At 38.2% G+C, this 61913-nt stretch overlaps 1 protein-coding gene across 3 annotated transcripts; it reads left to right on the top strand.

The window, feature by feature from the left end:
* Positions 1–11124: 11124 nt before the first annotated feature.
* csnk1da (casein kinase 1, delta a) lies at positions 11125–61124 on the top strand. 3 transcript variants are annotated; one of them, XR_008632042.1, is made up of 10 exons: positions 11125–11587; positions 38312–38422; positions 46183–46331; positions 49354–49582; positions 50402–50572; positions 50678–50826; positions 50916–51084; positions 51166–51278; positions 56669–59827; positions 59899–61124. XR_008632042.1 is itself a non-coding variant. In XM_020927383.2 (9 exons), the coding sequence occupies exons 1-9, from the start codon at positions 11512–11514 to the stop codon at positions 56717–56719; spliced, it is 1218 nt and encodes a 405-aa protein (XP_020783042.2). In that variant the 5' UTR covers positions 11125–11511; the 3' UTR covers positions 56720–61124. The 3 variants fall into 3 exon arrangements, 1 of the variants encoding a protein (XP_020783042.2); XR_008632043.1 differs by having other exon boundaries at positions 56669–59838; XM_020927383.2 differs by having other exon boundaries at positions 56669–61124.
* The last annotated feature ends 789 nt before the right edge of the window (positions 61125–61913 follow it).

The following is a 61913-nucleotide window of genomic DNA, read 5'->3' as shown; positions in this document are numbered from 1 at the left end:
GTATTACTTTTTTTCCCAAATTGATTCAGTTTAAACATCCGCCCCGACACTTCCGGTAGTACGGATTTCACAATAAAAGCGCCGCGAAAATTAAATAAAATAAAATAAATATTCCTTTTTTTTTGTTTGTTTGTTTGTTTGTTCGTTGTTGTTTTTTTTTCTTTAATCTTTGTTCTGTATCACTTTTTATTCAAATTGATTCAGTTTAAACATCCGCCCTGACACTTCCGGTAGTACGGATTTCACGATAAAAGCGTCGAGAAAATTTAATAAAATAAATGTTCTTTTTCTTGTTTTGTTTTCTATAATCTTTCTTCTGTGTCACTTTTTACTCAAATTGATTCAGTTTAAACATTAACTAACAAATTAATGGGAGAGATTGAGATATGAGGTGTCATGAAATCCTCAAAAATTTCAGAAGCATTTCTAGAGCAGTTTCAGAAAAAATTCTAGAGCATTTGAATCTGTAGTCAACCCCTGAAAAAGAATGTATTAATGTTGTCAAATGATGTAACTGCTGAGATTTATACTCAGTAATTTTTTTGAATATATTTACTCCATTGAGTGTCTGTATATTGTTTTATTTTTTATTTATTTTTGTTTTTTCCTCTATTCTATTTTATTTTATTATTATTATTTTTATGCTATTATTTTACTACTTTGCGTACATATTTTTTGTTGTTGTGTAAGTCACGTAGATTTTTTTAATTAAAATTTTTAAAGTTTTATTTTTGTTTATTTAATTTATATTTATTTATTTATTTCATGAATGTGATGCTTAAAATGCATTATTTGGCGCCAACAATAAGCTTGTCCTTGTCATTGTTTTTATTTTATTTTTTATTTTATATTTTTATTTATTTATTTATTTCTCTTATGTTCTAAACTGAAAATGTCAATAAAGTAAAAAAAAAAACAACAAAAAAACACGAACTAGCAAATATTTAGAACACTCGGACAAATACGTAAATACGTGAAGATTTTTCAATAGTTTAACCTACGTGTTTGAGAAAAAAAAAATAGAAGCGTGCATTTTGGTTGCAGTCTTTTGGTAACACTCTTTTCTAACTTAGCGCATGAAAATTCGGAATATCTGAAATTCCTTCTTTCTTCTTGCTCGTTCTTCAGTCTAAATAATGAAGTCAAAGGGCGACCGGGAAGGGCAGCGGACAAAGGAACCCGTTTGCTCTTTTGTTGTGCGCATGTCCAGAGACTAGACCACCGAGGAGATCACCACTAAACACAAACAGAAAGAAAAGGAAAGAAAAGGGGAATTAATGTTATTTAGATTGCTTGAAACATATATTAGAAATGAGTGTTGCAAAAGTATATATTGTATTGTTATTACATGTGGCATAAGTGTATATATTCTTCTTAAACTGCATTGTAGCTGTATTGAAATAGGCCACATTCCCAGGGGACGGGGTTAGGCTCGGGTGAGCAGACAGGCCCAGTTTTGAGCCCTGTGTCTCCTATCCCATCATATTTATACAAAAAAAAAACAGTGATTTGTTCCAGTTTTATATAAGAAATGCCCCAGGTGTCCCTATTTTTGACCAATTTGATCAAAACCAGGTCTAAACTAAGACTAAACCAGGACTACATCAGGTCTAAACCAGGACGAAAACAATTTTTAGTCGCAAGTTTGGAATAATCTGGTCCCTGCCAACGCTAAAGAGGAGCATAAATTGTAATTTGTTAAGTTAAAATATAGAAAATCTGCTTTAAAATTACCAAAACACAAAGAAAATGCGACACTCGTTTCACAGTTTTATAATTAACAACCACAGAATAACTGCGGATGTCCCAGTTTTATACAAGAAATGTCCCTGGTGTCCCAATTTTTGACCAATTTGATCAAAACCAGGACTACATCAGCTCTAAACCAGGATGAAAACAATTTTTGGTTGCAAAATCAGACTAAACTGAGACTAAACTTAAAATACTTAAATAACTTAAAATAAAATACTGAAAATCTGCTTTAAAATTACTAAAACACAAAGAAAAAGTAACTATACTCACTTAAATATTAGTCATGAATGGTCTCAGCATAACAATTTTCCTTTATTTTGCACTTGTTTCACAACCACCGAATAACTGCGGATGTCCCAGTTTTAGATAAATAATGTCCCTGCTGTTCCAATTTTTTGATCAATTTGATCTAAACTAGGACTAAACTAAAACTAAACCAGAACTACATCAACTCAAAACCAGAACTAAAACTATTTTTAGTCACAATTTCTGACTAATCTGATCCCTGCCAACACTAAAGAGGAGCATAAATTGTAATTTGTTTAGGTAAAATACTGAAAATCACTTTAAAAGTGACCAAAACACAAAGAAAATGCGACACTTGTTTCACAATTTTATTATTAACAACCACCAAATAACTGCGGATGTCCCAGTTTTATACAAGAAATGTCGCTGGTGTCCCAATTTTTGACCAGTTTGATTTAAACCAGGACTAAACTAAGACTAAACCAGGACTGCATCAGGTCTAATGCAGGACTAAAACAATTTTTAGTCGCAATTTTTGACTAATCTGGTCCCTGCTGACACTAAAGAGGAACATAAATTGTCATTTGTTAAGATAAAATACTAAAAATCTGCTTTAGAATGACCAAAACACAAAGAAAATGCAGCACTCGTTTCACAATTTTATTAATAACAACCACCAAATAACTGCGGATGTCACAGTTTTATACAAATAATGTCCCTGCTGTTCCAATTTTTGACCAATTTGATCAAAACCAGGACTACATCAGCTCTAAACCAGACGAAAACAATTTTTGGTTGCAATTTTTGACTAAACTGATCCCTGCCAACACTAAAGAGGAGCATAAATTGTAATTTGTTAAGTTAAAATATAGAAAATCCGCTTAAAAGTGACCAAAACACAAAAGAAATGTAATTATACTCACTTATATGTTAGTCATGCAACAATCTTGTGAACAATTTTGCTGAATTTCACACTCATTTCACAATTTTATTATTAACAACCACAAGATGTCCTAGTTTTATATAAGAAATGTCCCTACTGTTCCATTTTTTGACCAATTTGAGCTAAACCAGGACTAAACTATAAAGACAACAACAGGATTCTGATCATTTTTGAATAATCTGATACCTGAGAGAGAAAAGAGGAGCAGAAATTGTCGTTTGTTTCGCCAAAATACAGAAATCCGTGCTTGTGAACCATAAAGCAAAAAAATGCAGCAACAGAAGTCCCCCAGATTATGACCGACATGAAAACGCACAATGTTACACGCTCTTTTCACAGTTTTATTTACACCAAGCGGAGGAACAAAGAGAGCCTCCTTCATTCAGTCACGTTTTGTTTACGTTATTGTGAGGGACGGAGGCCTGCAGTCGCCCGGGGCCTGAGGTGGGGGACACGGTGAAGCTCGTGCTGATGGACAAACGTTTATTTTGACATTGTGAGTCACTATGAAAGTCTGTAGTCTTTTGTGAGCCTTTTATCGAGGTGTTATGTTGTCTCCACCACTGGCATTGCTGTTGTGTGCTTGTGTACTGTTACTGTTAGGATAAATAACTAGGTTTAGCTGTTTTGTTTAGCCACTTTAATAGTTCATTATTGCGCTCTGGCTCTGATAGACACAGCTGTGAGGCTCATAGGTAGGGCTGGGTGTCATTAAGAAGTTGCCGATACGATGCATACCTTGATACAGTGCACTTAAAATGTAAAGCCTAAATCATGGTTGTGATACTAAAAGTCTTTGTTAAACCACTTCTTCGTGCAAATTGAATATGAAAAAAGCCAATTTTAATCATCAAAACTGTGAAAATGTCAAATGTGTCGCAGTTTTCTTCCTCTAAGCAACAAAACCGTAACCGTAGCCGTAACAAAATAATTTCATAAAATACACAAAAAAATACTCTTGGTGATATATCGATACAGCAGCCCAGGATATCGATACTGTATCATGACATTAAATTATATTTTTGCACACCCCTACTCAATACAGTGCACTTTCGATTTGATATGATATATTTCAAATCGATTCGATACCGTTCAATAAAATATAAATGCTAAATCGTGGCTGTGACACTAAAAGTCTTTGTTAAACTACTTTTTGTGCAACTTAATCATCAAAACAGTGAAAATGTCAAATGTGTTGCATAAACGAGTTTCCTCCGTCTAGAAAAGCAACAAAACTGTAGCTGCAACAAAATAATTTTGTAAAATATACCAAAAAATACTCTTGGAGATATATCGATACAGCAGCCCATGATATATCGATACTGTATCATCACATTAAACTATACGATATATCGATATTTTTGCACAACCCTACTTAAAAACACTGCATTTTCAGTCCGACATGATATATTTCAAATCAATTTAATATGGTTCAGTAAAAATAAAATCTAAATCATGGTTGTGATAGTAAAAGTCTTTGTTAAACTTCTTCTTGTGCAAAGTTAATATGAAACACAAACGTTTTAATCATCAAAACTGTGAAAATGTCAAATGTGTCGCAGTTTTTTTCCTCTTAACAAACAACAAAACTGTAACTGTAACAAAATAATTTAGTAAAATATACAAAAATAAATATCTTGGTGATATATCGATACAGCAGCCCACGATATCGATACTGTATCATCACATTAAACTATACGATATACCGATATTTCAACATTTTTGCACACCTCTACTCGTAGATTTACAGTTTGTCAGGACAAATGCGTGACATTCTAATCTGTCTGATATCAAACTAACTGAACAGGACAGGAAACACTGACGGGGACGATGTCAGGACTTGTTCGACAGATAAACACCCCGGATGGAGTCTGACGGGACGGTGCATCGTGCCAAAAGACCTGACTGAACCGTGCACCAACAAAGAGGCAAAGTTAAATCCAAACCAGCGTTTCCCAAACTTTTTTACTTGTATTTTAAAAGTCACAAACCTTCACGACCCAAGTCCATAGACATTATTCGTAAAATCACAAAATAAAGATGGATTATTGAGGTTATTTTATTGTTGACTGAGTGATCGTGTCTCTGAACAATTAGTATTACTCAAGTTTTAAACCATAAAAATGTAATTGAAGCAGCAATAAAAGGATCCATAAGTCGACTATTTGGACTTTAAGTGTAGCTCTGCAGACCTACACACAGATTGTGACAAAGCGACCCCCAAAAAAAAGTCAGCTTTTCTGTAATTTACCTAAACAAATGACAATGTACACCTCTTTTTACTGTTGGCAGGGATCAGATTGGTCCAAAATAAGGACATCTGGGACATTTCTTGTATAAAACTGGGACAAATGACTGGTTTTGGATAAATATGTCGCCAAATCTGTGTATCATTCGTTCATTCGTTTTTCAAAATAAAACCAAAAATTAGAAAATGAAAAAAACAACAATTTTCTTCAGTATTTGTCTCCAAAACCAAAATGAAAAAGTAGATAATGATTCTTTTTTTTCAGTTTTTGATTTTGTGTTTAAATGAAAAATGGTAAAAACAGATAACGGCCGTTTCCAGTTTACGTGACTTAAAGTGAGATGCCGGACTGAACCAGGACTAAACCAGGACTGAACCAGGTCCAGGACCAGACCGGGACTGAAACTGGGATCAGACCAGAACCGGGACCAGGATTGAGACTGGGAAAAGGACCGGGACCAGACGGTGATTGAGACCGGGACTGAGGTTGGAACTAGACCAGGACCTGGCGGGGACCAGACTGGGACTGAGGTCGGGACCAGACCGAGACCGAGGCCGCAACCAGACCAGGACTGAGACTGGGAACAGACCTGGACCAGACTGGAACCAGACTGGGACTGAGGCCGCGACCAGACCAGGACCAGACCAGGATTGAGGTCAAGACCAGACCGTGATTGAGACCGGGAACAGGACCAGGACCAGACTGGAACCAGACCAGGACCGAGGCCGGGACCATACCGGGACTGAGACTGGGACAAGACCAGGCCCTAACCAGGACTGAGACCGGGACCAGACAGGGACCAGACCAGGACTGAGACTGAGACTGGAAACAGTTCGGGACAAGACTGGGACTGAGACGGGAACCAAACCAGGACCAGACCAAGGCTGAAAACAGTTTAGTCCTGTTTTAGTCCTGGCTCTGTCCGGCATCGCAGTTTAAGTCACGTAAACGAGAAATGGTCGTTGTCTGTTTTTTCCATTCTTCATTTAAACACAAAACAGAAAAAATGTATCATTATCTGTTTTTTCATTTTGGCTTTGGAGACAAATAATGAAGAAAACTGCTGTTTTTTCATTTTCTTATTTTTGATTTTATATTGAAAAACTAATGAACGAATGAAACACAGATTCTTATCAGTGCATGAGTTTTGTTTGAGCCGCTTTTGGACACAATGGGGTAATAAACAGGTTTGGTTTTCCCTCCGTTTGAAAAGGAAATGCGTTACATAACAGTTGCCAGTTGAGCCGGTCCCTTTTTACTTTCTTTTCTTTTCCTTTTCTTTTCATTTGACTTTGTGCAGTAAGCTGTTGTAAAAGCTCGCAGTGTCGGCAGTAAGCACAGACCTCGAGACCCACGGGCCCTACCCACCACCACGGGACTTAATTTGATTGCCCGTTAGGAGAAAGGCGTTTCCCTTTTGTCTCAGTTTATGGGTGGGTAGGATTTGAGCGAGCGTGCTGTGTAACAAAGCCCGAGCTCCAGCGAGGGTTTCTGTCCAATTCCTCTATTCATGACTTTGATACCTGTAAAACTACGAGCACGTTTGTCGGTAAGTTGTGGAGTATATAAATGCATCATGAATTTCAGACTTCAGGTCATTGCGCAATCCATACTGGGAAGGATCCTCCAAAAAAAGTGAGCATGAAACCTCCATGTTTGATTTCACGGTGGGATGCGTCTATTGACAAAGCCGATATTTTCTAGTCTTTTGAGCCATATCGTTACGACGCAGCTCGTTTGGGGGTGAGGGAAGTAACAAAAATAAAACCAAGATGTAAAATGGAATAAATTAAATAATGTTTAATTAACAGGAATGTAAAGGTAAATTAACAAAAGATTAAAATATATAGAAAATAACCTAAACTAAGAAACAGACCAACAGAATAAACAGAGATTTGTGCCACAAAAGGGGTCACGCAGGCTTACAGAAAACGAGAGAAAACGAGGAAACTAAAACACAAGTTCACCAAATTAAACCACATAAGCCCACAAACAGAATCAAGTGACCAAATAAAAAAAAAAAAAGGCACAAAACAGAACTAAACTAAACCACACACAAACACAAAATGGCAGACTGACCACCAAGACCAGCAGCCCTGAACAAGTGCTGGTGATCTCCTTAAGTAGGGGGCGGCGGCTGCAGGTGAGGTGGGCGTCGACATGCTCCACCAATCACAGACCAGGACTCCCGCAGCAGGAATCAGGAGTGCTCAGCAAGATCACGCAAAACAAATAAGAACTAAAGGCTTGGGGCCGTAACAAAGCTGATCTTTTCTCGTCTTTTGAACCATATCACTTTTGTTTCTGGTTCTGATATTGACATATTTTAGTTTTGGGATTCGGACGTCGTAACTGTGTGGCTGTTGGATCCTAACAGCGGAAAACGGCTCGAGAAATTTGTTTGCGAACTTCATAGATGCAAAAGTGAATCAGATGTGTGTGACTCAAACCTCCGTTCAAACTGTTTCTCTTCCCAACGGAATTGAAATAGTGAAAGGTGAAGGTGATGGGCAGGATTGATCCACAGGAAGAACCAAAAAGGAAAACTTTGTCTGCCTAAGAAATCATCTCGAGTTTGCAGAGAACATTTTGTATGTGGAGCAGCAACAAAACAAAATCCCGTTTGTTAATGGAGAGGTGCAGAAGACAAACAGACTGAGCTGCACTTTCTTGTTCTTGTGGTTTTACAGCAACATCACGTCTTGGTCTCTTTGCAGTGGAAGGTGTTTCTTGGTGAACAGTTGGTGCCTTTCACTTTGGCGTTGACTTTTTAAATTCGTAACCGAGGTTGAGCGACGGATCAGGATTTTACTTTGATGGCGCTCCACATACAAAATGTTCGCTGCAAACTCGGGATGATTTAGGCAGTCAAATGTTTCCTTTTTGGTTCTTCCTGTGGATCAATCCTGCCCATCGCCTTCACCTTTCACTATTTTTCAATTCCATTGTGAAGAGAAACAGTTTGAACGGAGGTTTGAATCACACACATCTGATTCACTTTTGCATCTATGGAGTTCGCAAACAAATTTCTCGAGCCGTTTTCCGCTGTTAGGATCCAACAACCACACAATTACGACGTCCGAATCCCAAAACAAAAATATGACAATATCAGAACCAGAAACAAAAGTGATATGGTTCAAAAGACTCGAAAAGATCGGACGCATCCCACTGGGAAAACAAACATGGCGGTTTGATGCTCACTTTTTTGGAAAATCCTTCCCAGTATGAATTGCGTAATGACCGGAAATTCTGAAATTAATGATGCGTGTATTGTTGAGGGAAACAGCCTTTTCCTCTCGTGTTTGTGTTTATGTTCCCTCACCCAGACATGTAACTGTTGACGACACAAAATTAAAACCACCCATATTTGAGAAGATGTAGTGACGAAATATATTCCAGATGAAATTGTGAAACGGGTGCATAATTAAGGAAAACTGTTATGCGGAGACCATTCATGACTAACATGTGAGCCAGTATAGTCACGTTTTCTTTGTGTTTTGATCATTTTTAAGCAGTTTTTCTGTATTTTACCTGGCAGGGAACAAATTGGTCAAAAACAGAGACACCTGGGACATTTCTTGTAAAAAAAACAAAACAAAAAAATGGGTCAAATCACTGGTTTTGGATAAATCTGTCCCAGCAGATTTATCCAAAACCACTGATTTGTCCCAGTTTTTCTTTCTTTTCAAGTCACAAATGGTCTCCGCATAACAGTTTTCCTTATTTTCGGACTCGTTTCACAGTTTCATTATTACCGACAGGCAAAAAACGGGGATGTCCAGTATTTTATTCTGAAAATCTGGTCACCCTAGAACACATGTATAGCTCCAAATGAGTCCAGAGTCTTACAAAAACATTTGCATTTGGATGTCAGTGGCAAGACACGACCAGGAAGGGCATCAGGTGTAATATATGTGATCTCCAAAGTGGTAGAAAATGGTCATGTACTAAAGTAAAGCAGTGGATCGAGTTGACACTTTACAAAATTATTACAAACCTTCTGTATTTCAGTTTCAATTTTCTTTGCACTTCTTCTTTCTTTTCTTTCCTTTTGTACATTTTGTTCTTTCTTTAGTTTCTTCTTCTTCTTCTTTTTGAATTTACAACTCTAAATAATATGTTTAAACTAAATTGGATTAAATCTTATTTTTAAAAATCCAACCAATTTGGCGTCGTCAGCAGTTACATGTCTGGATGAGGGAACATAAACACAACATATTATACAATAACAATCATAATAAAACAATATAAAAGATAACAGCAAGGGGAGTAGAGTTCAATCAACCTGAGTCCAAAGAGTTCAAGGGAATTTTACACTCGTAGGAATACACTTTTTGAGCTTTAGTTCCGTTCATATATTTCGGAGATTTTATGTATAATTTGAGTTCATTTTTAAAACAAGTAAAGACACAGGGACACTTCTGAATTTTGCTTTTGTTGACATAAAATTTGGCAAGACGTAATATAGACCCTTTGAAAAATTGTAAACAAAAACATTCTAAATTCTGGAATGAAGGCAACTGGAGGCAAAAGTGAAGTGGAACATAATGCACTTTTTATGTAAAAACTAGGATCAATTTCAGAATATCACAAATTATTAAAAATCTAGGACAATTTGGAAAATGAAAACCACTCCAATACATGTGAATGATATCAGAGCCCAGTTTAAAAACACTGATTTGTTTATTTGACAAGAGATCGTGATAGACACTAAGCATTTTTACAAAAGCAAAATCCACATATTGAGGTTTTACTAAACAAATCCTTACAGAAACGTTGAGCCCTCAACAGTTTTTCACTTCATCTACAAACATATTACACATTTCATCATAAATTGTACTTTTTGTGAAGCCCAAAAACAATTTCCATCCTTCTTAACAGAGAAGCAAAGTAAATAAGATTTGTACCTTCAAAATTCAAAACTGTTGCTTATTTTTTGTTATAATGTCAGTTAATTATTATAAATATATTACTTTAGCTTCATTTTCCCTCCACTTACCTCCATTCCAGAATTTTGAACATTCTGATGACATAACATTTGAAACGGTCTATTAAATTTACACAGAGTACTTCTTTTTTTTATTTTGAAGTAGTGGACCAAAAACTTATAACATCTCTATTTAACAAGACTGGTAAAGAAGAAAATTTCAGACCAAAACCCCCTGCGCTCAGATTTTCTTTGTGTGTTGTCATTTTTAAAAAAAAATTTCTTCGTGTTGTCATTTTTAATTTTTTTTCTTTGTGTGTTGTAATTTTTTTTCTCCGTGTGTTCTCTTTTTTTTCTTTGTGTATTGTCATTTTTAATTTTTTTTCTTCGTGTGTTGTCATTTTTTTATTTAAATTTTTTTTTCGTGTGTTGTCATTTTTTTCTTCGTGTGTTGTCTTTTTTTTTTTTTTTTTCGCGTGTTATCTTTTTTTATTTTTTATTCGCGTGTTGTATTTATTTTTTTTTTCTTTTTTTTTTCTTTGCGTGTTGTAAATTTTTTCTTTTTTCTTCGCGTGTTATCTTTTTTTATTTTTTTCTTCGCCTGTTATCTTTTTTTAATTTTTTTCTTCGCGTGTTGTCATTTTCTTATTTTTTTCTTTGCGTGTTATTTTATTTTATTTTTTCTTCGCGTGTTGTCATTTTTTTATTTTATTTTTTTCTTCGCTTCGCGTGTTGTCATTTTTTCTTTTTTCTTTATGTGTTGTCATTTTTATTTTTCTTCGCGTGTTGTCATTTTCTTATTTTTATTTTTTTCTTCGCATGTTGTCATTTTCTTATTTTTATTTTTTTTTCTTTATGTGTTGTCATTTTTATTTTTCTTCGCGTGTTGTCATTTTCTTATTTTTATTTATTTTTTTCTTCGCGTGTTGTCATCTCTCTCCCGTAAACATCTCTGGTGACGCCGCCTTCCTCCCCCAACCCGGAAGTGACATCCGCCTGGTCCGGGGAGCCGAACAAGGCAGAGCGCAGAGATCCTCCGAAACCCAGAGGACGAGACCGATCCGCGGCCGATCTCTTCACAAAAAAATCCATCTTCATCCTTGGACATTTTACACTTTCGGACGCTACAACCTCTCAGAGCATAAAGTTCACGTTTCAGGCTTTCCGAAAAACCTCGTATTGCAGCGATATGACGTTATTATCATTTTAAAACAAGCGGTGAAAGATCGTGGGAGCGGATTCCGGGGGGAGACGTAACGAAGAAGACCCCGTTATCTCGTTATAACGGAATTTCCGAGGTCCGAGTTCCGAGCGGCTGAAATCACGAGTTCAGCTTTTGAAAGAGACATTATTTTTGTGTTTTTGAAGCTAGCGAGGGCGCTTGCTGGCCGACCATGGAGCTTAGGGTAGGAAACCGATACAGATTGGGCAGAAAAATTGGCAGCGGCTCGTTCGGAGACATCTATTTGGGTAAGTTTAATTTTACGAAAGCTGTCATCGTGCGTGGAGTTATTCCCCCGTGGCCCGTTGCCCCTCGGGTCGGATCGTATCGGGCTTCAGATGCTCCTTTTTCCGGGGTGTCCAAAAGCGGCTCCAGTCAATCAGCTGTTCTCTGTTTAGGGTTAGCATCTTTAGCTCGATGCTAACTGTAGCTCTGAAAAAAAAAAAAAAAAGTAATTAAATACAGCCAAAAATAATAGACCCGAACAGCTGTTATGTAACGATAAAACACAAATTATTACTACATGTACATCATATTTAAAATTCAAAAATTGTTTGTCGAGTGTGACATGGTGACATAACATCAGGGCTGGGTATCACTAAGAAGTTCCCGATACGATACGATACCGCGATACAAAGGCCACGGTACGAAACTATGTATATCTCGATACACTGAACTTTCGATTTAATACGATTTGAAAGGACATATTTGAAATCGGTTTTATAAAAAATAAAGGCTAAATCATGGCTGTGATACTAAAAGGCTTTATTAAACCACAAAACTACAAAATGTTCTTATTAAACCATCAAAATAGTCCAGAGTTAATATGAAAAACACCCATTTTAATCATAGAAGCAGTAAAAATGTCAAATGTGTTGCGTAAACTAGTTTCCTTCCTCTAAACAGGCAACAAAACTGTAGCTGTAACAAAATAATTTAGTAAAATATACCAAAAACAACATTTAACAATACGATATATTGATATTTCAGTATTTTTGGCACATCCTTAGACCTGAACAGCTGTTATATAACGATAAAACACAAATTATTACTACATGTACATCATATTTAAAATTCAAAAATTGTTTGTCGAGTGTGACATGGTGACATAACATCAGGGCTGGGTATCACTAAGAAGTTCCCGATACGATACGATACCGCGATACAAAGGCCATGGTACGAAACGATATATATCTCGATACACTGAACTTTCAATTTAATACGATTCGAAAGGATATATTTGAAATCAGTTTAGTAAAAAAATAAAGGCTGGGATACTAAGTCTTTATTAAACCACGAAAGTACAAAATGTCCTTATTAAACCATCAAAATAGTCCAAAGTTAATATGAAAAACAACTGTTTTAATCATAACAAAAGTAAAAATGTCAAATGTGTTGCGTAAACTAGTTTCCTTCCTCTAAACAGGCAACAAAACTGTAGCTGTAACAAAATAATTTAGTAAAATTTACCAAAAACAACATTTAACAATACGATATATCGATATTTCAGTATTTTTGGCACATCCTTAGACCTGAACCGCTGTTATATAACGATAAAACACAAATTATTACTACATGTACATCACATTTAAGAATCTAAAATCGTTTGTTGAATGTGACATGGTGACATAACATTAGGGCTGGGTATCACTAAGAAGTTCCCGATACGATACATGCCTCGATACAAAGGCCACGGTACGAAACGATACATATCTTGATAGAGTGAACTTTCGATTTTGTACAATTCAAAAACACATATTTGAAATCAGTTTTATAAAAAATAAAGGCTAAATCATGGCTGTGATACTAAAAGTCTTTATTAAACCATAAAAGTACAAAATGTTCTTATTAAACCCCCAAAATAGTCCAAAGTTAATATGAAAAACACCTATTTTAATCATAAAAGCTGTAAAAATGTCAAATGTGTTGCGTAAACTAGTTTCCTTCCGCTAAACAAGCAACAAAACTGTAGCTGTAACAAAATAATTTAGTAAAATATACCAAAAACAACATTTTATAACGATACGATATATTGATATTTCAGTATTTTGGCACACCCCTCGTCCCGAACAGCTATTAAGTAATTATAAAACACAAATCATATTTAATACTCAACATAAGTTTATTGAATGTAAAGCGATGACATAACATTAGGGTTGGGCATCGTTAAGAAGTTGCTGATACGATACATATCTTGATACAATGCACTTTCGATTCGATACGATGTATTTCAAATTGATTTGATAAAAAAATAAAGGCTAAATCATGGCTGTGATACTAAAAGTCTTTATTAACCCACTAAAGTAGTCCAAAGTTAATATGAAAAACACCCATTTTAATCATAAAAGCAGTAAAAATGTCAAATGTGTCGTTTAAATGAGTTTCCTTCCTCTAAACAAACAACAAAACTGTAGCTGTAACAAAATAATTTAGTAAAATACACCAAAAAATACTCTTGGTGATAATATCGATACAGCAGACCACGATACTGATACTGTATCCTCACATTAAATGATACGATATATCGATATTTCAATATTTTGGCATGCCCCTCCACCTGAACACCTGTTATGTTAAAACACAAATCATTATTATATACAAAGCACATTTAAGATTCAACTAAAGTTTGTTGAATGTAAAACGGTGACATAACATTAGAGCTGGGTATAAATAAGAAGTTGCCGATACGATACACAGGCCACGATACGATACATATCTCGATACAGTACACTTTTGGTTCGATATGATGTATTTCAATTCAATTGGATAAAAAAATTAAGGCTAAATCATGGCTGTCATACTAAAAGTCTTTGTTAAACTACTTCTTGTGCAAAGTTCAAACAAAAACACGCCCATTTTAATCATCGAAGCAGTGAAAATGTCAAATGTGTCGCATAAATGAGTTTCCTTTCACTGAACAAGCAACAAAACTGTAGCGCTGTAACAAAATAATTATGTATATTATGATATATCGAGACCGTATCATCGCATTAAACGATCATTTTTCACACCCCGAACTCCAACGCTGAAAAACAAACAAACAAAAAAAAACAAATAATAGACCTGAACAGCTGTTATGCAACGATAAAACACTAATTATTACTATGTACATATCGTATTTAAGACGCTGACGTGTGTTGAAAGTAAAATGATGACATAACATTCAAATTTCCTGTCCACCTTGAACTCATCCAACAGCTTTGAGTAACTGGCTTTTGGAATGGAAAACACAAACTAATTACTATTCATATCTACAACATGACATAGTTTCAGGGCCGGGGATTGTTAAAAAGTTGCCGATACGATACGTTTTTCGATACAGTGCGCTTTTTCTTTTTAGTAAAATATACCTAAAAATATTCTAGCCCAAAATATCAATACTGTATCATGAAATTAAACAATACGATATATCGATATTTCAATATTTTGGCACAACCCCTTCGTAGTTTATTATATTTTTAAATAAATTTCTAATTTTATTGTACAATTTTTATCCTGTGCTGTTAATACTAAGAGAAATACTCGCAAATACTCACTAAAATTCCATTAGTGAGACTAGTTTGAAGAATTTTTAAGCATTTTTTTCCTCTTTTGTACACATTTGGAATAATTTAAACCACATTTTTAACCAAATTAAAGTTGTAACCCGGTGCATGGTACTTAGAAAAGATTTACACGTGATATTGATGGTTTTATTTTGATGTTTTGATGACACGTCTGCTATCAGGTTCTATAAAAAGTCTTGCATTTTATTGCAGGTTGCGTAGATTATATTTTAATAGTCGTCTGAGTCATTGTAATAGCCACATAATACAAGATATAACTGATGTTTTTGTGTCTTTAAACAGCCATAAACGTACAATTTTGCGCTCGTCCAACTAGAAATTGTTAACAAATTTTTGCGTAGTGTTTAAGTTTAGGGGTCGTGTGCATATTTCTCAAATTAGAACCAAGAATACGTTGATTTTCTGTATTTTTGCGCCACGTTTGTGTAATTTTTGTGCGTGTGAGGAGCACTTGAACATTCTGTACTACTAAAGCTGCTCGGCAAATGTTGGTCAGGTACTTTTCTCGAAGCGGCGGGGTTAGTGCATTCTCTGTAGGTCCTGGCAACGGCAAAGTCCACACACAGCTGATCGCGTTTCCAAGCTTAAGAATTAGTCATCAGCGCAACAATGGACCGGGCCATTGATAATTCATGAGGCATTTTTCTTAATGCTGCGGCTTCATCGCTGGCAGCTACTCAACCGGAGAGAACACGGCGCTTCGGGACACGACGCGTTTCTAATTAGACATTTAACCTAATAGCACCGCGCATGCAAAACAGTCTGAGCGATTGTCGAGATTAATTTGGTCGGTTGCTAATGCGAAACCTGAAATCACGCGCCATTTGCTGTTTTTCTAGTTATAGATGTTATCACTGTTGGGCGAGTGACTTTAAAACTGTAGTGTGTTATTTATGACATGTTTCTGTCGTTTCAAAGTGATTAGTGTTTTTAAAATGTAAAATATTACACGACTATTGCGGCACTTTTAAGTTACTCTGAATAAAATAACTGCGAAGATGCTGAACTTTTGCGCCATATATGGACTGAGCCTGGACTAAACCAGGACTAAACCCGGTCTGAACCAGGACTGAACCAGGTCTAAACCAGGTCTGAACCAGGACTGAACCAGGACTAAACTAGGTTTAAACTAGGACTAAACCGAGGACTGAACCAGGACTGAACCAGGACTGAACCAGGACTGAACCAGGTCTAAACCAGGTCTAAACCAGGTCTAAACAAGGACTAAACCAGGTCTAAACCAGAACTGACCCAGGAATAAACCAGAGCTGAACCTGGACTAAACCAGGTCTAAACCAGGACTGAACCGAAGATTAAACCAGGACTAAACTAGGACTAAACCAGAGCTGAACCAGATCTAAACCAGAACTGACCCAGGTCTAAACCAGGTCTAAACCAGAACTGACCCAGGTCTAAACCAGGTCTAAACCAGGTCTAAACCAGGTCTAAACCAGGTCTAAACCAGGTCTACACCAGGTCTACACCAGGTCTAAACCAGGTCTAAACAAGGACTATTCCTGGACTAGAACTTGGAATCTAGGACCGCCCCTGAGAGAACCCCAAGTCAGTGGAACAGGGCGTCTGCAAGGCTCGATCGGGTGTCGGCTGCTCTTCGTCCCGAGTTCTGCGTTGGTAACGCGTTACTCCCAACACTGGATATTAGTACAAAATGTGCAAAAGTTTAAGAGTTGCTTTTATACTTTGTTCAGAATCTTAGAAAAATATTACAGTTCAAAACATTTAAAATAGAGCTCCACTTATTTTGGCTTCACCAAAATAAAAAAAATCTAAATAAAAATGTAAAAAACAACAACACATTTGCTTCTTCATTATGACACTGGCAATAAATATTTACAACATTATTATATTTCATTCTGCTCTCACCTTTATCTGGACCTCATAAACATATAAAATCATTTTATATTGTCTTTCCCAGAACCAGGTTTCCATTTGAAAGCCGGGATGGGTACCGTAATATTTTATAATCTTTATTTTGTCGCTGATATTTACACGATACATTCTTAGCGTCTATGCCTGAATTAATCATTACCTCGACCCATCAGACGTTCAGTGGTTTTCAGTCGTTCATTTGTGGTGACGCAGAATAAATAACTCTCTACACTGCTCTTTCGGGACTTTACGTTTACATGCACAAAGTTTTATTACCAGTCCATGGACCTTTTGTGCTGCTCTTTAACAAAACCCAGACTCATGTTGTCACTGTAATATAGTTTCAAACTCGATTTCAATACCAAGGAATGGACTCGCTACTCAGTACTGACTCCAATACAACAATGATAATAAAAACACTTTTTATATAGGCAGTAGAAAGTGATTTTACTTTCTTTTCTATTCCCATGTGGTCTTTAGGGCTGGGATCATTCAGAAGTTGACGATACGATACATACCTCGATACATAGTCCACAATATGATACATATCTCAATACAGTGCTTTCGATTCGACATGATATATTTCAAATCAATTCGATACGGTTCAATAAGAAAAAGGCTAAATCATGGCTGTGATACTAAAAGTCTTTGTTAAACCACTTCCTGTGCAAAGTTAATATGAAACACAAACATTTTAATAATCAAAACAGTGAAAATGTCAAATGTGTCGTATAAACAAGTTTCCTTCCTCTAAAGAAACAACAAAACTGTAGCTCTTTAACAAAATAATTGAGTAAAATATACGAAAAAATACTCTTGGCGATATATCAATACAGCAACCCACGATATCGATACTGTATCATCACATTAAAACGATATGATATCTCGATATTTCAGTTTTTTTTTTGCACACCCCTAATTTTAATCCTCAAAACAGTGAAAATGTCAAATGTGTTGCATAAACAAGTTTCCTTCCTCTAAACAAACAACAAAACTGTAGCTCTTTAACAAAATAATTGAGTAAAACACACCAAAAAATACTCTTGGTGATATATATCGATACAGCAGCCCACAATATCGATACTGTATCGTCACATTAAACTATACGATATATCGATATTTTGATATTTTTGCACACCCCTAGTGGTCTTATATCTGTGTAGTCCCTCAGTGGTCCATGGTCATTAAGAAGTTGGCGGGCCATGCAACGATATGTTTTTCGATACAGTGCACTTTTAATTCAATATCATTCGATGCGATATATTTCAAATCAATTCGATATGGTTGAGTGAAAAACAAAGGCTAAAAAGTCTTTATTAATCCACTAAGTTTGTGCCAAGTTGATATTAAAAAAACACCCATTTTACTCAAAACTGTAAAAATGTCAACACAATTCTAGCTCTTACACAAAATAATGGAGTAAAATATACCTAAAAATACTCTTGGCGATCGATACAGCAGCCCACGATACCGATACTGTATCATCACATTGCAACAACTATACGATAATACAAGTTCATCTGCTCTTATCTAATCCAATCCATTTTATTTCTATGGCACATTTCATAAACAAAACAATACAAATAAAACATATCCAATAAAAATATAACATAAAACTCTATTTAACTCCTCGATAAAACTAGTAAAATCAAATAAGAGCAAGAATAAATAATATAAAAAGGTTGTACTTGTTCTGATACAGCTCAAGATCATTCTAAAACTAATCAGGAAAGCTTCATTTCTGTCTTGTAAATTCTTTTTTTAGAATCGAAACCTGCGAAAAATGAGGATCTCGTTTTAATTACTAGTTTTAACATCGATTGCCTTTAGATTTTTTATATGTTTGGACACCCTAGTACAACTACAACTGCACTAGAAGTCTTAAATTAAATCTAGCGTGAATGTAAAGTGTAAGTACTCTGTGTACTTGCGTGTCCGTTATAGATAGCGGCGTTGTGTGTGTTTGGTGTTTTTGTGTTTTGGCTGTTGCGCGTACAGGCTGTTTGTTGTCGAAGTGGAGGGCCGGAGATAAGCCCTCGTAGCAGGTCCTGTAGTAGATGTGTAACAGAGGGAGTGTGAGCGTTACATAAGCGCACACGCCGTCTCCGCATCTGAGTGGCTGCTCCGCTCTGACGCAACGCTTAATCACACACGCACACACACACACGAAAAAAAAAAACACACACACAACGCTGAACACACGCGCACGCAGAGGGGAACCAGCTGCCATCGGCTCAGAACACTCTATTCACATCCGAGCGCCGTGGACTCTCGCCGCGGCTTAATCTGATTGTTAAAGGAATGAACTCTAAACTTATCAACACTATCTAGAGTTAAAAAAACAAAAATAAAAAGCACGTGTGTTATGTTGAACTTTCACCAACAAAGATAGCAGTTTGTTGGAAAACTTCAAAAGAGGAAGGATGTCAAGCTTTTGTATGTCGAAGTTTAAACGTAAGAAGTCTTAAAAGCAAAAAGTTGACTCCAGCGGTGTTAAACTTTAATGTAAATTGTTGGCTAGTCATGTCATTTTCAGGTCAAATCCTAGTCTTGTGATCTTTATTTTATTCAGTTCTTTTTAAATGAAGAGATCTAAAGGGGTGAATGTAAAGCCATCTGATAAAGGACTGAACTCATACCGACAAGCTAAACTTCTCAACACTATCAAGAGTTAAAAAAACAAACAAAAAAACATTTGTTATGTTGAACTTTCACCAACAACGATAGCAGTTTGTTAGAAAAACATCAATAGAGGAAGGACGTCAAGCTTTTGTATGTCAATATTTAATCGTGAAGTTTTAAAAAATAACCCTAAGCAAAGATTTTACTCCACCAGTGTTAAACTTTAATGTAAATTGTTGGCTTGTCAGGTCATTTTCACTTTCATATAACTGGTCAAATACTAGTCTTGTGATCTTTATTTTATTTAATTTTGTATGAAGAGATCTATGGGGAGAATGTAAAGCCATCTGATTGTTAAAGGAATTAACTTGCATCAACAAGCTAAACTTCTCAACACTGTCGAGAGTAAAAAAAACAAAAACACACACACTTTGGTGGTGAAAGTTCAACATAACAAAGAGAGCAGTTTTTTAGAAAAACCTTCAAAAGAGGATGGATGTTGAGCTTTTCTATGTCAAAGTTTAATCATAAAAAGTCTCAAAAGATAACCCTAAGCAAAAATTTTACTCCTGCAGTGTTAAACAAAAATTGTTGGTTAGTCGTGCCATGTTCACTTTCATAGAGCTGGTCAAAAGTACTCTTGTGATCTTAATTTTATAAAATTTTTATATGAAGAGATCTGTAGAGGAGAATATAAAGCCATCTGAGTGTTAAAGGAATGGCAAGCAAAACTTCTCAACTCTATTGAGAGTTAAAACAAAGATCGCAGTTTGTTGGAAAAACTTAAAAAGAGGAAGAAAGTCAAGCATTTGTATGTCAAAGTTTAATTGTAAGAAGTTTTAAAAGATATCCCTAAGCAAAAATTTTACTCCCACAGTGTTAAACTTTAATGTAAATGTTTGGCTAGTCATGTCATGTTCACGTTCATATAGCTGGTCAAATACTAGTCTTGTGATCTTTATTTTATTCACATTTTTTTTTAAACGAAGACATCTATAGGGGAGAATGTAAAGCCTTTGGAAGAGTTTTTGGCCGTTGGCGTGTCAGATTTCAGGATGCCTCCCCCTTGACGGTTGGCTGTTTATGGCTTGTCTCAACACTGACTAAACCAAATAACCAAGAAACAGTATAGCCTGAAGAAATGGATTGGCAAACCACGGTTAGGGCGTAGAGATTGGAGCTCAAAATACTGCAAAATTATTATTACTACTACTATGTTGAGCCTCAATGGAACTATACCTGATTCTTTTATGTACTTTGTCTTGCCATATGTTGTCAAAACAGCTCTTGGGGTCTAAATAAGTCTGTGGCTGTGTACTGTCTGCATGGAAGTGTTTGTTTTTGGTCTGCAAACCAGGAAGTGTGCTGTTCGTGCACTAGTTGTCGTTGGCGTGATGGCACAACTCCACTCTGGCCTCTGAAAGTTGAGTGAATCTTGTTGAATAACTAGAATCCATAAGGTAAGAGAGGAATAAGTTTGGGCCACTGCAAACTAGTTCTGTTTTTCAGGTTTTTTAAGAATTTAAAGGTGCATTGTGTAACTTTTCTGTCAAATACTTTCTCTTTTTTTTTGTTTTTGTCTGCAATGTTTCACAGTATGTCATTAAACCTTTATATCTTCAATGAGACCAAACCAGACCAAGTTAAAGGTCAGATCTGTGGAGAGGTGACCCCGCTCAATCGGATGGTCCATCAAAGCATGGTAAACAATAAAGTTTCAGATAACCTCGATTAGAACCCTGCATTAGGTTTTAGCCTCCAAAAGATGATTTAGGAAGAAATTTAAAAGAAAAAGATGTTTTAGTAGTTGCTCAAGCTGCAAGTTTTCTGGAAATTAATTGGACTGGACTAATTTTGTGTTTTTAAGTAAATTTTTATGGACTTTCTAAGCAACTTTTATGAACTTTTAAGTAATTTTTATGCAAGTTTCAGTTTGTGTTTGCAGAATAAGATGACAAATTATTTGAATACACCTTATTTATTTGGTTCGCTATGTTTATAGTATACAGCAATTTTCTTGTGTCTTGAGCAACCTCTAAATATTAATTAATTTGCATGAAATTTGGACCCAGATATTTTGGCCAGATATGGAACCAAATGCTAACCAGGCTGACATCACCTAGTACCTCCGCTCAATAAAATTTCTCTCCAACGACTAGGTCAGGAATCAGAATTCAATAGACGGTTTGCAAGAACGCCGGAAGTTGCAGATTGCGCACCGGCCCGTCAGCGAAAAGCAACGATTCCCGAGATCCCAGAACAAAGAGAATGTTTGGGAAAGATGTTATTGTCCCTTTTCCTACGGGATTTGGTGCATGAAATACTCAGGACCAAACAGCAGCGATTGGTTAAATTAAAAAAAAAGTACCTGCCTACCGTCAAGCGAACAAATCCTAATGCTGCGCGGTCAGACGGTTTCCACGAAGTGAACCCGGCTGATGAATCTGGCGAACCAAATGCAGGGTTATAATAAAAAAAAATAAAAATGTTTTGGACCACCCTTTGTCAGAATAACTGTTTTTCTAGGTATTTTTGAGCTACACAATCACCTGTAATTGAATAAATGTAAAGTAGAGCTGTTTTAATGTCACACTGTGGAACGTTCCAGGCTGAGCGATGACATATCCGCAGAAACAAGCAGGTGATGGACCCCCAACCTAAAAGTTACTCGGTGCACTTTTAACTTTGGCGTATTTTGGGACTTAAATGTGTTTAAATGTGGATGAGACAGGTGAAAACAAAACGGAGCGTGTCCCGTTCAAGTGTAGCGCGCTGTTTGTTTAGCTGCAGCCGCTCAAGGCCGGTCCGGGTCACGGCTTTTGTTGTGAGCAGCTGAGGAGCACAAGGCTCATCAACGCACTTCCATCAGGGTCACACACTCACCTCCAAAGATCCTCTGCGCTCCGGCTGAGAGATGCCTCACTCACTCACTCAGTCACTCATTCACTCGCACGTCACATACACGTCCTGACACGCAGCCCGGTAAGTCTGCGCTGCGCTACACTCCCCAAACTGGATTTTTCCTCCCTCCGCGAATCCGGCGCTTACATAAGAGTTTCGAAATGTATTAACCACTCCAAGCTTGGAACATTTTGGAACCAGGAATGTACTTTGTTCTAGACCTGCTCAGACTGTAAACAAAAGAAAAATCTCCCAACACTTATATCCACTTTTAAGACATTTTTAAGACATAAGACATTTTTTTTGTTGTTGTTGCTATTTAATGATATACATGCAACTTTCAGGTGGAGCGTTTGCCACCTCCTTGTTGCCACGGAGATGTTTTTATTTATTTACCTGGAACGCCATAACGCACCACACCAACGGTAATTTATAAAGCACTTTAAAAACTTTACAACTGGTCAAAGTGCTGTACACAAACATGGAACGTACAAAGACAGTCGAAGTAAAAGTCACATAAAACCACAAAGAAAACAATAAAATACTCAACAAGAAAGGTACATCTCACTTGATAAAAGCCAGTGAAAAAATGCGCGTTTTTAGAAGTGAATAACCCACAATATGACATTAAAAAGCAGGCGTTTTGAATGATAAACCTCACCTCGATTATCACACGTTCTTATTGTGAGCGGGCTTGCCTTTTCACAGATCTGAGCTGTAGCCTGGTCTGGTGGCGTCTCATACTTGTCTCAATGAAGGTCCACAAGTTCAGTGCCATACTTGAGAGATTTAATTCCAAATAAAAATAATAAAATTCGGAATAAAAATGTATTCCGCTTTTAAAAAAGACCTTGTAAACACTTTATGAAAACAATTATTCGGAATTAAACTTAATTCTGGAGTACGTGGGTGGTTTATTATGATTTTAAAGCCGGATTAATTTCTTCCTCGATCATGTAAACATTTATTCTTCTTAAAAATAATTCAGTTCATGCTCGTTGGGTCGTAATGATCCGGCTCCACCAGTCCTGGCTTCGGACTTCCACCCACGTCTCTTTGGATTTGCGAGCGGGATGTGGGAGCGGGCTGAGACAGAGCAGCCGTTGACTAAGTTTGTCTTCCTCCTTGCTTCTCCGACGCTCTTTCCTTCTCCTCCTCAGCTGACAGACGTAAAGCGTGACGAGAGAATTCTCCAGACTGCGTAAAAAGTTTGGATCGCGTTTGTGTCCGTGGCGTAACGACAAACCGAGATGACGAAAAAGCCGGTAGCAGCTGAAGTGTGCGTTTTCTTCCGGTCGTCGTAAATACATTCGTGTCTCTGTCCAATGAGAACCCTTCCCCACCCCAAGACGTTGATTGGAATTAAATAAACTTGATATTTTAATGTGTTTTTCGATGTAAACCTCAATTCAGAATCATTATTTCAACATAAACTCAAAGGAGAACATTTTAATTCCAAACTTGAAAAGCACTCAGAGAGCGCAGACCTCCGCCAAGGACTACCCCCATTTTTTATATAAATTGCGATAAAATCAGTCTTCTGGATCAGATCCGGATCAGCCTTTGGAATATGAAAGAGGATTCCATTGTCCATCCCTGAGTCAAATTTCATGGGGTTTGATCAATAATTAACCGAGATATTGAGAAACAAAATTTTTGGCCCCATTTACCACAATGTTAACAAAAATTTCAAAGTGATCCAGAATCCAGGATTTCTTCCGGATCACCCCCAAAATGAAATCAGTTCTTCCTTTTCACATTTCCAACAAATCCTGAAAATTTCATCAAAATCGGTCCATAACTTTTTGAGTTATGTTGCTAACAGACAAACAAACAAACAGACAAACGCCGGCAAAAACATAACCTCCTTGGCGGAGGTAATTATTTAATTCAGAACAATTAAAAAACATCATGTAAACGTGGCCAATGTGGAGCGTTCCTTTAAATTGTACTTGTTTTAAATACTAAATTGATAGAGGTCAGTCTGTTGAACCCACACTCAACTTTTCCACTAAAACTGTGTCACCTCAATGTAAACAGCACGTCCCAGTACCTGTTTCTCTCGCACGACAGCCTAATATTTGAGTGATTACATGTACACAGGGATCGAAACTCAAACAGATTTCAGTTTTGGAAAAGGTCGACCTGTCTTTCGTTCACTCAGAATGACAGATATTTCTAAAACATCAACGTAACTGTGGGAGAATCATTTCGTCCTGTGAATCCACGTTAAACTAAACCCTACCATCTGTCCTCGGGTCTTATTTGACAAGTGTCGGCTGACAGAAACCGCGCTGTGTAAACTGATTAGCCGTAAGCCGCGTACGCTGACTGGGCGTGTGCAAAACGAACTCTCTCAGCAAAGAAAACTGACATGTGATGATGGTATAGACGCCGCAAACGGAGTGAGTCAGGTTTGACGTCAGACGAGGCTGACGTGAACACACGCTGGCGGAGCCGGTGTGAATGACCCGGAAGAAGATGTTTTTTCCTTGAATTGTGCCGCCTTCTGGACTCAGAGGAGAGCAGAGCAGAGCAGAGGAGAAGAGAGAGGAGTCAGTGCTGGGAAGAGCTGACTCAATCTGACGCTCACGAGAATGTAGGATGTGAAATGTGGTCACGGATCGCCGGGAATGCTAACAGAAGCCATTTTAGGATTGTGGAAGGAAAAACAGACAAGTCTACCACTTTGTGCCTGCTGTGAAAATGTGGGTTTACAATACGAGACAGGATATTGTTCTAATTACATTTTACTGAGGATTATGGAAAAAGTCATTACCACGATTATTCTGGTCAAAACTGAACTCACATTATTCAAACTATTATTTTTTTAGTTACACGATGCATTTATTCAGCATTTCTCTCAAAAAAACCTCCACTTTTATTGATAATTTAGCCAATAATATTAATAATTTAGCTAAAAATAAAGGCTACAAATATGAACCTTTTAGAGCAGTTTTGTGATGTATAAAACATAAAATAAATAAAATAAACTCTGAACATGAAATAAGGCATAGAAAAACATAAATGTATCCAAAATAAACTCAATATCCAGCTGTTCTACAATCTCTACATTTAAGAAAATAAAATAAATATGCTTATTTGTATAAAAATATCCCAAAATATACTTTAAGCTTTGTTTCAACTCAAATATATGAGTTTTGAGATTGTTTGACACACAAATCACAATGAAAATTCAATTAATTGCACAACTTTAGTTACGATAGTTGGAAAAAAAATTATTTGACTTCACAATTATCAACTTTACAGTTATTTACCTTTTATTGACCCTAATAACAGTGAAATCCTCGCTTCACTTTCATTCACACTGTCTCTTAGTGTATGTGACCAGCTTTATTAAATCAAACTTTATTAATGAGAAAGTTATTTATTTGTTTTTAAAGCAACTGTACTCTTTTTGGGCTGTTTGTGCCATCTATCCAGGCACTTTGGCTGACTCTGACCAGCCCATTTAAGATTATTTTAAATTACAAAATAAACCTATCTCATAATATTACCTCATGCATGGACTAAAGCTGCATTGCTTTTATTTTAGAATCAGAATCAGAATTTATTTGTCATTTCAGTTTAAAAATGCACAGAAGCAAAATACTGCACTCAGGTCCAGGTCAACTGCAGCACAGTCTTTAAAACCTGCCCCCGTTTTCTAAAGTGTGTTCCAAGTCAGTGCTGTCTTGTAAGGTGCATTAGGCTGCGTTCAGACTGCAGCCTGAAGTGACCCAAATCCGATTTTTTGGCCTCTATGTGAACTGTATCTGATCTTTTAATGACAGTCTGAATGACACAGATCCGATTTTTTTCACACTTGGACACTTGGATATGTGCTCCTAAAACCGATACATATCTAATCTTTTGACATGCAACTTTAGTCTGAACGGACAGGTCGCATTCATCCCACCTACACGTTATCAACAAGCCACAAACGTCACTATTCTGGGCTGAAGTTGGCAAAAATTGTTAATGAACTCCGTGTCAGTGAAGTGAAGCACATCACCACTCACCACTCTTGGCTCCGTCTCCACATCCACACGTTCCTTTCTACGGACTGTCCCACAAAACGCCACAGCCAAAAACCTCATCCTTCTCCTTCTCAATCTCCTCCTTAAAACAAGTAAGTTGTTCATTTTCTGGCTCCGGTGCGAGAGGAACTTTAAAATCTCCAGGTGCTCAATGCTCGCGTCCATGTTTGGACAACTTCCGTAAACACAGAGCACGCTCGCTGCGGTTGACGTCGTCGTGTCTCCAGTGCACACGCGGGACACTTTCGGGCCGTTTAATGTTCACACTGGAGATCACACACAAGTCGCATTTAATTGGAAATGTGAACGACCTCGTCAAAAACATCGGATTTCACAAAAAAATCTGAATTGAGCGTTAAGCCCTGCAGTCTGAACGTAGCATTAGTGTCTGGGCTTCCTTACCCTGATGTCTCACGGCATCAGGGTAGAAACTCTTCCGTAGTCTGGTGGTCCTGGCCTGTAGATGGCACAATCTTTTAGAGTCCATGCATGAGGTAAAATGATAAAATATGACTCATCCACGCTTCCCATGTTAAAAAAAAGCCCTGAAAACCCATCTCTTTATTAAAAAAACAACTTCCATTAACTGTCTTTTGTTTGTCTCCTCATCTAAAGCATCTTTGAGTATCTTAAAAAGCATTATACAAGTGTCATGTATTATTATTATGGTACTGTAACACTTTTTTGTAGGGCAGCCTCACTTTTTTTATTGCTTAGTCATTACATAAACTCTTACCAGTCTGACCAGCTTGTCAAAACAATGAGATTTACAGCTTTTTATAAAGAAATACAATTAATATTATGCAGAACTAAGTTAAGCGCTTTGGCCCGGCCCTTCACAATATTTTCCGTTTCTCATGTGGCTCCATGGAAAATAAAATTACCCACCCCAGACCTATATTTAATAAAATTCACATGAGCTTTAAGTCAAGTTAGAACTGGAAGTTACCGCGTCATGTTTTGTTTCATTCACACACATTTGAGAAACCCTTTATTACAAGTCTGTCTTCATCTCCAAACCTCAAAATATGCTCTGTTCCACCTCGTGATGTCATGAAATGGTAGTAGTCTTCTAAATATGCAGGATTTGTGTGTTTAAACTAGGGATGGGCATGATTAATCGAATAATTGATAATTGATCATTAAGAATTTCATCGATTACGTTCATTTTAATCGACAAACCGAATGTAGGTTGCTGTGCGTAGCGTGACCAAACAGGGGTCCGTACATGTAGCTCTTTGCACTCAGAAGGAGCGAGACACAAACAGTCGGTCAGTCTGCAACGCAAATGCGTATTTAACGATGACTTGTACAAGAAATTCCACGCTTTCCATTGCGTTCGGGACAAGTGTGAGGCCATGTGCACAGTGTACAAAGCAGCACATATGTTTCGGTGTCCAGTGGGAAAAAGCTTTACCAGGTGAGAGTCGCGCAATGTCGATGACGAGTCCCCACCTCCCTCCCCCCGTACGGTGTCCTGGTTTTGACAAACGCAAATATGGTCACACTAACCTGTATTCCACTGAGTCATGTCTTTTAATCCAACAGAAGTTGACCGCATCAGCGACACAAGAGCTGTAGTTTTATCTTCACTTAGTTTATGCAAATTAGCAATGCGGTTTTAAGTTTCGTTTTTGTGAGAGTTGCGCAAAACTGCGTTAAACAGATTATAATCTCAAACGGATTGATGTGGCTCTAGAGTCGTTACGGTTTATATGTCGTAAAGTTGAATTTATGTATGCAGGTTAGTAGTGCAGATAGTAATAATAATGATGATCATTTTAATATAAACACGTTAATGATTAATCGATAATCGATCCTTAATTCTTCCGACGATCGATTAAGAAAATTTTATCGAATGCCCATCCCTAGTTTAAACGTGTGTGAATGAAACAAAAACACAACTCCAGATGTGTTTGTGGTGAGGAAACAACATAATATAAACCAGAAAATATTACAATTTAGACTGACGTACTCTACTGACTCGACTGATTAAGTTTGACATCTCTAATTCCAACCAAACTATTTTCGGGGGAATAGAATCAACAATTATTTGTCGGTGTGGAAATAATGACAAATAATGACGACTAATGGAGAAATGGATTCATCTGGCATCCCGGTCACGTTACATCACACCACAATGTGTAAGAGCTGTCAAAATCTCAAAACACGTGTGAATTCTGCTTTTTGAAAATGCCTACAAATCCTGTTGTTGATGAAATCGAACCGAATAAACGACCAACTCTATCAAACAGCACCTCCCAGTCATAACATTTACTTTACAAATATGATCTTAGGTTATTTTATTGTAGTGTTGTCAAAGGTAAGGCTGGAAAAGAATTTGTTCAAGGACATGTCTGGACAAGTTACTTAGTGAACTCCTCTTTGTAACACCACTACATCATTTTTATTTATTGCATAACAAAAATTATATAATTATATTAATAAGAAAAAAAAAAAATCAGTGATCCAAATTAAAATAAGACATTGATTTTGCAAATATTTACATTTTAAAAGGATTTCAAATATATATATATATATATTTATTTTGTAAATATTTTTTTTTACCCTTTAATTACATTTTCCAGGTTATTAGATTAAAAAATATGACAAATGAAAGCCTTGTCATGAAGGATTTAAAATGGTTAAACATTATTTATATTGCACTTATTTAAATTCATTGTTATCAAATTTTTCCAGATTATTAGATTAAAAAACTAGTGAAAACCTTGAGATTAAGGAATTCAGATGGTTGAACATTATTTATATTGCCCATTTTTACATTTATTTTATTATATTTTACCAGATTATTTGATTAAAAAAACAAGTGAAAACCTTGATTAAGGATTTCAAATGAATACTTACTAATTATATTGAGGCGGTTTAAATTTTATTCAATTTTATCAGATTATTAGTTAAAAAAAATGAAAACCTTGTGATTAAGGATTTCAAATGGTTAAACGGTATTTACATTGCGAATTTTTACATTTATTTTATTACATTTTACCAGATTATTTGATTAAGAATGACAAAAAATCTTGTGTTTAAGGATTTAAAATGGTTACACCTTATTTATTTTGTGCCTGTTTAAATAATTTTTTTTACATTTTGTTAGATTATTAGATTAAATAACAACTGAAAACATTGTGATTGAAAATGTTTTAAAAATTGCATTACAATCATTACTTATTTGGCACTGATTAAAGGTGCATTGTGTAACTTTTTGGTTGGAGGGTCCATCACCTGCTTGTTTTTGCAGATATGTCATTGCTTTGTCTTAAATGTTCCATAGTATGACTTTAAACAGCTCTACTTTACATTTATTCAATTACAGGTGGTTTTATAACGCAAAAAATACTTAGAAAAACAAAAAAACAGGCATTCTGACTGAGCGGGGTCACCTCTCCACAGATCTGACCTGTAACATGGCCTAGATTGGTTTCCCTGGAGATTGAAAGGTTTAATGCCATACTGTGAAACATTCCAGACAAAGCAATAACATCTCCATGGTGAAAAACATTTAGACTCTCCACCAGAAAAGTTAAAAGTTTAAAAAAAAAAAGAAAGTAAAACGCGCTAAATATTTTCCCGAGCTTGTTCGTTCATTAGTAAACAATTCCAAAAATCCCGCTTGTACATTTCTCGCATGCCCGTCCTCCGCGTGTGAGTCGTAAGCGTTAAGACAAAAGCTCTCAGTGTGCGCGCGCATGGAAACACCGTGTACTCTGAAGCCCGCAGTGCACCGAGGATAAGCCCAAACATGTACGCGCCCCGGCAAGCCCGCCTCTGATAAACAACCGCATGTACACACACACCCACCCTGCCCCCAGCCCCCACTGCGCCGGCGGGGGGCCTTTCACCAACACCAAATCTGCACCGCGCACAGGACACATTCTCCTCTATTCTGTTCTGTTCTGTTCGACCGCCGCTACCACCACGAGGAACTTCACCCAACCCCGACCGACCCAGATCCTGCCCCCACGCGATCAATACACCATCCCGTCATCGACAAAGCGAACGAACATATGGATATTTTTATTTATTTGACGCTAAATACCTCTGTGTAGCTGTTTTATGTCACACTTTTCACTTTTAATGTCAATTTTATGGTGATTATTCATGTTCTGATCTGTTTGTGTGTGGGATTTTAATGTCTTTTTTATTTTGTAAAGCACTTTGAATGATTTTGTGTATGAATTCTACTACACAAATAATAAAATTGCCTTGCCCTTAATGATACAACCATTTAAAAATATGTTTACCTGCTTTGCCAGTGGCGTAACGTAGTTTCAATATTATCGTTTTATCTCGACTATTAACTAAACGCATGCTTTTCAACATTTTCTTTAACGTTACCTTTTATTTTGACGATCGTAAGCGATAAATTTTGTGCCGCCTTTGTCATTAGTATTAGTTTGTACGACCATAAACGAAAACTAAAAAAAAAAAAATCCTCACTCAATCCCAACTGGCCCAGATCCTGCCCCACGCGATCAATACACCATCCCGTCATCCACAAAGCAGACGAACATATGGATATTTTTATTTATTTGACGCAAAACGCTTCGGTGTAGCTGTTTTATGCCACACTTTTCTCTTCTAATGTCAATTTTATGGTGATTATTTATGTTCTGATCTGTTTGTGTGCGTGATTTTAATGTCTTTCTTATTTTTTAAAGCACTTTGAATTATTTTGTGTACGGACTGCGCTATACAAATAAACTTGTCTCGCCCTTAATGATACAGAACATTTAAAAATATGTTTACCTGCTTTGTCAGTGGCTTAAAGTAGTTTCAATATTATCGTTTATCTCGACTATTAACTAAACGATACATTTTGTGCCTTTTTTGTCATTAGTATTAGTTTGTACGACCATAAACTAAAAACTTTTTCACTTTTTTATTCTCATTGTGGCTTATTTCGCGAAATCATAAATTATAGACTTTTGTGCCTTCGTTATTAACATTTGTATTAGTTTATATGACCATAAACGGGTAAAAAACTAAACAAAATTGGCATCTTTAAACTAAAAAATAAAGTGATTGTATTTCTGTTCGAGGACTTAGTTTATGGAACAACCTGAGTGATTTTAAAAAGTCTTTACACTCTTTTTTTAAAGGCTTCTACAGTGTGAAAGTGCTATGTTTTGAAAGATTTAGAGCTCTGGAATTAATGAATTATGCGTTAAATTGTATTTTGTCTCGCAGGTGAAATTGTAAACACAAACTCACTGTTCAGATGCTGCTTTTCTTTCTTGGAATTCTGTTTTTGCTTAATAGAGTTTAGCACTTTTTACTTCAGCCTAAACACTTTCGGTCATGATCCGTGGGGTTGTAGTCTGTTTTGTTTTGTGTTTTGTTTTGTAGTGCTGCAAATTGACCGAATAAACTACTACTATTGTTTATCTTAGTCTCTGTAGCGACGTATCATGCTTCGAAATTTGGCCTAATTGTTAAAGAATAGCTACAGGATCGATGTGGGTGTAGTAAAAGCTCGTCTCGTTCATGTTTTAATTATTTTATACTGATTTGTTACCTCCTTCTGTTCAATGGGGTCACGCTGGGCAGAACAATGGCAGACGGATGAACCGAGTCTGATTAGAAATAGTAGGTCGTTTAGAGATTAGGCCAAATTTTGAAGCTACAGAGACGTACCGAGATAAAAGATAATATGGAAACTACTTTATGACACTGACACAAAGTATGTACTGTATCATTAAGGGCAAGGCAAGTTTATTTGTTACAATTCGTAGACTTTGACAAATTTTATTTATCCACAAGGGAAATTATTTGGACACAGCAGCTCACACATCACAAAATATAATAATAAATAATAATAATAATATAATAAATTCTGAATAAGTAGCAAAAAAGAGCAAGAGACATGTGTCAAATAAGGCTTAATCATATAAATGTACATGTACAAGTCAAAATAAAATGGAAAAAGCAGTAATAAAAAACACACAAAGTAACTCGAAGTGCTTTACAGAATAATAAAGACATTAAAATCACAATATAAACAGATAAGAACTTACATAATCATTATAAACTAAACATTAAAAGACATGAAATAAAAACCTTTCAGTGATACGCACAGCTACACAGAAGGATTTTGAGCTCAGATTCAAACATGGTAGAGGCCATAAGCGGCAAAAAATTAATAAAAATAGGCATTGGAGTCACTTATTCAATCCTCTAAATTTCAAATCTTATTGTATTACATACAAATGGCAAGAATCTCCACATATTTGTGAAGAAAATGTACATGTGATAAATATTCAGCCCCAAAATATATCGTTACAGCTTTCATATATGGAACGATAAGTCGATATTCTAATTGTGACAGACCGAATAGAAATCGACGATATATTGAGTCAATATTTGCACTTTTAAAAAATCTGCTGTGAGCCTTAAAGGGCCCATCTCATGAAAAATCTATTTTTCAGAGCTTTCTACCTTCTAAGAGTGATGTGTGGGCCTTGTATATGTCACCGAAGTGTTTTTTTAGATTGATTTGGTGTTTTTTTAACAAATTGCAGCGTATTTCTGCCACGCTCCCACGTGACAACGAACTACAGCTGCTACAACGATGACGCGGCAGATACACCTATGACGCGTTTGACGTAGCAGAAAGTGCTTCGCACCTTTGCACCCGCCCTCTGCCCCGCCTCCACTCACTCTACTAGTGTTTATTAATACTTTACTGATCAGTAATGTTCAGCTGATGTGGACGCGGTGCTTGAGCTTCGTGCTCCTCAAAGTCCTCATCCGATTCCGGGTCCAACACATGCGGCTGAATGCACTGTATCGCTATGATGAATAAAAGTTTATTCCTGCCACTATCAGGGTGCACGCCTGTCTCCCCCTCCCTCCCTGAGATGGGCGGAGGAAGGGCGGCTCACTCGGAGCCTATGTCACGTTTGGAGGGCGGAGCCTGTGCTTTCTCAGGACGGGCGGGGGGATGAGCAATAGTCGGTCTTTCATAGTTCCTGGTCTGTGACTGACTCCAAGAAATCAGTAAGATTTCATAACTATTGTGTAATGGATGTTCCAAAACCCAAATTGTGCTTGTACATGTGCAGAAGATACAATGTGAAGAGTTTTTTTGCAGCAGATGGGCACTTAAAATCTCCAACAGAGGTCGATATTTAGTTTGGGATGACCAGCTGTCTAAAGAATATGTATAAAGCTTTATTTTGAACACTTCACTACTAAGATCACACTGCACAAAATGCGTTTATGGATAAATTTGTACTAAATTGGGGTAAATAATCCAAATCTGCCCTACATATCAGACCAAAAACATCGTTGGAGCGTATCGGTCATCAGTCGCTCTTGATTTTTAACAATCGTATCTGCACTGGTCATGAAAAAACCCGTATCCGCCGATCTCTGGTCACGTCCCATTTAGAAAATAAACACTGGCAAGAAAACATTCAAAATATTATTGGCTAGAGCTGCATGCGTCGCAAAAATATTTATATTATTTTACTAGCTGAAGCAGTAACCAGTAAAAGAAGAAAATAAACAAATTACACAAAGTTAAATCGACAAAATGTGCCAAAAAGTGTATTATTGTGATACAAAAGTAGTACCTATAGTTTTCAAATCTTGCACTCTTGAAAATCTGTATAGGTTGCCGTGCATTTTCCTGCGTTTAGGCCATCAGAATAGGCACATACACGTTCTGTCTGAGCTGTGGTTGTAGGGAATAGTTGAGGGGTGAATAATGGGCAGATTATGCAAGACTTGGCACGGGATACACAATGGATTAGATCAAATTACAGTTGGAGGTAAGGCGAGTTTACCCAGGAGCACTTTTACGGATCTGACAATGAGACAATCCATACGTAAAGATTCAGATTTTCTATGGTCAACAGATCCAGAAAGCCAACGGGAAATATTTGGGTGGGTGACGAGAACAATGCAAGTCTCAAAAAATGTTTGGGGGAGTTTACCTCTCTCGGAAGGACAAATGTGAGTGCACTTTTGTGGGGAAGATGGCCAATGTGGTCTCAAGCAGAAAGCACTCAGAAAATGTTCCATTTCACCAAAAAATATACATGTTCATAAATTCACCGTAGTGTTGTGGCAGAAAAAATACATCGAAAAATACGGTAAATATGTATTTTTTTTACTATAAGGCACACTTAAAATCCTTTTAATTTTCTCAAAAGTCGACAGTGCGCCTTATAATCCGATACACCTTTTGTATTAATTCTGGTGGTGCTTACTGACCTCGAACAGATTTTATGTGGTACACGGCGCTCAAATATTTGTCCAAACGTTTTAGTACAACTTTGGTAAACTACGAAGCCGTACTGCTTGATGGATTGTCGGAGCATTACGGCTACTGTAGTCAGGAGGCTCGCGGAGTAAGTGAGTTGTGTCCTTTTGTCCGACGGAAGCTGAACCGCATCAGCGCACAAGGAGCGAGCAGTTTTTTTTCCGTGCTTATTGTTTATTCAAATTAACCATGCGGTTTTAACTTTCGTTTCTGTAAAATGTAAACAAATGTGCGCAAAGCTACATTAAACACATTATTACTCCCCACCCACACACACACACACACACACACACACACACACACACACAAACACAGGAAAGACCTCCCTCCAGGCAAGTACAAAACTCCTACAGGTCAGATATCAAAGGTAACTTCACTTTACACTGAAGTTAACCATTAGATTTACTTCAATAACCTAAGTCTCCTTTACATTAAAGTGCTTAACGTAAACTAAACACTGAAACATCTAAGTCAAATATACAAAACCCGTAAAACAAAACAAACTCAAACCAATTCTCATCAACACTCCTCATGGTCTGGCCCAAAAATAAATATATTTAAAGTAACTTGAGCTTGTCGTGATTAACTTAAAGGAACTAAACAAAGACTAAATAAAACAAACCCAGGATAGTTAAGAGAAATTAACAAATATGAAATTAATTTAAGGTGATTATACAGGGACTAGGACTGTGTATCGTTAAGAAGTTTCCAATACGATACAGACTTCGATACACAGGCCATGATAAAATACATATCTCAATAGAATGTACTTTCGATCAAATACGATATATTTAAAAGCGATTCGATACAGTTCAATAAAAAATAAAGGCTAAATCATGGCTGTGGTACTAAACATCTTTGTTGAACCACTTCTTGTGCAACATTAATATAAAAAAATTCCCAATTTACTCATCAAAACAGTGAAAATGTCAAATGTGTCACATAAACGAGTTTCCTTCCTCTAAATAAGAAACAAAACTGTAGCGCGGTAACAATAATTTTGTAAAATACACAAAAACAAACACTCTTGACGATATATCGATACAACAGCCCATGATATCGAAACTGTATCATCACATTAAACAATACGATATACTGATATTTTGATATTTTTGCACACCTCTAACAGGGACAAATGCTCTCTTTGTCATAACATTTTTATTCAATTTTATTTTTGTCTTAAATTCTCAATTAAAACCACACAACCTGATCATTGACCATTAGAAAACCCTGAATTTCACAGTCCTTTTTGATATGCAATGATTCTGGAGAATGTCTGCGTGTTTCTCGCAGCACTAAACTAGAATTTTTACTTGATCATATCTGTGCATCCTCAAATTATCAGATAGAACTTAGTTGACGTCTCAGCGGAAAAATCACTCGTCATAGCTCCTCTTACGATAAGGCTAAATAAGATAAATAAAAACAACAATAAGTAAATAGCATTTTCTATCCAAATGTTCTCGAGGTTCTTTGTCTGCTCCATCAGATCAGTGTCATTTAAGATAGATTGGGTCCAGAGGTGCATGGCGGCCTGCCCCGAGCCACGCCACACCCTCCTGCTCCAGCCCGCATGACCTCATCCAGAGGCAAATCAATAAGTGCCCCCTCCCTCCCTTTCTCCCTCCCTCCCTTTCTCCCTCCCTCTATCCCTCTCTCCCTGCCTTCCCTGACCAGATGGGATTACGTAAGGCCGTGTCCAGTGTCGGTTTGCACAAGGAGCTGCTGGACCTTCTCACCATATTTAGGAAAAAAAAAAACAGCCCAAGTCTCTAGGACTCGTGAGTTAGCAGCAAAGAAGTATTAATGTGGTAACTAGGACGCTGAATTTGCACGTGGGCAAAAAGGAAGGTCTTGTTTTCGCGATTGGGAGCGTGACTGAACTGATTCTGTTGCGATTCAGAACAGGTTTAACCTACAGAAGTGGCGGTTTTAGTAAAAAGGAGGTTATTTTTTTTGTTCGCAGAAATTGTGGTACTTAAAGGTTGCATGGAGGATTTTTTTTTTTGTCTCAAATTGTCAATGAAAGTTCAAAATTGTGTTATAAAAATGCAGCAGCCTTGTAATTATTATAAAAAAAGATGAATAAATAAATATAAAAATAAATATGATTAAAAAATAAATCAATAAATAAATAAAAAAAGAGAGAGAGAATGAAAATCCATCAACTGCACAGCAAAAAGTGAAGTGTTAAAATCTGCTCTAAGAATCAATTTTAACATTTTCTCAGCGTTTATAGGAGTCCAATCTGTTCAAGAGTTAATTTAACATTTTTGGAAATGTTAATTAAGTGACACTGGACCAAAATTCCTGTTTAACCCCAAAATCAAGAGTTATATTAACGTTTTGAGAGTAAACAGATAACACTTTGTATGGTTATCTTGATTTAACTAAACTACTCACAGAGGTGTTTTATTTTTACAGTTTATTTTACTTAATTTAACATTTTGGAGAGTAGTAACTACACACCGTAAAGTGTAAATTAAGGTACACTGTAAAAAAAAACAACAACACACACATTCAGTGTTTGTAAAGCCTTTATTTTCTTTAAAACATTGTAAAAGATGAAATTATGTTCAAAACTGGTTCAAACTGGTCTTCTCTCTTGGGAGTTTGAAGTGGTGGGTGGAAGTTGCCAAATTAACTTCAACCATATCAACTCTGGAACTCGACTTGAACCCCCCATTTAACTTTCAAATACTCATAGTAACTCTTTGTGTGTTAAAAACAACTCTGAAATATTTTACCCAGAAGTTTTAGCCGTCCAGTTTTTGTGTGTGTAGACGTGATGGGGCTAAACATTAACCAGTAGATAACGAGGCTTCTTCTTTTATTAACTAGCATGCTAACGGGTCACCAACGTTACTTCTTAATTTGTGGACGATAAAAGCACGTTATAATTACAAACAGACAGCACACAGTGTCTCATTTGGAGCTGCTTTTACAAAATATCACTTTACTGATATCACTCATTACATCAGTACATGAAAAGAAAAGAGGTATTGTCCCTTTAAGATGTGTCCGTCTTTACACGATCATGTAGACCAGACATGTCAAACTCAAGCCCGGGGGCCAAATTTGGGCCGTGATACAATTATATCTGGCCCATGAGATCACATCAAATCTGTATTAGAGCTGCCCCACGGCTACAGATGGACTATAGAGACATAATTTATTTAAAATGTTGTTATTATTTTATATTCTGCTTGTTCTGGATTCAATGTTTAAGCAAAACTATGAAACATTTATTTTGATAAGAAATGGTTTAACATTACATATCTCGAACAAAGAGAAAACTTTTTCAAATTTTTCAATAAATATTTTGTTTGGTCCATGACTTAGTCCCAGTTTTTAATTTTGGCCCAATTTGAGTTTGACACCCCTGATGTAAAATATCCAAGAAAATGCATTTTATTTTTTACATCAAGTTGAAACTGGATTTGTGAACGTAACTCCATTTTAACTTCAGTTTTTGTCAGCTCATCTCTAATTAGCGATGCCCTGAAACTCATTATTGGTAGAAGTCGGCGCTACAACATGCAGCCACATCTGTTATGTAATTAGAATAATTTGACTTTTGTCTCGGCTCTGTTTTGACATGTGTTTTGACTTGTGTTTTGACATGTGTCTTGACGTGATGTTTGTTTGTTTTTTTTGTGCGCTCAGGTACGGACATCTCGGTGGGAGAGGAGGTGGCCATCAAGTTGGAATGTGTGAAGACAAAGCACCCCCAGCTCCACATAGAGAGCAAGATCTACAAGATGATGCAGGGCGGAGGTACGCGGCACAGGGAGAACACTACACGCACAAAATACTCCCTTAAGTAGCACTTTAAACAACACGATTGGACCGGAGGGGGTGGGGACTTCAGATGGAGTCACTGCGGGAGTTTAGAGGTAGCGTGCGGTGGACTGCAGGCTCGCTTTGCTCATGGGCACGTGTGCTGGAGTCTGTTAAAGCTAGCAGAGGATAGCAAGCCTCTGCACGTAGCCTCTGAACATGTAACTACAGCTTTGCTTTGTGGAGGAATAAAAAGGGATCATCAGGTCTAATCTCTAACCAGAAAAATGCACAACTGCCACACAAATGCATCACTCACTTCGGCTACGTTCTGAAGTGACCCCAATCTGATTTTTTCGCCCCTATGTTCATGTATCTGTATTTTAATGTCAGTCTGAACAACACATATCAGATTTTTTTCGAATTTGACCCAGGCCACTTGGATATGTGCTCCTAGAACCGATACATATCCGATCTTTTGACACGCGACTTCAGTCTGAACAGTCAAGGCGCATTCATCCACCTACACGTCATCAGCAAATGTGCACAAACGTTCTTCTCATCAGACAAAAATTGTGTCTGAACTCCGTGTCAGTGAAGCACATCACAGTCTCATCACTCTTGGCCGCGACTCTGGTCCCACACGTTCCTCTCTGTCGCAATAACCGCAAAAATGAATCACCGCGATACTAAGAGACCCACAGTGATCACCGCGCGAGACCAACGTGACCCGACCGAGTCCTGCACGGGTCCATTTTTAGAGACCTGCACCCGCCCGGACCCGTTAACGTTCCACCCGTTACCACCCGTGACTGTGATAACCCAGGACTAACGCAGGACTAACGCAGGACTAACGCAGGACTAACGCAGGACTAACGCAGGACTAACGCAGGACTAAGGTGTGCCCGCGAAGACCGCCGTAGCAGCTCCGCACCGCAGGGAGGTAAACGCAGCAGTCACCCGATTGCGCTTTACAGACGCGTGCTCGTGCTAGGGGCTCTCTCTCTTAAGTACGCGGGTCCCTGACCTGGCGCAGGACCCTGACCCCGACCTGGCGCAGGACCCTGACCCCGACCTGGCGCAGGACCCTGACCCCGACCTGGCGCAGGACCCTGACCCCGACCTGGCGCAGGACCCTGACCCCGACCTGGCGCAGGACCCTGACCCCGACCTGGCGCAGGACCCTGACCCGACCTGGCGCAGGACTCTGACCCGACCTGACGCAGGACTCTGACCCGACCTGACGCAGGACTCTGACCTGAGCTGCCACAGTGAGACCTGGAGAGATGCAGCGACACTTGCTCCAAAACCAAATGTTACTTCTCCCACACGACACACGATATATCCACACGACAACCAAAGTACATGTGCATCTGCGAAACAAGCGCATCATCGGAGAGAGTTTTCAGAGACGCTGGAAATATTATAAGTCCGGGAGATGAGGGGTGGAGGAGGGAGTGGGATATCCCCGCATACCACGGTGTTGAGCCGCTATACCACACCGCAGGAGACATTCCCTAAATGCGACAGCCTTATTTCTATGGACGTTGCTGCCGCCGCCCCATAAAACACTATGGCCAAAAACCTCGTCCTTCTCCTTCTTAATCTCCTCCTTAAAACAAATAAACTGTTCATGTTCTGGCTCTGGTAAAACAGCAGCTTTAAAATCTCCAGGTGTGTCCACGTTTAGGCGATTTCCGTAAACACTGAGCACACTCGCTGCGTGTGACAATGTTAATGTTCAGGCCGAAGATCACAAACAAGTCGCGTTTAACTGGAAATGTGAACGACCTCACACAAAAAATATCAGATTTCACAAAAAAATCCGAATTGAGCGTTAAGCCCTGCAGTCTGAACGTAGCCTTAGACACTTTTAATGCCACACTGCAGAACATTCCAGGCGAAGTTTTAGGCTGGAGGTGAGGCTGGAGGTGTGTGTGGGTGTGTGTGCGTGAGGCAGATTCCTGTTGTCCTTTGTTCTTCCACACACAAATATTGACTGATGTGTTTTGCATATTATCAGCCCGAGCTCGTGTTTACAGTCTCCTTAATCAAACAGTGATCATGTGTCGTACTCTGGGTTTGAGTCCACTCTCTGGCCTCCACGGGGTTCCTACAGTCATGGGAATCCTGGAAAAGTCATGGAAATTAAAAAAATGTCTTGGAGATTTGTAAATTCAATGAAAGTTTTAGGAAAGTCATGGAATTTTAGTGTCTCTTTCACACAACTACGGCGTTCTGTTAAGTTCTCATGAGGCTATTATGGTTATTTCCGAACGTATGCACCTTTTTATTTAAAAGAGATGACAATAAAAGCACTGATAGTATTTTGAATGTTAAAAAACTATAATACCAAATAGAAATGTAACGATATCCAAGTCTCACGATAAGATATCATCACGGTATGAACCTCGCTGTACGATATTTATTGTGATATTTTGTGGAGCCTAACAAAACTGTTAATATGCTACTTTTTCCTCTTAAAATGCCTTGATAACACTTAATCCAAAGAACTAAGACTTAAAAGTGTTATTTATTACTTATTTTTATTTTTTTCTTGTAGTCTGCACTGAAATGGAGCAAAGGATCATGGTCTATGTAGTTCCTCTGTTTTTTTTGTTTTTCTTTAGCTTTTACTGCGCCATAACTCTTAATTTAAGCAAAGAGACTTGTAATTCGATATATTTTGTGATATTGTCCACTAGGGGTGTGCAAAAATATCATAATATCGATATATCGTATCGTTTAATGTAATGATACAGTATCGATATCGCGGGCTACTGTATCGATATATCACCAAGAGTATTTTTACATGGTTTACTAAATTATTTTGTGACAGAGCTACAGTTTTGTTGCTTGTGGAGTGAAAGGAAGCTCATTTATGCGACACATTTGACATTTTGACACCGTTTTGGGGATTCAAATGTTTGTGTTTCATATGAACTTTGCACAAGAAGAAGTGGTTTAACAAAGACTTTTAGTATCACAGCCATGATTTAACCTTTATTTTTTACTGAACTGTATCGAATCAATTTGAAATACATCATATCGAATCGAAAGTGCACTGTATCGAGATATGTATCGTATCGTGGCTCATGTATCGAGGTATGTATCGTATCGGCAACTTCTTAATGATACCCAGCCCTATTGTCCACGATATTATTGCGAGAACTTTGACGATACGATATCATGATATTTCTGTTATTGTTACACCCCTAATCCCAAACCATAAGGTGAGTGAAAAGAGGTAACATTTCATATTTAGCTCTAAAAGTCTGATCAATTCTACAGATGTAGGTGCCGTAAAGTCACGGAGAATTCACTTTATGTCAGGAAAAATCATGGAAAAGTTTTAAAATTTTGTCAATGAGAAAAAGATTGGGAACCCTGAAATACTGACTGTTGTATTTTGCATATTATCAGCCCGAGCTCGTGTTTACAGTCGCGTTAATCAAACCGTGATCGTGTGTCAGACCCTGGGCTCGTGTCCACTCTCTGGCCTCCTCCTCGCGAGTGCCTTCTGCTCCGTGCCTTGTGGATGGTGACAAATACCTGCTCAATTAAAGCTGCGTGAGTGAGTGACAGCAGGAGTGCGCAGTATGTGCTCGGCTCACACTGCTGCTGCTGCTGAACACCGGCTCAATCTGCGCTCTGTCACACATCCTGCTGACAACTACAGCTGGACGTGTTCAGTTCCTTAATCGATTAAAGTTTCGCAAACCATCTGAGGCCAGGGACTCCCCATCAGTCTCCACAATATAATTCAGAACTTTAAACCTTGTTTTTTAATCACATTTGGGTGAAAGGTGCTCCATCAAAGACTGTATGTTTGGAGTTGTAAGTAAAAGCTGTAATAAAATGGTACGTACAATTTTTGGGGGGGTTCAGCCATAGCACATGCCCCAGGGACTCATTTTAATTAATGATTATTTTATTGATAATTAAAGCTACGTAGTATTGTGAGAAAAAAAATCTAAAGTTGATTTGCAATATGTTTAAAAAGTGTGATTCTGAGTTTTTTCTATTTCTAATGCAAACACATGAAAAACAGAACTAGTTTTGCAGTGGTCTAAACTTATTCCTCACTAAAATCCTAATTATTCACCACAATGAGTTTATAAACGCCTTTCACAAAGCCAGAGCACACTCATTTTAATTAATGATTATTTTATTGATATTTAAAGCGACACAGTGTTGTGAAGAAAAAATCAAAAGTTGACTTGCAATATATGTTAAAGTATGATTCTGAGTTTTTTATGTACAGTCACAGTGAGTTTATGAGCGCCTTTCTATTTCTAATGCAAAGACGCTGTACATTTGTACAGTCTAAAAACACGAAAAACAGAACTAGTTTTGCAGTGGTCTAAATTTATTCCTCACTAAAATCCTAATTATTCACCACAATGAGTTTATAAATGCCTCTCACAAAGCCAGAGTGCACTCATTTTAATGAATGATTATTTTATTGATATTTAAAGCTACGCAGTATTGTTGAGAAAGAAATCGAAAGTTGATTTGCAATAGATGTTTAAAAGTATGATTCTGAGTTTATAAGTGCCTTTCACAAAGCCAGAGGGCACTAAATCACTCATTTTAATTACTGATTATTTTATTGATATTTAAAGATATTCAGTATTGTGAAGAAAAAATCAAAAGTTGACTTGCGATATATGTTAAAAAAAAAAGTATGATTCAGAGTTTTTTTTCTGTTTCTCATGCAAAAGCGCTGTGTATTTTTACAGTCTAAAAAACATGAAAAACAGAACTTGTCTAAACTTACTCCTAACTTTCCGCCACACTCTTAAATCCTAATTTAAAAACACGAAAAACAGAACTAGTTTTGCAGTGGTCTAAATTTATTCCTCACTAAAATCCTAATTATTCACCACAATTGGTTTTCAAGCACCTTTCACAAAGCCAGAGTGCACTCATTTTAATGAATGAATATTTTATTGATATTTAAAGCTACACAGTATTGTTGAGAAAAATCCTTGATTTGTAGCATATGTAGTTTTTCAAATTCTGAACTGATGCAAGACACCCATATATTTCAGAACATGTTTGTAGGTTTACAGGGCAGCCGTGTGGTCTTAAAAAGTTCTTAAATTTCATGTTCCTAAATGAAGGCCTTAAAAAGTCTTAAATTATGTTGTCCAAGTCTTATTTTTTTCACAAAGGTCTTAAATTTCATTAGCCTATTTTTTTGTAAACTCAACTGGGCTGCAGTGCGACGTTAAACGGAGGGAGGAAAAAAACAACAACAACAACATGAACATGAATAAATGTCTAATTTGGAGTGTCTTGCAAACAATTCTTTGGTTTCTGGCGCTGGTGGCAAAGAGTAAACAATCAGTAGAGGAGGACGTTGGGTAGATTATGGGGAAGTGAAGGTTTAGTACCAGTAGTTGGTTCATCATCATTAGAATTGGATCTGGTGTTTTTTGCCCGCATAATGGGTGCGATGTTGGTGTTAATTTTCATTCAAGTGGTCTTAAAAAGGTCTTTAAAAAGTCTTAAATTTGGGGTAGTCAAACCTGGGGATATCCTGGTATAAAATAATTACTGCAGCCTTTGTGATTTGATAACTGCGGCAACCCAACACTTGATTTTGATTGTGATTTTGATTGTGATCCGGTGGTCAGCTCCATTAGATTTTAATTTACACAGACCACAAATCAACCACAGTCAACCAAGACTTTCTTTAGACTCAGCAGTTGCCGGTGGGGCTTTGGTCAAGTCGACTAAACAAACCCCGGCAGTGTCAGGAGGCGCTTTGTAAATAGTAGTTTTTGGCCGTGCGTCCCTTCGTATATATAAATAGTGCAAATGCTGAGCGGGCGGTTTGTGTCTGTAGAAGGACACAGCAGATGGTCCCGGAGTCCTGCCTCGGCCAATCCCAGTCCAGGCCCGGGCCGGGGGGGCGTGTCCGTCTGCTGTAACAGCCTGCTGCGGGGACATGTGTCCACCGCTCAGGCTAATCACACACGTCTACATCCAGCTCATTATACAATCGATATTAGACTGAGCCACTCTGAGCACGCACAATACACAGATGCTGCAGCCTTTTATAGAAACGAGACACTGGCCACGTTTACATGATGGTTTTTAATTCTGAATTAATTGTTCTGAATTAAAATATTCTGCTTCGAGTTTACATGGAAATAATCAGTCTGAATTGAGGTTTACATGGAAAACACGTTAAATCGTCTTTATTTAATTCCGCTCAACGTCTGGGGGTGGGGAAGAGTTCTGATTGGACAGAGACACAAACATATGTACGTCGACCTGAAGAAGACACACAATTCAGATGCTACCGGCTTTTTCATCATTTCGGTTTGTCGTTACGCCACAGACACAAACACGATCCAAACTTTTTTTCGCAGTGGTTCCGATGATAATTGCGCAGCAGCTGGAGAATTCTCTTTACGTCTGTCAGCTGAGGAGGAGAAGGGAAGAGTGTCGGAGAAGGGAGGAGGAAGACAAACTGAGTCTGAGGCTGCTCTACCTCAGCCCACTCCCGCATCCCGCTCACAAATCCAAAGAGACGTGAAATTTTTTAAAAGAAGAATAAACTTTTACATCAGACATGTTAAACTCAGGCCCTGGAAACAAATTTGGCCCGTGAGATCGTATCAAATATGTATTAGAGCTCTCCTGCCGGCTACAGATAGACTATAGAGACATTATTTATTTAAAATGTTGTTATTATTTTATATTCTACTTGTTCTGGATTCAATGTTTAAGCAAAACTATTATTAAACATTTATTTTAATAAGTAAAGGTTTAACATTACATATCTCAAAAGAAGAGGAAATATGAAGATGTTGTTGAAATTTTTCAATAAATATTTAGTTTGGCCCAGTTTTTAATTTTGTCCCTCTGTGGATTTGAGTTTGACACCCCTGGTTTACACGATCGAGGAGTAAATTCATTCGACTTTAAATCGCAATAAATAAACCACCCACTTACTTTGGAATTTTATTTAATTTCAGATAATTTTTTTATTAGGAATTAAGCGTTTACGTGGTCTTGGAATTAATTTTTGTTTAGAATTAAATTATTTTACTCAGAATTAAAGCTTTCATGTAAACGTGGCAACTAAAGCTCCTATTTTAGACAAAACTGACCCTTGCGAGCTTTAAACCGTGTCAAAAACAGACCTGGAGTTGTTTAGAGTAGTTTCATTCACACATGTTTGAGTAATTCCTGGTTTATTTGTCTGTCTACATCTCCAAAGCTCAAAAATGCTCTGCTCCACCTTGTGATGTCATGTAGTGGTAGTTTTCAAGCTCACAGATCACAAGATTTTCTGTTTGAGAGATGAACTCGGTCTAAATCTCCAGGCTTTGTGTTTTAACCGTGTGAATAAAACAAAATACAACTCCAGGTCTGTTTTTGTTTGGGAAAAACATAACATTGATTAAAAAACAAAAACAAAACATAGTACGGGCACTTTAAAATATCTTATACCTCATGCAACTAAGAATTATTTTTGTAGTTGACTAGACAGGAATTATTGTTTTAAGTAGACACATTTTCAAACGATTATTTTTATTGTGCATCAAGGCTTTTAAGATATTTTCCAAAGGATGTATGACTTTATTAAAAATCACATAATTTACTCTCTTCTCTTGGTGCACAGTGTCGGCGGAAGCTTGAGAAAGTTGTTAAATCTGCGTTTCAGTGTCACATATTTGGTTCTTTTCCAAGGAGCAGTGTTGTAAATGTGTCCGGGCCTGTGTGTCTGTCCTTTGCAGTGGGCATCCCGACGATAAAGTGGTGCGGAGCCGAGGGGGACTACAACGTGATGGTGATGGAGCTGCTGGGGCCCAGTCTGGAGGACCTGTTCAACTTCTGCTCCAGGAAGTTCAGCCTGAAGACCGTGCTGCTGCTCGCTGATCAGATGGTACGCCTCACTCACTGCACATGACACTCACCGTTGAGACTCTGCACTGACGTCACGCTGGGGGATTTCTACGTGCGTGCCAATCGTGGAATGTTCAGCTGCGTTTGTTACAGTGACACGATGCACAAATTTGGCAAACGGTGACAATGAGTTGGAAAATTGTTTCAAGAAAAAGTTTAAAAATTCAATTCAATATTGGTTTAATCCAGGGATCGGCAACCAATTTCCTGGAAAAGTCATGGAAATTAAAAATGTCTTTTCCCAGGCCTGGAAAAGTCATGGAGATTTGTAAATTCAATGAAAGTTTTAGAAAAGTCATGGAATTTTAGTATCTCTTTCACACAACTACAGCGTTTTGTTAAGTTCTCATTAAGATATTCTGATTATTTCTGAACGTCTGTGACTTTTTTTTTTTTTTAAAGAGATGACAATAAATGCACTGACAGGATTTTGAATGTTAAAAAAACTATAAAACCAAATAGGGGTGTAACGATATCCAGGTCTTACGATACGATATCATCACGGTATGAACCTCACTGGAAAATATTTATTGGGATATTTTGTGGAGGCAAACAAAACTGTTAATACTCCTCTTTAATTTCCTCTTAAAATGCCTCGACAAGACTTAATCCAAAGAACTGAAACTTAAAAGTGTCAGAACTGTTATTTCTTCTTGTCGTCTGCACTGAAATGGAGCAAAGGATCATGGTCGATGTAGTTCCCTCTGTCTTTTTTTTTTAGCTATTGCTGCACCATAACTCTTAATTTAAGCAAAGAGACGTGTAAATCGATATATTGTGATGGTCCACGATATTATTGTGAGAAATTTGACGATACAATATCACGATATTTTGGTTATTGTTACATCCCTAATCCCAAACCATAAGGTGAGTGGAACATACACAAATTTGGCAAAAAATGACAAAAGAGTTGGAAAAAGTTTCAAGAAAAAGTAAAAAATTCTATTCAATATTGGTTTAATCCAGGGATCGGCAACCTTAAATACTCAGAGACATTTGGACCATCTCCCACAGAAAATCTAAAAAAGTAAGCAGTGTTATCATTTATTATTTATTTATCTTTTTTTAAATTTTGTTTTGTTTTACTTGTGTGCTCTGTATAAAAGACTATATTGTGTTGCATTTATAAAGTCAATTTAATGCTACAGAGAACACGGAACTTTATTTCTGCATGAAACAAAAACATTTTAATTCTGGAAAAAAAAAAAAAGACTTGGTTGACATTTAAATACTCAATGTTTATTTGAATCCTCGTAGGAAATAAAAATCCAAACTTAAATTATCCCCCTGCCGCGAACCAAAAATGCCTTCTGTGTTTTCCGTCAATATTTATCACGTGTGCTGGAGCGTGCGTGAATCTGCCCACGTAGCATTAAATGTTGTGTTTTCTTCATAAACTTTTCTTTTCTTGGATTTATGTCGTCATTTACCTACTGGGGCTCGAAAAGCTCAATAAATCACGCTGCTGGTGCTGGTGCCGGTGAGTCTGAGCTGCCAGATCTGTGCCGGGCGTCGCACATCGGCGCCCGTGACTTGTATTTTGAGCCACAAAAATATAAAAAATGTTTTACAAGATTACCGTTATCTACACGTTTAGAATTACATTTAAAAACAAACAAACTAAAGTAAAAATACATTGCAATTAGTCATTTATTTATTTCCAAAATCACAGGGAGCCACAACAGAAGGATGAAAGAGCCACACGCGGGTTGCCGACCCCTGGTTTAATCAATACATTTTCAGGATCCTGATCAATATGAGTCACGGTCCTGTTGAAGTGTTTGAGTTTCAAAAAGGTGAGAGTGACTAACTAAAAAAAACTGTTTGCTGATTCTAGCCAGCTTGTGACAGTAATGTTATTTGAGAGGAACAAAATCAGCTGTTGTACTTCCAGCTCAGTCACTTCTTTATTTGATTAAGCAATGGTAGCATTTATATAACGCTTTTCAAGATCCACAACGCACTTTACAGTTTATTATTCATTCACTCAACACTCAGTGGAGGTAAGCTACAGTATTGGGTTAAAACAAAGCTCACATTAAAGTCTAACTTGAGTAACAGACCTTCAGACTAGTGATGGGCATGATTAGTCGATTAATCGATAATTGATCATTAAGAATTTCATCGATTATGTTCATTTTAATCGACAAACCGAATGTAGGATGCTGTGCGTAGCGTGACCAAACAGGGGTCTCTACATGTGTCTCTCTGCACTCAGAAGGAGCGAGACACAAACAGTCGGTCAGTCTGCAACGTACCGAAGTGCAAATATGTGCAAAAATGTGTGTATTTAACGATGACTTGTACAAGATATTCCACACTTTCCGTTGCGTTCGGGACAAGTGTGAGTCCACGTGCATAGTGTACAAAGCAGCACATATGTTTCGATGTCCAGTTGGAAAAATTTTTGCCAGGTGAGAGTCGCTCAGTGTCGATGACGAGTCCCCACCTCCCTCCCCCTGTACGGTGTCCTGGTTTTGACAAACGCAAATATGGTCACCCCAACCTATATTCCACTGAGTCGTATCACATCAGCTCACAAGAAGTTTTTTTTTTTTTCGCTTAGTTTATGCAAATTAGCCATGCGATTTTAAGTTTCGTTTCTGTAAGATTTCTGTAAGATTTGATCTGTAAGAAAGCTGCATTAAACACATTATAATGTAGAATGGGCTGATGTGGCTCTAGAGTCGTTACAGTTTATATGTCGTAAAGTTGAATTTATTTATGCAGATTAGTGCAGATAGTAATAATAATGATGATCATTTTGATATAAAAACATTAATGATTAATCGATAATCGATCGTTAATTCTTCCAACGATCGATTAAGAAAATGTAATCGAATGCCCATCCCTACTTCAGACAGAGCAGAGCCTTCAGTTAGACTCACACCCTTAGGGAAGGTTGTTGACAAAGTATCAGTTCATTAAACTCTGTGCTTTGTATCAGCGCAAACACGGCCGCTCACTGAATACGCCTGAATCCTGTTGTTGTGCGTCTGCAGATCAGCCGCATCGAGTACATCCACTCCAAGAACTTCATCCACAGAGACGTCAAGCCCGACAACTTCCTCATGGGCCTGGGCAAGAAGGGCAACCTGGTCTACATCATCGACTTCGGCCTGGCCAAGAAGTACCGAGACGCCCGCACGCACCAGCACATCCCCTACCGCGAGAACAAGAACCTGACGGGCACCGCGCGCTACGCCTCCATCAACACACATCTGGGCATCGGTAAGAGCTCAGGTTATGTGATCGGGAAACCTACAGATCTGAACCAGCCTCAGATGTCCTCACCAGTGTCACTGTGCGAATATTTCAAACTCTTATTTTGATACTAAGAAATTCACACGATACTGTTCTGATAAAGCTCTGTCAGAAAGCTCAGATTTTGTCCTGTTAATGTTATTTTGCAGTATCTATACTTGCCCAAAGGAGGATCTAGTTTGGATATTTGTTTTAGTATCAAATAGTGATTTTTGATACTTTTGACAACTCTCATGGCCTCCTTTGTATGAATCCGTGTGTCATTCATTCGTTTTTCAATATAAAACCAAAAATAAGAAAACGAAAAAAACAACAATTTTCTTCATTATTAACGTAAGAAAATATATTTCATTCTTTTCTTCATTATTAACATTTTAAATTAATAATGGTAAAAACGTGACTTAAACTGAGGTGCCGGACTTTTGTGCCACATATGGACTGAACCAACGAATCCATTTTCGGTCCTGGCTTAGTCCTGGTCTCAGTCCCAGACCTGGCTTAGTCCTGGTTCAGTCCTGGTTCAGTCCTGGTTTATTCCGTATGCAGCGGAAAAGTCCGGTATCGCAGTTTAAGTCACAGAAACGGGAAACGGTCATTATCCGTTTTTTCCATTATTCATTTAAACACAAAATGGAAAACTAAAAAAACAAATCAGTATCCATATTTTCATTTTGGTTTTGGAGACAAAAATAGTTGTTTATTCATTTTCTTATTTGGAGTTTTATACTGAAAAATGAATGATACACAGATTTGTTTGTCCTCACAAGTCTCCGTTTGTCCTCACAGAACAGTCACGGCGAGACGACCTGGAGTCTCTGGGCTACGTGCTCATGTACTTCAACCTGGGCTCTCTGCCCTGGCAGGGCCTCAAAGCTGCCACCAAAAGGCAGAAGTACGAACGCATCAGTGAGAAGAAGATGTCCACGCCCATCGAGGTCCTGTGTAAAGGATACCCCTGTACGTCTGCTCGATCTGTCGCTGTCATTCTTCTGCTCAGTGTAGTGTGTCAGTGTAGTGTGACTAAGCTCTTTACTGATGTGACTCTGCACTTCTGCTCCACAGCTGAGTTTGCCACGTACCTGAACTTCTGCCGCTCTCTGCGCTTTGACGATAAGCCAGACTACTCTTACCTCCGCCAGCTCTTCAGGAACCTCTTCCACAGACAGGGCTTCTCCTACGACTACGTCTTTGACTGGAACATGCTCAAGTTTGTAAGTGTCCTTCCCCCTGCAGAACTGTTCTCTGTGTGAGGAGAGGGTGGACTCTTCATGTGCTCTGTTCTGTGTGTGTGTGTGTACAGGGTGCTAACAGAGCAGTGGAGGACGCCGAGCGGGAGCGCAGGGAAAGAGAGGAGCGTCTCAGGCACAGCAGGAACCCCGGGGCCAGGGGCATGGCCTCAGCCTCAGGGAGAGCCAGAGGAGCGCAGGACGTGGCTGCTCCATCCCCCCTCAACCCAGCCTCTCACACAGGTACAACACAGACACACAACACGACACACAACACAGAGGAATCACACACTCACACCGTCTCTGTTCTGTGTGTGTGTGTAGGGATGGAGAAGGAGAGGAAAGTGAGCATGCGTCTGCACAGAGGAGCCCCCGTCAACATCTCCTCCTCAGACCTGACCGGACGCCAGGACACGTCCCGCATGTCCACCTCACAGGTACTGACCACAGCTCACTACTACACACAACCACGCAATCACACAACCACACAGGTACTGACCACAGTGTACACACAACCGCACAACCACCCAAGGCTCCTGTCAGTGCAACACACCACCTCACAGGTACTGACCGCAGCGCACTACTACACACAACCGCACAACCACACAGGGCTCATGTTGGTGTAACGCACAACCGCACAAGGCTCCTGTTAGTGCCACACACAACCACACAACCACACAGGGCTCTTCTTAGTGCCACACACAACCACACAACCACACAACCGCACAAGGCTCCTGTTAGTGCCACACACAACCACAAAACCGCACAACCACACAGGGCTCCTTAGTGCCACACACAACCACACAACCACACAACCACACAGGGCTCTTCTTAGTGCCACACACAACCACACAACAACACACACAACCACACAACCGCACAAGGCTCCTGTTAGTGCCACACACAAACACACAACCACACAGGGCTCCAGTTAATGCCACACACACAACCACACAACCACACAACCACACAAGGCTCTTCTTAGTGCCACACACAACCACACAACCACACAAGGCTCCTGTTAGTGCCACACACAACTACACAAACACACAAGGGAGTCCTCCACGGTGCTAAAGGGAAATGAGGCGTGTGCACTTCAGTAAACCTCTCATAGTAACAGTAATATCCTTCAATAAACTGTAGTAGTATTGGACTGTATCTCTGTAGAACTGAAGTGGCTCTGTGGCCTTTGCGTAGAAGCGCCAGATGACGATGAGAGTAAACAGGAAGCGGTAATCTCACGAACAGAGAAGTGAACCACAGTTTAGTTCAGCTTGTACTCTGGACTGCAGCTTCCTTTTTTTTTTTTTTTTTTTTTTTTTTTTCATTTGGAGGCCTCGAGGTTCTTATCAGGACTCTGGATCCCCCTAGTGGTCAAAAATTGAACAACAACGAGACACAACAGCTTTTCAACACACTGTGACTGTTTTAGACACAATTCCATCGAGTTAAATACGACTAAAACAGCTGTAAACATGGTCAAAAACGTTCTGCGTTCAGAAAATCTCAATCGTACATTAGTAGTGTGTGTTTTCTGTGGCCCGGGTGGACATGACTCGCATACGAAGTGGTTCCTCCTGTTGTGATCTCTTCTCTCTGTTCTCATTAGGCTCCACAGCTCATGAATAACCAAGCCCCGGTGCATCATTTATGAAGCATATGCATTTATTAGCACGCGTATGGAGTAGTGCACGTTTAGGGACACAAAGCGCACAGTTTGTACTAGGGATGGGCATTCGATGAAATTTTATTAATTGATCGTCGGGAGAATTAACAATCGATTTACGTATCATCATTATTATTACTATTACTAACAATCTGCATAAATAAACTTAACTTTACTACATATAAACCATAACATGCACGCAGTGTTTTCAGAGATCGTACGTGTGGTTTAGGTTTAGCGCAGCTCTTTATGTTGCAGTAACCGGTAGAGATGCGTGGATGGGCTATTTTTTCATCCGCAACCGCGACACAAAACTCATCATCTGCCCGCTGTCCATTTTGCACCGAAGGTTTTCAAAACCGCACCCGCCCGCCATCCGCCGATTGATTTTAGGTTTTAGAACAATCATACAGCAAACAAACTAAGGAGCCTCGATAAAAATGCAAACTATAGCTCATTCATTCCAAAATTCGCTCAGCTTGTATGTTCGCATTCTTAATTGTCCGTAACAACCCCAAACTTACCTGGTTGTCTTGTGCAGCTAATTAATTGACAACGTTTTTCAACTAGGCTATTTTTGAACCTTCTTGCCTTCATGTTGGATGTTGTTACATTCTGAACATTCTGCCATTGCCCGATGTTATTTCAAAGTCATAGCCTCACTCCATCGGTCTTTCTTTAAGTTTTAAATACCCCGAGTGGCAGTCTACGCTATAATGTCTGCGTGTTTTAAAATATAACTGATATCGAAACAAAATAGACAGATCATCTCATCCAGATGAACCTTTATTGAAATCAGGCAATGCCCTCTTTATATTCCAATTGAAATAGACAAGAAAAAATATGCATAACTAAATAAATATGGTCCTATAGCCACTTATGTGTTGGCAAACAGCTGAAATAAATTAGAAATAATAAAATAAACTGCATATAATATGTTCCTCGTAAACCTTAGGCATCAATAACCCGACACAACCTTAACCTTCAGAACATAAAAACGAGGTCAAATGGGCTAATTAAGGACATGACGTACACTTCATACTACAAGCATAAACAATGAGACTCATCTTTTCAGACGTAGGTAACAATACTAACAATAACTTTTTTTTTCTTTTTAGTAGTTAAACCGCCACCCGGCCAAATTTAATTAAAATATAATTTTTCGTCACGTCATCCGCCCGACCTGCGGATTAACCGCGGATACCGCGGTTGTAACCGCAATCCGCGCATCTCTAGTAACCGGGACACTGCGAAAACATGCACCACGATGAAACCGGGATAGAGATGAGCAAGTACAGTGTCTCCGAGGAGGTGCCAGAGCCCAAATGTGGGACTGAGGCCGAAACTCCAGTGTTTGAGAAGAAACATACAGAAACCTACATTTGGTTTGTCGATTAGAAATGAACATAATCGGCGAAATTTTTAAGAATCACTTATCGACTAATCATGCCCATCCCTAATTTGTGCAGCTGTTTCACTCTGTTTTTAGCTCCTGGTTTTGTAAGGACAGTGTCATTAGATTAGTAATTAAAGATGAAGATTCAGTCGGTTGCATATCATTTCTTAAAGACATGTCTGTTGTTCTCGTTTTAAAAAAACCTGAAGCCTGAAGAAGTTTTCGATATCGTCCATGCTTGTTTTTCGTAAATATCAGATCTTACGTCAGTTTCACAAGTGTCAGTTTGTGGGGAGAAAGTATCAAAAAAACTGAAATACAGGATGTAGTGGTTAGATCTAAAACAAAATACCTATACCTATGTCATTGACGTGGAAATTTTCATCCAAAATGCGCAGACAACACACGCAATTTACGCAACACATTTCTGAGGTAGTTTCGATGTTGATTTAAAGCTGCATTGCACAACTTTTCCGGTGCAGGGTCCGTCGCCTGCTCGTCTTAATGGAGATGTTATTGCTTTGTTTAGAGCAGTTGTGGGCAATTATTTTTTCAAAGTGACCACATGAGAAACAGAAAATTAAAAAAAGAGGGCCAGGCCAAAATGTTTAACTCAATTCTGCATAATATTAATTGTGTTTCTTTATAAAAAGACATAAATATCATTCGTTTTGACGAGCTGGTAAGAGTTTGTCACGACTAAGCAATGAAAAAGTGAGGTTGCCTTACGAAAAATGCTTAAAAGAAACAACTCTAAAATAAAAGCAATGCAGCTTTAGTCCATGCATGAGGTAAAATTATAAAATATGTTAAAAATTATCTTAAAAGGGCCGGTCAGAGTCAAACAAAGAGCTGTATGTGGTCCTGGAGCTGGTCTAGAATGTTCCACGGTAAAGATTAAACGTATCTATCTCGAAGGAGATGACTACAGTGTATGTTACAGGTCAGATCTGTGGAGAGGCGACCCTGTTCTCAGAAGGAATTATTGTATTTTTGAGCAACAGAAACACCCGTAATGAATAAATGCTAGATGGAAATGTTTAAAGTTATGCCATGGAACACCAGAAAAGTTGCGCAATGCAGCTTTAAATTAATACTGAAACTGTCAAAGAAATGTGTTGCGTAAATTGCGTGACTAGTCTGTGCATTTTGGATGGAAATTTCCACGTCGATGAGACAGGTCGAGGTATTCTGTTTTCTATTTAACCACTAATATAGCACTTTAAACAAAAAAAAGACATGATCTTTTTTTTTTTATTTGTCGATTGTGAAATGGTTTGCTGTAGTGAACGTTGAAATTACTTCTACACATGTCACATCTGCTGCCCATGTCCAAGATTTTTTGTTGTACATTCTGAAATTTAAAGTACCTTAACTATATTTGAGTGAAATAGCTTTTCTTTTTTTTTTTTTTACAACTGCCAGAAGTGACGCGCTGTAGGTTTGCAGAACGTCCGGTTAACGGTTTTCTTTGACAAAATATCTGTGTAAATGTGTGTCGTATTCTCCATCAGCTTCATAAATCTGTCCCATCACCAAATCTTCAGCCAACAAGGTCCACAAAGGTTAAACATTCTAACATGAATAATTTATCCACAACTATCAATGTAAAAAAAGACGAAAACTTAAAGGAGAACAACGACGATGCATTAGTGAACTACTGAACAAAACTAACGTCATGGTATGGTAGAGATAATAATAATAATAAATCTTTATTTATGAAGCACTATTAAAAACAAGATTTACAAATTTCTGTACAAGTTGCAAAGAACAATAAAAAATAGCATAAAAATGGCAAACAAAAAGACAACAAAGCAAACAATCCAATAAATTATAATGAATAAATAAAAAGAAATAGAATAAAGAATAAAATCAAGCTAAATCCAGTTAAAGCAGGATTGTCCAAACTTTTTTCATCAAGGGCCATATATCTAAACACAGACGAAGCAGAGGGCTGATCGAGGGCCGTAGACTGGAGCTCAGTACAGTGAAGAATTGAAATATGTGCATGTTTAACATGTTAGAATGAACCATCAGTCTTTATTCATGCTCACACTAAATATTAAATATTTGCTTTATCAAGGTAGATTTTCAAAAAGCTTGCAGTAAAAAGCTCATTTTTAAATTATGCAAGGTAATTTTGGCCAATTCAACTGAAAGCCTGAGAGCCAAGAAAAATTTGTCTGAGGGCCGCATTTGGCCCATGGGCCATAGTTTGGACATGCCTGAGTTAAAGGAAGGCCAGCCGAGAAAAATGGGTTTAAGAAGTGATTTGAAAGATGATACTAATGGTGCGAGATGTTTCGCATTCAAACTGCACAAATCTGTCCATCTATGTTAATATCGACACCATGAACTCGATTTTTTTTGTAGAATCATTCTGAATTAACTACTTACGATTTACTCATGATCATAACATTAGTTTTGTTCAGTAGTTCACTAATGTGTCATCGTTTTAGCCTTTAAGTTTTCATCTTTCTTCCCTTGATAGTTATGGATAAATTGTTCATAGTTAGGGTTTGGTTAGGTCGCTTTATTCGTACCCGTAGGTAAATTTGCTTTGCAGATTTGAGAGGCAGGTTCCACATTTCACATTTCATTCATAAAGCTGGTGGAGAATACGACACACATGTACACACACATTTTACCACAGAAAACCATTAACCGGATGTTCCGCAAACCTACAGCGGGACACTCGTGAAAAAAAATCTCTTTGTCGTCTTTTGTTCACCGTCATTAAACACGTCTCCTCTTTTCTGTTCCAGGCTCTGTCGCGGGTCACGCCCAGCGGCCTCCAGTCAGCGGCCCCTCGGTGAAGCCCCCCCCTACCCCTGCCCCGGCTCCACCCGCGCACCACGATGGCCTCGACAAGCTCCGCCCACAGCACACCCCCGACAAACACGCACACACACTCCCGCTCCCACCTGACCCCGCCCCCTCGAGTGTGTGCGCGCCCGAACCACCACCAAAACCACCACCACCAGCCAGGACTGTGGACTCTCTCTGTCACTCCTCCCTGCGTGCGACGCCAGGGAGACCTCTTTTTGTCCATTTTAGTTTAGCTTTTACTTTCTTTTTTTCCCTTCCTTTCGCTCTAGTTTTTACACTCGACGCGGTGGAGATGTTTTAGCAAAAATAGTCGCGTGGGGACTTTGTACGGAAAGACACAGATCCAACATGGCAGCGTTGAATAGTGCCTAAACTGCGTGTCCTACCCAAGATTCACCACAAGCCCCTTTTCTTTTTTCTTTTTTTTCCTTCATTTCCTTTCGTTTTCTCTTTTTTTTCGTCGTTGTTTTAAAGCGGGACACGTTCTGCGGAGTCGTTTTAACGCAGGGCTGTGGCGACGAGCGGCTGCGAAGTGCCCATTTTAAACCGGTGCATATTTAGTGACACGTCTGTATGTATGTATGTATGTATGTATGTGCGTGTGTGATTGTACGTACGTGCGCGTATGTGCGTTTGTTGCGTTTGTCCCCGGGGTTGTTCACACTCCGACCTGCGGGGGGGGCAAACGCGTTGAGGACTTTTTAAACATTTTTGATTCGTTCCGTTTCGGATCGACCGCCTCCCGGGCCACACTTAAGTTCGTCGTTCGGGGTGGATCATGACGGGATGGTTCAGTACTCGGTAATTACGCGATCGGTAATTACTTCGTTAGGTAGGTATCGGGCGTCCGTTTTGTAGATTATTACCTGTATTGGACACTTACTGGACATTTATGACTTGAAATGTAAAGGGCAAATATTAAACTGTTTTCTGATCTGTGTTATAGTTGCCACATTTACATGAGAGCTTTAATTCCGAATAAAAAGTGATTTAATTCCGAATAAAAATTTTAAAAGATCATGTAAACACTTCTTAATGAAAGTGATTCGGAATTCAACGTAATTCCGAAGTAAGCGTGTGGTTTTTAATGCCGGGTTAATTTATTCCTCGATCATGTAAACGTTTATTCTTCTTAAAAATAATTCCGATCCGGCTTCGGACTTTCATCCACGTCTCTTTGGATTTGCGAGCAGGATGCGGGAGCGGGCTGAGGTAGAGCAGCCGTCGACTCGGTTTGTCTTCGTTCCTCGCTTCTCCGACGATCTTCCCTTCCCGACGTAAAGCGTGACGAGGGAATTCTCCTGCTGCTGCGCAATTATCATCGGAATGACGCCGAAAAAAGTTCGGACCGTGTTTGTGTCAAACAAACCGAGATGACGGTAGCAGCTGAAGTGCGTGTTTTCTTCCGGTCGACGTAAATACGCTCGTGTCCCTGTCCGATCAGAACCGTTGAGCGGAATTCAAAAAAGACAATTTAAACCTCAATTCGGAATTATTACCGGAGAATATTTTAAATCAGAACTATTAATTCGGAATAAAAAAAAACATCATGTAAACGTGGCCGATGTTTCCTCAACACAAACACACCTGGAGTTGCGTTTTGTTTCGTTCACACAAATTTAAAACACCAAAAACTTACACGTATTTAGGCTGAGTTTGCTCTAGTGGGTTTTTAAAGTTCGTACAACTTCATTAAAATCATTCGGTAATTTCTAAACTCTACTGAACTAAACGTGGACCAGAGCTTTTTGAGCTTTGGAGATGTCGATGGAACGATCGCTCAAATGAAATTGAGTTGGTTTTTCGTGGAGGTAACAGCATTATAACGTGGCTTTAAAGCTCACAAGACCTTCAAGAAACTATATATATATATATATATATTTTTTAGTACCCCAACAGCCAGTGGGAGTACGCACGCTTATGGTTTGTCCAACTGAAAACCCACGTTCGCGAAATACTGAACTATCCCTGACGCCGTTTCTACCTAGACCTCGTTGGACCGAAGACCAAACTCTTAACTTTCTTCGACATTTCATGCATTTTTTTTATTATTAACTTATTACTTGCCACTATTAAAACACGAGGATAAACCAGGTATTTCAGAAAGACAAATTTTTTTTTTTTTTTGCCAATCGCCTATTCAGAACTCTTGAAACGTACGGTAGGATTTCAACAAATTGTTAATTATTTTCAAAACAAGCTGTGACTGACCGTACGTTCGAACAGAGCCGATTGGTGCGACATATACTTTTTAAATTTTTTTTTCGTTTAGTCCAGAGGTTTACGGTAGAAAACGGCCTTATTTTTTAGCTTGCATGTAGCCGAGGAGGTGCGGCGGGATTGGCGCGGACTGGGCGTGGTCTTAAAAAAGGTCGGCGCCGGGTAGTAGGCTCCGGAGGGACGCGAGCGAGGACGTCCCCGTGGTAACGCTTAAACTAAATCCGAACTCTACGAACAGGCTTTAAAACTGTTAAATATTTCGTCATATATTTCTTCTTTTCTGGACTCTACCCATGGAGATGTTTCTGCGATTGTGTAGCCTTGAATGTTCCGCAATGTGGCATTAAGCTCAAGCATCGCCACGGAGACTAGCGAATAATGCCGCCACGCGAAGTTACTGGGAGAGACGTATCTAGTTACACAAAGAATGTATGTTTTTCAGCATTAAAAACGTGCGCGCAAAACAGATACGTTTTAATGCCTTACTATGGAAAATTCCAGCGAGCAATATCTCCATGGAGACGAGCAGAGAGCGTGAAAAAAAGTTACAAAATGCTCTTTAACCTTTAAAATCTGTGTGTTGTTCGTTCATTTGTTTTTCAAAATAAAACCCAAAATAAGAAAATGAAAAAAACAACTGTTTTCTTCATTATTTGTCTCCAAAACCAAAATGAAAAAACAGATAATGATTCATTTTTTCAGTTTTCGATTTTTTGGTTTAAATGAAAAATGGAAAAAAGGATAACTGACGTTTCCGTGACTTAAACTGCGATGTCGAACTGAACCAGGTCTAAACCAGGTCAGGACAGAACCAGGACTAAGACAGGTCGGGATTAAGACAGGACTGAACCAGGACTGAACCAGGTCTAAACCAGGTCTAAACCAGGTCGGGACTAAGACGGGACTGAACCAGGACTAAACCAGGTCTGAACCAGGTTTAAACCAGGTCGGGACTAAGACGGGAGCAAACCGGGACTAAACCAGGTCGGGACTAAGACAGGACTGAACCAGGACTATACCAGGTCAAGACTAAACCAGGACTAAACCAGGACTGAACCAGGTCTGAACCAAGACGGGACTGAACCAGGACTAAGACAGAGCTAAGACGGGACTGAACCAGGACTAAACTGGTCTCAGTCCTGACCTGGTTTAGTCCTGAGTCCTGGTCCTGGTCCCGGCCTGGACCAGGTCTCAGTCCTGATCACCCGACAGTCTACGCAGACGCACCTTTGGGCTCGTCCCGACACTCCTGGTTCAGTCCGGTATTTTTTTTAATTTTTTTTTCATTTAAACACAAAATCGAACTCTTTATCCGTTTTTTCATTTTGGTTTTAGAGACAAATAATGAGGAAAATAGCTTTATAATTTTCTTATTTTTGGTTTTATTTCAAAAAAACAAATGAACGAACGACACACGGACTCTTTAACCTCGTTCTTCCCTTTCATTTAAACCTTGATCTGCTAAACTTCATCACTTCCTTCGACAAATTCGCCCGTCCCTCCGAAGCGTCCCGCCTCCGCCCGACCTCAAAACAAACCCAACGCCACGTCCGATAACGGTACTCAAAAAAAAACAAAAAACAACTCAGGACCCCGACCAGTCAAAACCCCCCGAAACCGATGAGTCCGAACACACGTTTTTAAGCAGTAGAAAAAAAGTGGTAGACATTTTGTGTAGTCGATTAAAGGTATACTACGGGGCTTTAGCGGTATCTTGTATTGTCTAATGTTGTGAATAGGATTGTACCTGCCCTTGTTTTTGTTTTTTTCCGTAGACAAGGAGCAAGGATCGACCGGGGAACGCCTCACTCCAGTAGATTGAACTCCCCTCGGGTCTAACTCACACTTTCGGGGCTCGGAAAAATACGTCATGACTTATAACTGTCTCACTGATGGTAATTAATACAAGTACGTTTTCTGTTTTTGTTTTTTTTTTTCTTTTCGTTGTCGATTTTTATTTTGGGGGGAGCGTATTTCTGTCTGTTTTTTTTTTTTTTTTTTTTTTTTCTTTGACTGTGAAGGCGGTCGAGATGATTGTTCAAACGACGCATCTCCCTGTGTGAACTCCCACCCCCCCTCTCCCCTCACACCTAAAGACTTTTGCTCCTCATTTGTAATGCCACTGTATTTGTGTATTTTAAAATTGTGTAAATAAATTAATAAGTACTTGTATGTCGTCTGTTTTTGACTCAGAAGGTGGGATCTGGAGGTTTCGGAGTGTTTGTGTCTTAGTTTTATTTTACTGAATCTATAAAGGTCGAGGTCAAAAGATAAACTCAAATTAGAGTACTTTTACTTAAAAAAAATAATATTCAAGTAGACATAACAATGTAAGGTTATTTGTTTGAATAAATAAAGCTCCAGTCTGGTGTTTTCAGTTGACAGACCCAAAAAAGAAACAAAATCATGTCTGAACACAAATAATTTTAAAGCTTTTGTCACGACACTGTACAATGTTCCTCAAGTAAGAGCAGGTTTATGTTGTAATGTTTTATTTTTGTTTCTGAAAACAGAACAAAAATACAACATTAAAAAATCTGGATTTGTTTCAATACATTCTGTGAAAATCTGAATTGAGGAATTGACAAAATTATTGATCTGTGAAATGTCATTTTTTAGGACACCCTTTATTTTATTCTGTTATAAACATGACTAGGAAATCACCCCAATAAATAACTAAAAGTAAGAAATATTACAGGCTGTTTCTAAAGTAAAAGTAAGGTCTGAAAACTGCTAAGAACATGGTGTTCTGGCTCAACCTGAAAACAGAACAAAAATTTTAAAATTAGATATAAAATCTTGTTTCTATACATTTCTAAAATTTGAGGTTATTTCAAAAAGAATTGCCAGTAAATCTCCAATCTGGTGTTTTCAGATGACAGGCCCAAAAAAGAGAAACTAAATCATGTCTAAAGGAGCTCTCTAAGAAACATAAATACTCAAATTATTTTATATTGTCAC

Source organism: Boleophthalmus pectinirostris, unplaced genomic scaffold, assembly GCF_026225935.1.
Source record: "Boleophthalmus pectinirostris isolate CB_2022bp ecotype Guang Dong unplaced genomic scaffold, ASM2622593v1 HiC_scaffold_17, whole genome shotgun sequence".
NCBI lineage: Eukaryota > Metazoa > Chordata > Actinopteri > Gobiiformes > Gobiidae > Boleophthalmus > Boleophthalmus pectinirostris.
This window is presented reverse-complemented; position numbering and strand designations above follow the sequence as displayed.

Excerpts from the sequence above, each read along its gene's own strand:
- csnk1da (XM_020927383.2), top strand. The coding sequence starts at position 11,512 with ATGGAGCTTAGGGTAGGAAACCGATACAGATTGGGCAGAAAAATTGGC. Across the intron at positions 50,827-50,915 it reads ACTGGAACATGCTCAAGTTT|GGTGCTAACAGAGCAGTGGA; the intron begins GTAAGTGTCCTT and ends GTGTGTGTACAG. Across the intron at positions 51,085-51,165 it reads CAACCCAGCCTCTCACACAG|GGATGGAGAAGGAGAGGAAA; the intron begins GTACAACACAGA and ends GTGTGTGTGTAG.